Source organism: Styela clava, chromosome 3 (genome assembly GCF_964204865.1).
Source record: "Styela clava chromosome 3, kaStyClav1.hap1.2, whole genome shotgun sequence".
Classification (NCBI taxonomy): domain Eukaryota; kingdom Metazoa; phylum Chordata; class Ascidiacea; order Stolidobranchia; family Styelidae; genus Styela; species Styela clava.
In genome coordinates, this window is record NC_135252.1 from 25,291,406 (window position 1) to 25,361,526 (window position 70,121).

At 37.3% G+C, this 70,121-nt stretch overlaps 2 protein-coding genes and 1 non-coding gene across 3 annotated transcripts; 1 reads left to right on the forward strand and 2 right to left on the reverse strand.

Moving 5' to 3' along the window:
* Positions 1 to 32,450: 32,450 nt before the first annotated feature.
* On the reverse strand, positions 32,451 to 34,222 carry LOC144420934 (uncharacterized). Its single transcript, XM_078110788.1, has 4 exons — positions 34,046 to 34,222; positions 33,288 to 33,343; positions 33,099 to 33,206; positions 32,451 to 32,596 (listed from the first exon to the last, which is right to left on the reverse strand). Exons 1-4 carry the CDS (start codon positions 34,144 to 34,146, stop codon positions 32,451 to 32,453), a joined length of 411 nt encoding a protein of 136 aa, XP_077966914.1. The 5' UTR covers positions 34,147 to 34,222.
* Positions 34,223 to 40,649: 6,427 nt separating this feature from the next.
* On the reverse strand, positions 40,650 to 59,764 carry LOC120343314 (enteropeptidase-like). Its single transcript, XM_039412455.2, has 13 exons — positions 59,253 to 59,764; positions 57,058 to 57,174; positions 52,873 to 52,976; positions 51,531 to 51,714; positions 50,919 to 51,136; positions 50,111 to 50,233; positions 47,744 to 47,872; positions 46,792 to 46,845; positions 45,675 to 45,825; positions 44,431 to 44,506; positions 43,465 to 43,711; positions 41,620 to 41,753; positions 40,650 to 41,292 (listed from the first exon to the last, which is right to left on the reverse strand). The coding sequence occupies exons 1-13, from the start codon at positions 59,750 to 59,752 to the stop codon at positions 41,122 to 41,124; spliced, it is 2,208 nt and encodes a 735-aa protein (XP_039268389.2). The 5' UTR covers positions 59,753 to 59,764; the 3' UTR covers positions 40,650 to 41,121.
* On the forward strand, positions 54,628 to 54,700 carry Trnak-cuu (transfer RNA lysine (anticodon CUU)). Its single transcript has one exon. It is a non-coding gene; the product is annotated as a tRNA-Lys (tRNA).
* Positions 59,765 to 70,121: the final 10,357 nt, after the last annotated feature.

Genomic DNA, 70,121 nt, shown 5'->3' on the forward strand with positions numbered 1-70,121 from the left:
TGGTTTTAGAGATCTTAAACATCTTTCCGAGCGTACCAGGGATCATCAATCTTCTATGGAGCATCTGGACAATGCAGTAAAATACCGAACATTCGGAAATGTTAATATTGCAGCACAGTTGGATGAAGGACGCGCGGTTTCTATTCGTCGGCACAACCAAAACGTCGAGAAAAACCGCCATGTTCTAGGTCGATTGATAGATGTTTTGAAGTTCATTGGTTGTCACGAGCTGTCCCTCCGTGGGCACGATGAACGGGCTGGCTCTTCTAATAGAGGGGTATTTTTGGATATGGTGGAATACACCGCATCCCTAGATACAGTATTGAGAAATCATCTTGATGCCGCAACTGTTTCGAAAGGGACATCTAAGGATATCCAAAATGATTTGCTCGACTCAATGTATAGAATTTATTTACAACATTTGGCTCTGGAAATTGAGAATTGCCAGTTCCTTTTGATTCAGTCTGACGAGACAACTGACATCACGTGCGTTTCCCAACTGGCTGTGATTTTTTGGTTTGTGAAAGATGGTAAACCTACCGAGAGATTTCACAGCTTTGTACCAATCGTTGATTGCACGGCTTGCGGGATATCGGCTGTACTGAAAGAAGTGTTACAGCCTTACAACGTAAAATTGATAGCTCAAACTTATGACGGCGTGGCAGTCATGAGTGGGTCGAAACATGGTGTTCAAGTTTATATAAAAGAAGATTTTCCTCATGCGCATTTCTTACGTTGTTATGCACACCAATTTAACCTCGTTATTAAAAATATGTGTCTTGATATCCCTCTCGTCCGTATATTTTTTGCAAATTTTGCAAATGAGTTTTCTTCTTTTTTTTTCCGTTTCGCCGAAGCGCTCTGACCTCCTTCGCCAGATATGTAGCCGCCGTCTCCCAGCTTGTGCACCAACACGTTGGAACTTCCAATCACGCGTGGTGCAGGGCGTGTCGGAAATTAGGTCTGAGCTCTTTGAGTGTTTCAATGGCATTCAGAGCTCTCCGGTTTGGAACGAACGCTCTGTGAGGGAGGTGGCAGGTCTAAAGCGTCTGCTAGAAGATAGTGAGTTTTCATTTTTTCTCCACAATATTCTATCACGTGGATGTATTATACGGCGCATTGCAGTCAAGGCTAATGGATGGAGCGTCTGTGCAGTCGTGTATTTCAGACTTCTGCGATGCTGTATCTCGTATCCGGGAAACAATAAAATACGACGACACATGGAGTGCTTCTTTACGCCGCGGGCAAACAACGCAGCGTCTGATTTTGTCTGCAAAGGAATGCTGTGACATTCTGGTGAATCAAATAGGCGATCGTCTGCGCACTGAACACCTTGCCGCGTTCTCTTTGATGAACCCCAAAAATTTTTCAAAATTTGCACGTCAATTTCCCATCCAATTGTTGGCTACTGTCTCCAAATTTTACCCCATGAAAAACGTGGGTAAATTGGAAAATGAATTGCGATGTATATACACCAATCAAACTTTTTTGAACATCACATCAACTTTCGTGCTCTATGGGTTCCTCATAGATAACACTCTACCTTTGCGGCGTCTGCAATTGTTTAGGGCCACTCTCCGTTATAATCTGAATCATTGGTTACCAATCTTATACTGACCACTCAGCCCATTTTACTCAATACATTATGCGTGGTCACTTCCTATATCTTAACCCCAAACAAGTCACTGGGCAAGTATCTGTACATGGGGATCACTGGCTCTAATTCTTCACACATTTCACCTAATCTCTAATAATCTGGGGTATATAGGAGATATAGGTGAGGTTCTTCAATCAAGATTGTTTCCGACATATTCCGACAAACTAAGAAACCACTCGATCAATAGGTTCGATTATATTTATTCAATGTCTAGATATATCACTGCAAAAATAATGAAAACACTCAATAAATGAAGTTAAAATATCAGTAACTGACTTGAATAATTATACAATAACAGTAGGTGAATTGCATTGCTATACAATAGTAGTTGCTCTTATTTGAACTAAAGTAAGATGACAGTTAAAAATTATAAAAACAGTCAATGAATTAAAGTTAAATTTACAGTAACTGACTTGAATTACCTTGACATAACATTACATTTAATGAAATTTATTACAATACAATCAATATCAATGGACATTGCCGGACATGGGTTGTCGGTCATTTGTCAGGTAGATTAGGATGAATGACAGGCAGACTTGTACTTGGGCATCGATATCAAATGGAGCGATTAATACAATCAGTATCATTTGTAAGAAGGTTTGAAACCAAGACTTTGCCTGTCAAATGTCACATTTCATGCTTTGAATGGGTCAAGTGAAATTTAATGAATATTAACTATAAAATGGCTGTAATTTGATGCGTTTTTCTAAAAGTACGTAGATCAAAAAAATTTCAAGAGAATATGCTAAAAGAGAGACAAACAAAACTTGTCAGTTGACTGAATAATTCTGAGAATTTTGCAAAGTTGGGGTCAATGAGCTATCATCGTGGCTTAAAATGAATTCGATATTCCTATAAATATGTAAAAATCTATGTTATATTAAAAGCAAAAATAAATAATCGAAATCCAATATTCCTGGAAAACTGGAATAAATTGAAAGTGTCATTCATTGATATAGGTAAACAGAGAAACTAAACAAAAAAATATATACAGTGCTTAAATCAACATTTATTCATACATCCTACATATTGTTAAGATACAATCACTATGACTAGAAATGAAATATCTTTATGAATGAGCGGAGACTTGTGGTTTTTATTTATTAATCTGTATCTGCTGCATCTAACTTGATCTGAACTTCGTATCAACTAAGTTTGTGGGAGATTAAGCTGGCAGAGTTGAATGAAATGCATTTTGGGGAGTTTTATATGAAATATATTTGGGGATCTGAAGATAAATTGGGATTTAATTTCACCTGTATATTTTGAATTTGGGGATTTGAAATATTATGTTTGAAAACTTTGTTATAGATTTCCATGTTTAAAAATGGAGTTTGTTGATAGAAATACTTTGCTGCAGATTAGATACAAAGAATGATGTCCTCCCCAAATACAAGGTTGATTTGAGACACGAAATCACTTTTTCATTCTGTCTCGCATAGTTTCCAAGTTTTTCTTTGTACTTTCTATTATTTCCCGTTTCACCTTATCACTAGGCCAATCCTCAACTTTCTTATATGCATCCAGAGATTGCACAAAAAACGATTCAGCTTTGGAATAATCACCTAGATTATAATGCGCTAAACCAATGTTGTTCAATAGATCCCCAAACACTCTATATTTTGCATGGTTTGAACCAAACGTTTGATTCATCAAATCCAAACCTTCATTATAAAACTCGATAGCTTCCAGATATTTACCAACTTCAAAGTAACTAACGCCAATATTCTTCAAGCATGTCGCCTCCATATCAGCCTTCGTATTTTTATCAGCTCCTGATACTGATTTCAACTCTCTCAACATATCAGTGATTATTTTCAAGCCAACATCTCTCGCAATCACTTTCATTTCACCCCCCTCTCCCACCATCCTTTCGATCAGCTTACGACATCTAAATGAGCAATCCCTAATCCCAACAATCGAATTATTCGGGTTCGAATCGAACTTATACAACTTGGCACAACAGGAAAGTAAAATCAATGCACGAATATTAGACGAATCAGAAATATAAATATCAACTAATTTGATGACGTCATCGACACTAGGTCTCGATGACGTCATCATTGTTTGTAACGCCTCAATGCACCTCAATGCTTTATCCGGTCTTTCAAGTTGACAGTAGCATTCTGACATCATGAATTGTTGTTCTTGAGAAGTTGGGATATCTTGCAAAGTAATCAGTGCGTCCACGAACTTAGAGTCGATAATCAATCGTCGAATATTTTCTGGGAGATAAAATATTATTTGCACTAAACCTTGACTAATTGAATCTAACATCATAGTGTTCTTCTAAACTTTTCAATGTTGGGCCCCATCGCATTGTGACAGAGGGTTCTTGTGTGACTGGGTTTTCTCATATTCACATAAAAAACAATTAAGCGTAAAGAGACGATGAATATGTTGAGTTATGGGATAGTTATTAATAATATGCAAATCTATCTAGTACACTATGATCTAAATCAGTGGTTCTCAGCCGGGGGCCCCTAAGGGGACCACGAAGCCGTTCGAGGGGGTCCACGACACAAGGCTAATAATTGATCCTAAAACGACTTCGTTTGCATATTTTACTTTTATGATAAAATTCTCTGTTGAGGCGTTCACCGCAGTTTAATCGTAAATATATACTCCTACTAGATGTCCAATCAAACAAAAGGCGATGTTGCACCTCCAAGTGGCGGGCGTCACGGTCGGTTAGGTTTTGACAAGGTGCTTAACGACGACGACGCTCCTGCATCACAGCTCGCAAACTCGCCCTGTTCCTTGATGACTGATCAAAATTTTTGCTGAAGGACGTGGAGAATTTGATAGAAATAACAAATAATTGTGAAAATGAAGACACAGTCTGTCTTGCAAATCACCAGGATGATGTGACAACTTCCTTGTCGAAAGAAAGCAAGGCATCAAAAATGCGATCATTGCAAAAAGTGTCAGTCAGATGTAGGTAAAATGGTGACGAAAATGAATACTTTGCACTTTATATATAAAAAAAAAAAACGCTTAGTATCGCAGCCTTTTGGTCTCACTCCATCTCAAGTAGCTTTTACAGAAGTTTTTTCTCCACTTGATCTATAATCACGGCTGCCACAACGTCCTTATTTTCAGAATTTGTCCTTATTTTGAGGGTCTTTGTCTTAGGAAATATTTTTGTCCCTTTTCTAAGAAACATCCTTATTTTGACGTGTGTCCTTATTTTTACCCTTTTGAATGAAATATACCAATAAATGAAACTTTGAATTTAGTTTAGATCTGAAACTTCATAAGAGATAAAATGAGTAAACGTAAAAAATTTGCTGTGATGATTATGAGAAAAAATTCAACGGCGTCGAACGAAACGAAGGGCCAGTGATTTGCGCATTGCAGCTTTTGTGAATGTTACAATAATCTGGAATCCACAGGTAAAGCAGCATTTTCTGTTCACAATGCAACCCGGAAACACGAAGCTCTGCTCAGGAAATTAATCAAACCAATCTATAAATAACTTTTTCAAAAGTCTATGATTATACAAAGGCTTTCAAGACGTTTCCGTTGAATGGAAACATTCTCGATAGAAACTTGCGCGCGATTGTTTTCATCAGTGTGACGTATTTATTTAGACCGTAAACAAACGTCTTTATCTTTGTGTTATTTTCTCCAAAACGCAAATTTTACACAAATTTGTTCTACGATAACGATGACAATGATTTTATTTTTGCACTCGCACGAAATTGTGAATCCGGTGAATACGTTCATCGGCGGCGAGTTTCTAAAGGCAACGCAAATTTTTCGATTGAAAAGCGGCAATTTAAAATACTGAAAATAAAACCGTAATCAATATTATAAGTTTTATTGAGGAGATAGATCTAATAAGAAAATACATGTGAATTAATATCCAAAACAATTCTTTGTGCTATACCTGTGCTTAATACTTAACAGACATTTTTATCAAGCTATTGAGTTAAACATGTTGGTCTGTTAGTTTACATGACTGTTTCAAATGTTTTTTTAGACATATGTATGTGTTTATATATATATTAGTATAACAACCACTTTGACAAAGTATTATTTGAAACAAAAATGTGAATACCCCACAAAACAAATTGGAATTAATGAAATGTAACGGTTCTAGGAGAAACATTAATGCATTCAATAAATGTGGTGGATTTTGCAGTAGCAAAAAAGTTATTGCTATTGATCACACATCAATAATTTACTCGACACAATAAGTCAAAATTTTTTGGCACATCTAAAATTATAAATATGTTTATGTTGAAGCCATTTTCAGATAATAGCAATAATAGGTATCCAATTTATGTGAAAAAGTTATTAGTACCAGCATGAAATCAAGCAAAATGGATTATCATGGCAAACGTAAAACACCTCTTATGTTGTAATATGCAGCTGGTGACTTCGTATACAATGACAGAATGAGTCTGGGAAAAATATTTTCTAGATCAATAGAACTCCATCATAAAAAACTAATTAATTGGAGGTAAAATATGTGTGTTTAATTTATGTTTTCATACCGACGTCACAATTTCAATCACCCATCAGTCAATTTATATTCTTGCTTATTGCTTCGATCACACAGCATAAATCCTCACACTGCAACTTTTTTATGATCCGAAAATACACATATCTCTTATCAAAATTTGCATTCCTTGACAAATCATTACTGTATTGGGTACCTATAAGAACATTTAAAACTTACTCTTTTTGCTGAACAATCGTAGCACAAAGCGGCTCTCTACTACATCTACTCATGGGAGCTTTGAAGTGAATTTAAAATCTTGAATGTTCTTTCGAGTGCTGGACCGGTCCTAGGGCCTTCCCACTCAATTGATTGTTCATCTATTTTGTTTTGTAATCTGCATTCTATCAGTTCTATAGTCAAGTATATCGTGTAATATTCCATGTGCACAACTAACTTGAATATTTATAAGTCACTCACTTAATCTTGACGCGAGACAGCGCAGTCAGAACACAGAAAAATGCAAAACGTCGTACGATGATTTTCGAAGCAATAATCTGTCAGAACCAAGTAGAGCCATCATCGGGACCAAATTTCCGGAGTTAAACGGGGTTAGTTTAATTGCCTGAATAGGTTAATATGTATTCACTTTCTTGTGCGTGAATTGTTTGATCATAATGGAATTTGGAATCTACCAATCAAAATAGTTCGCTGGTAGGCCGTCTAACCTGTAGTTTAACTAGACTGCGAGATAACCTTCGCTATCGTATTATAGACGGAAAAACCCATTTGTAAATTCCTAATGCCCAAAATACGAAAAAGGAACGACAGTTACTTTGGCCTTACCAAAGTAAATCGAGATGACAGAGAATGTCCTCAGTACTTGCATTGCTCGTATGTATTGAGCAATGAATCATTACTTTCATCTAAACTCCAAAACCAGCGTGACAAAAATCATTTCCAGGTAAAAGCGTTGATATCGGATTCTTGGCTGCCAAGCGTGTTAGATTAACAATAAAGCAATATTGGCCAAGTTCGGGTCTCTGCCGGAGGAAAAGCCCGTTTTTGAATGCAGCTTTGAAGTGGCGTATCAGATTCTTACCCCCATACACAGTAAAAAGATTCTCCACTGCTAGTTCATTTGTCGCAAGTTGCGTCTCGCAACTTATCTGTAATTCGTCAGACAGTCCTGAGCGATTCCCATTGATTGTATACTAGAAAGCTCTTACTTTCTTGTCCATGGTTTGCTTTTGCATTCAAGTAGTAAAAACATAATACAATCCAACACGTTTAGTTTTTTGGAATGGCGAACAGGGGGGCCACGGGTGCAAAACGGCGCCGGGGAAGTGGGCCACGAGCCATAAAAAGTTGAAAACCACTGCTCTAAATAATTATCTGGCGCGAAGGGTTTTCTAGCAAAACTAATATTGTGTACCATTTTTGACTTGATCCACAAATCTGAGTGGCTGCTTGTTTGAGGCCTTGTTCAGAGAGTATTGCCCTACTAGCAGAAGTGTGTTGTGTCTATAGTTAATCCTGCTTACCAAAAATAATGAAGTGCGTTCCTTCGGTTAGATTCATTCTCCCAAGGTTATCAGTGACGCCATGAGGGGAAGGCTGAGCTGGTGTCTGATCGTTGGATCCTATGAAAACAGAAATGTTTCGGAAAACAGTTGTCTCCGAGAAGAGGGAAGTTGGATTCGTTATTTCAAGAAATCAGCGCGGTTAGAAAATTGTACAGTTTTAGGTTTGTCACGCTACATTGAATTGTGCTTTGCTCAAAAGTGATTTGTGCTATAATCAATGTTGAGGTAGCGTAAATTTATTAAATTGCAAATTATGTCTGGCTATTAATGTCAACTCAATCCGGAAAAGTTTCATATGTTCGCAGACCGTCGTAGATAATAGATATGTTTAATACAAATCGCATATAAGCTACGTGTGCAAAAGGATTTTCCTTTTTGACTTAGCTCCTTATAAATAAGTTGAAGATTCATTCAAGAAGCTATTATTGAGCATATGAGAAAGAATATTCAAGTTGAAAATACCTTCTGTTGGAACGACGATCTGACCAATTTCTGCGGCCTGGATTTTAGTCTTCTGCCTGGAGATAAAACAAGCCAATGTGATGGTCGGCTCATTTACATGTGATAGTAAAAGTAATTGGTTGTGAATATCAAACAAAAACCAGGGCTGTTGAGCCTGAGTCTTCATTTTCTGTTATTTGAGCCGAATCGCATAGATTGGAGTAATGCGTAGACTACTCAACTATATCTGGGATAGTAATGAAGTGGTTTGAGCCTAGGGTTGCCAACTATGAAAAGTTTCAATAAAGGACATAGATTACCGTCATCATTCATTTTGTAACTTGCAGGAAAGTACAATATAAACAATGAAATAAGAATTACATACAAGCTAAAAATATATATTGAAACAATCTTCGTGTGTTATTCATTTAATGTGTTGGCCCAAACAATGTTATTAGGCTTCCCGCTGCTTGTCAGCAGGGAACCTATTGTATCCCTGTGTTTTATTAGGCTTCCCGCTGTTTGTCAGCAGGGAACCTATTGTATTCCTGTGTTTTATTAGGCTTCCCGCTGCTTGTCAGCAGGGAACCTATTGTATTCCTGTGTTTTATTATTATTATTATTTATTTATTATTATTATTATTTATTTATTATTATTATTATTATTATTTATTTTTATTATTTTTTTTTTCAAATTGGTCCTACAAACTTGAAATTCACCTCAAATGTGCAGAAGTTCTCAGCTAGCAATAAAATGCAAATTTTATGCATGACTGACCACGCTTTCACGCTCCAGTGAGCAAAACGCGTTTTCAGTTTTTTTGCGATTTCTCAAAATTGATACATGGTATTGGGTTGAAATTCATAACAATGATTAATGGACATGTTCCGGATACAATATGTCAAGGATACGCATGAGTGACCTCGGCGATACGCTCCAGTGAGCAATATAGGATTTTACATTTTCATCTTCTTCTCGAGAACGACACTACTTAGAGACTTGAAATTTACATCACATGCAGATAATAAGTCCCCCATCATGAATTGCAAATTTTATGCATGACTGACCAAGCTTTCACGCTCCAGTGAACAAAACGCGTTTTCAGTTTTTTTGCGATTTCTCAAAATTGATACATGCTATTGGGTTGAAATTCATAACAATGATTAATGGACATGTTCCGGATACGACATATCAAGGATACGCATGAGTGACCTCGGCGATACGCTCCAGTGAGCAATATAGGATTTTACATTTTCATCTTCTTCTCGAGAACGACACTACTTAGAGACTTGAAATTTACATCACATGCAGATAATAACTCCCCCATCGTAAACTGCAAATTTTATGCATGACTGACCAAGCTTTCACGCTCCAGTGAGCAAAACGCGTCTTCAGCTTTTTTACGCGGGAAGCCTCTTAAAGCTGCACGCAGCTCTAGTTAGGCTTCCCGCTGCTTGTCAGCAGGGAACCTATTGTATTCCTGTGTTTTATTATTTTTATTTATTATTATTTATTATTATTATTTTTTTTTCAAATTGGTCCTACAAACTTGAAATTCACCTCAAATGTGCAGAAGTTCTCAGCTAGCAATAAAATGCACATTTTATGCATGACTGACCACGCTTTCACGCTCCAGTGAGCAAAACGCGTCTTCGGTTTTTTTGCGATTTCTCAAAATTGATACATGCTATTGGGTTGAAATTCATAACAATGATTAATGGACATGTTCCGGATACGATATGTCAAGGATACGCATGAGTGACCTCGGCGATACGCTCCAGTGAGCAATATAGGATTTCACATTTTCATCTTTTTCTCGAGAACGACACTACTTAGAGACTTGAAATTTACATCACATGCAGATAATAAGTCCCCCATCGTAAACTGCAAATTTTATGCATGACTGACCACGCTTTCACGCTCCAGTGAACAAAACGCGTCTTCAGTTTTTTTTTACGCGGGAAGCCTGTTAAAGCTGCACGCAGCTCTAGTTATTATTTATTATTATTATTATTTTTTTTTCAAATTGGTCCTACAAACTTGAAATTCACCTCAAATGTGCAGAAGTTTTCAGCTAGCAATAAAATGCAAATTTTATGCATGACTGACCACGCTTTCACGCTCCAGTGAGCAAAACGCGTCTTCAGTTTTTTTGCGATTTCTCAAAATTGATACATGGTATTGGGTTGAAATTCATAACAATGATTAATGGACATGTTCCGGACACAATATGTCAAGGATACGCATGAGTGACCTCGGCGATACGCTCCAGTGAGCAATATAGGATTTTACATTTTCATCTTCTTCTCGAGAACGACACTAGTTAGAGACTTGAAATATACATCACATGCAGACAATAAGTTCCCCTTCATAATTTGCAAATTTTATGCATGACTGACCACGCTTTCACGCTCCGGTGAGCAAAACGCGTTTTCAGTTTTTTTGCGATTTCTCAAAATTGATACATGCTATTGGGTTGAAATTCATAACAATGATTAATGGACGTGTTCCGGATACGATATGTCAAGGATACGCATGAGTGACCTCGGCGATACGCTCCAGTGAGCAATATAGGATTTTACATTTTCATCTTCTTCTCGAGAACGACACTACTTAGAGACTTGAAATTTACATCACATGCAGATAATAAGTCACCCATCATAAATTGCAAATTTTATGCATGACTGACCACGCTTTCACGGTCCAGTGAGCAAAACGCGTCTTCAGTTTTTTTGCGATTTCTCAAAATTGATACATGGTATTGGGTTGAAATTCATAACAATGATTAATGGACATGTTCCGGAAACAATATGTCAAGGATACGCATGAGTGACCTCGGCGATACGCTCCAGTGAGCAATATAGGATTTTACATTTTCATCTTCTTCTCGAGAACGACACTACTTAGAGACTTAAAATTTACATCACATGCAGATAATAAGTCCCCCATCATAAACTGCAAATTTTATGCATGACTGACCAAGCTTTCACGCTCCAGTGAGCAAAACGCGTCTTCAGCTTTTTTACGCGGGAAGCCTCTTAAAGCTGCACGCAGCTCTAGTTAGGCTTCCCGCTGCTTGTCAGCAGGGAACCTATTGTATTCCTGTGTTTTATTATTTTTATTTATTATTATTATTTTTTTTTCAAATTGGTCCTACAAACTTGAAATTCACCTCAAATGTGCAGAAGTTCTCAGCTAGCAATAAAATGCACATTTTATGCATGACTGACCACGCTTTCACGCTCCAGTGAGCAAAACGCGTATTCAGTTTTTTTGCGATTTCTCAAAATTGATACATGGTATTGGGTTGAAATTCATAACAATGATTAATGGACGTGTTCCGGATACGATATGTCAAGGATACGCATGAGTGACCTCGGCGATACGCTCCAGTGAGCAATATAGGATTTTACATTTTCATCTTCTTCTCGAGAACGACACTACTTAGAGACCTGAAATTTACATCACATGCAGAAAATAAGTCCCCCATCATAATTTGCAAATTTTATGCATGACTGACCACGCTTTCACGCTCCAGTGAGCAAAACGCGTCTTCGGTTTTTTTGCGATTTCTCAAAATTGATACATGCTATTGGGTTGAAATTCATAACAATGATTAATGGACATGTTCCGGATACGATATGTCAAGGATACGCATGAGTGACCTCGGCGATACGCTCCAGTGAGCAATATAGGATTTCACATTTTCATCTTTTTCTCGAGAACGACACTACTTAGAGACTTGAAATTTACATCACATGCAGATAATAAGTCTCCCATCGTAAACTGCAAATTTTATGCATGACTGACCACGCTTTCACGCTCCAGTGAACAAAACGCGTGTTCAGTTTTTTTTACGCGGGAAGCCTGTTAAAGCTGCACGCAGCTCTAGTTATTATTTATTATTATTATTATTTTTTTTTCAAATTGGTCCTACAAACTTGAAATTCACCTCAAATGTGCAGAAGTTTTCAGCTAGCAATAAAATGCAAATTTTATGCATGACTGACCACGCTTTCACGCTCCAGTGAGCAAAACGCGTCTTCAGTTTTTTTGCGATTTCTCAAAATTGATACATGGTATTGGGTTGAAATTCATAACAATGATTAATGGACATGTTCCGGACACAATATGTCAAGGATACGCATGAGTGACCTCGGCGATACGCTCCAGTGAGCAATATAGGATTTTACATTTTCATCTTCTTCTCGAGAACGACACTAGTTAGAGACTTGAAATATACATCACATGCAGACAATAAGTTCCCCTTCATAATTTGCAAATTTTATGCATGACTGACCACGCTTTCACGCTCCGGTGAGCAAAACGCGTTTTCAGTTTTTTTGCGATTTCTCAAAATTGATACATGCTATTGGGTTGAAATTCATAACAATGATTAATGGACGTGTTCCGGATACGATATGTCAAGGATACGCATGAGTGACCTCGGCGATACGCTCCAGTGAGCAATATAGGATTTTACATTTTCATCTTCTTCTCGAGAGCGACACTACTTAGAGACTTGAAATTTACATCACATGCAGATAATAAGTCACCCATCATAAATTGCAAATTTTATGCATGACTGACCACGCTTTCACGGTCCAGTGAGCAAAACGCGTCTTCAGTTTTTTTGCGATTTCTCAAAATTGATACATGGTATTGGGTTGAAATTCATAACAATGATTAATGGACATGTTCCGGAAACAATATGTCAAGGATACGCATGAGTGACCTCGGCGATACGCTCCAGTGAGCAATATAGGATTTTACATTTTCATCTTCTTCTCGAGAACGACACTACTTAGAGACTTAAAATTTACATCACATGCAGATAATAAGTCCCCCATCATAAACTGCAAATTTTATGCATGACTGACCAAGCTTTCACGCTCCAGTGAGCAAAACGCGTCTTCAGCTTTTTTACGCGGGAAGCCTCTTAAAGCTGCACGCAGCTCTAGTTAGGCTTCCCGCTGCTTGTCAGCAGGGAACCTATTGTATTCCTGTGTTTTATTATTTTTATTTATTATTATTATTTTTTTTTCAAATTGGTCCTACAAACTTGAAATTCACCTCAAATGTGCAGAAGTTCTCAGCTAGCAATAAAATGCACATTTTATGCATGACTGACCACGCTTTCACGCTCCAGTGAGCAAAACGCGTATTCAGTTTTTTTGCGATTTCTCAAAATTGATACATGGTATTGGGTTGAAATTCATAACAATGATTAATGGACGTGTTCCGGATACGATATGTCAAGGATACGCATGAGTGACCTCGGCGATACGCTCCAGTGAGCAATATAGGATTTTACATTTTCATCTTCTTCTCGAGAACGACACTACTTAGAGACCTGAAATTTACATCACATGCAGAAAATAAGTCCCCCATCATAATTTGCAAATTTTATGCATGACTGACCACGCTTTCACGCTCCAGTGAGCAAAACGCGTCTTCGGTTTTTTTCCGATTTCTCAAAATTGATACATGCTATTGGGTTGAAATTCATAACAATGATTAATGGACATGTTCCGGATACGATATGTCAAGGATACGCATGAGTGACCTCGGCGATACGCTCCAGTGAGCAATATAGGATTTCACATTTTCATCTTTTTCTCGAGAACGACACTACTTAGAGACTTGAAATTTACATCACATGCAGATAATAAGTCCCCCATCGTAAACTGCAAATTTTATGCATGACTGACCACGCTTTCACGCTCCAGTGAACAAAACGCGTCTTCAGTTTTTTTTACGCGGGAAGCCTGTTAAAGCTGCACGCAGCTCTAGTTATTATTTATTATTATTATTATTTTTTTTTCAAATTGGTCCTACAAACTTGAAATTCACCTCAAATGTGCAGAAGTTTTCAGCTAGCAATAAAATGCAAATTTTATGCATGACTGACCACGCTTTCACGCTCCAGTGAGCAAAACGCGTCTTCAGTTTTTTTGCGATTTCTCAAAATTGATACATGGTATTGGGTTGAAATTCATAACAATGATTAATGGACATGTTCCGGAAACAATATGTCAAGGATACGCATGAGTGACCTCGGCGATACGCTCCAGTGAGCAATATAGAATTTTACATTTTCATCTTCTTCTCGAGAACGACACTAGTTAGAGACTTGAAATATACATCACATGCAGACAATAAGTTCCCCTTCATAATTTGCAAATTTTATGCATGACTGACCACGCTTTCACGCTCCGGTGAGCAAAACGCGTTTTCAGTTTTTTTGCGATTTCTCAAAATTGATACATGCTATTGGGTTGAAATTCATAACAATGATTAATGGACGTGTTCCGGATACGATATGTCAAGGATACGCATGAGTGACCTCGGCGATACGCTCCAGTGAGCAATATAGGATTTTACATTTTCATCTTCTTCTCGAGAACGACACTACTTAGAGACTTGAAATTTACATCACATGCAGATAATAAGTCACCCATCATAAATTGCAAATTTTATGCATGACTGACCACGCTTTCACGGTCCAGTGAGCAAAACGCGTCTTCAGTTTTTTTGCGATTTCTCAAAATTGATACATGGTATTGGGTTGAAATTCATAACAATGATTAATGGACATGTTCCGGAAACAATATGTCAAGGATATGCATGAGTGACCTCGGCGATACGCTCCAGTGAGCAATATAGGATTTTACATTTTCATCTTCTTCTCGAGAACGACACTACTTAGAGACTTAAAATTTACATCACATGCAGATAATAAGTCCCCCATCATAAATTGCAAATTTTATGCATGACTGACCACGCTTTCACGCTCCAGTGAGCAAAACGCGTCTTCAGTTTTTTTTACGCGGGAAGCCTGTTAAAGCTGCACGCAGCTCTAGTTATTATTTATTATTATTTATTTTTATTATTTTTTTTTCAAATTGGTCCTACAAACTTGAAATTCACCTCAAATGTGCAGAAGTTCTCAGCTAGCAATAAAATGCAAATTTTATGCATGACTGACCACGCTTTCACGCTCCAGTGAGCAAAACGCGTCTTCAGTTTTTTTGCGATTTCTCAAAATTGATACATGCTATTGGGTTGAAATTCATAACAATGATTAATGGACATGTTCCGGATACGATATGTCAAGGATACGCATGAGTGACCTCGGCGATACGCTCCAGTGAGCAATATAGGATTTTACATTTTCATCTTCTTCTCGAGAACGACACTACTTAGAGACTTGAAATTTACATCACATGCAGATAATAAGTCCCCCATCATAAATTGCAAATTTTATGCATGACTGACCACGCTTTCACGCTCCAGTGAGCAAAACGCGTCGTCAGTTTTTTTTTACGCGGGAAGCCTGTTAAAGCTGCACGCAGCTCTAGTTAAAATTGTTATTTATATGGCTACTTGAGCCGAACCAAGGCGAAATTAAAAAGAATAATTAGAAGCTTGCAAATGCATAAACAGAGGCAATTTTTTAAGAACGGAACAATATCAAACAAAGTACTATAACCATCGGGCAAAACGACGTTGGAAAGCATGAAGGACAATCAGCATCTTTTCTAAATGCTAAAAAGGACAAGGACCGAAAAGCATAATTAAAGGATTGTTCTTTGAAATAAAAGACGGTTGGCAACCCTATTTGAGCCACAAAGTCTGAATCCGGGTGGAACTTCATCTCTGATTTTTTGATTGAAAAACGGCAATATGAATAACTATAAATAAAACCGAAAACACTAAGTTTTGTCGTATGAGGCCGGCGACAGATTAAAAACGCTTCTTTAGGCATTGTTAATCGCAAAATTTCGAAATGATCGAAACAAACTAAAATATTTGAATATTCACGTATTTCATATAACCGTCCCGCAACAAAAATGTCACCTACTATGAAATATATCTATTGCCTTACCCGACATTGTCTCCAGAAAATCTCGTTCCTTCCTGATAATTCACGGTGATAGCTGGAAGTTGAACATTAATAACTGGTGGTTGAGATCCTCCTTCAGCCATTTTATGAATTGTGATTTTTAGTGCAATTTCAATCTTATATAATATAAATGGGATCGAACCTTGAGATTCTGAAATTCTAACTGGATGATAAATAATTTCCCTATTTTGGGTTCGAGAGTTGACGGGGCTTGTAAAAAAGTTATTTAACGTTGATCGCCAATGAAAACAGAACAGTACAGTATACTGCGTTACTTCTCGTCGCATCTAGAGGCCTTTTCGCGCCATATAAATAAACACTCAACGGATCTCCTCTCTTCAGGAAAACATTTCAAGTTAAATACAGTTAAAATCTTAACCATATTTTTTTCTTGTACTCAAACAATTACTCAAAATATTTTAACATTGCTTTTATTATCAAGAGAACCTCCTGGTATCTGACATTCACATGCTAACGAGGTCAGGCGACGAGTAAAAACTAATAAGACTATAGTACTTGACAGGAAAATAAATGCTTAAGACGCGAAATAAGCACATGTTTAGGGCATCAGGGAAAAGGTTCACCCACCACAGAAATTTCCATACACGGCCTGCATATACGATCCCAAGGAATGCATTCATAATATACTGACTGGCCACAGCCTACTTTACATTGAATAGCCTGTGTAGTGCCTGCGTTAGCATGTTTTATATGTCGCAGAGCGCTTAACACAAAATTTACGGGTTTTTTCGTTTTATTTTAAGTGTGTATGATAAGCTTTCCAAACCAAATTTATTTAGAATATCTGACAGAGGCAGCCTTTGGTTTCTGAACTACTATTTATATCAAACATTCTTATACTTCTGTCACTGCTTCGTAGTTTCACAACCGTCATTTTCTTTTCATATTGTTGCTTACAATTCAATTGCATCTAGAAGCTGCAGCAAAATTTTCCCGCTTCATTCAAAGTAGCAGCAATCATTCGAGCCATGTTTGTCACAAACCAGCTGCTCCAGTTATGCGACGTCCCTTGGGACTCTGTACATGCGCGTGTGCATTAATAACTGGTGGTTGAGATCCTCCTTCAGCCATTTTATGAATTGTGGTTTTTAGTGCTATTTCAATCTTATATAATATAAATGGGATCGAACCTTGAGATTCTGAAAGGAATATGAATTTTGAAGAGATATACTCAGTTGTGGTAACGCTGATTCGAACTTGATATGAAAACTCCGACTTAGCGAGTTTTATACGAGTCACAGTGAATGCAAAAATATGATGGATGAAGGATCTTTTGTACAAAGCCCCCGTCACTAATGCAGGAATTTGAGAAAAACGTCCCCGCCACGTTTTTGAAAAGAGAATCCTAGCCCTAACTGGATGATAAATAATTTCCCTATTTTGGGTTCGAGAGTTGACGGGGCTAGTAAAAAAGTTATTTAACGTTGATCGCCAATGAAAACAGAACAGTACAGTATACTGCGTTACTTCTCGTCGCATCTAGAGGCCTTTTCGCGCCATATAAATAAACACTCAACGGATCTCCTCTCTTCAGGAAAACATTTCAAGTTAAATACAGTTAAAATCTCAACCATATTTTTTTCTTGTACTCAAACAATTCCTCAAAATATTTTAACATTGCTTTTATTTTCAAGAGAACCTCCTGGTATCTGACATTCACATGCTAACGAGGTCAAGTGCCAAGTAAAACTAAGACTATAGTACTTGACAGGAAAATGAATGCTTAAGACGCAAAATACGCACATGCTTAGGACATCATCTTCATATACAATCCCAAGGAATGCATTCATAATATACTGACTGACCACAGCCTACTTTACATTGAATAGCTCATATTTCATTGGAATCTGGAGAATATGACGTACGGCCTAAAGGGATTAGTAAGGTACATCGCATACGCAATTTACGGTGTCTCATCTTAGTGTCTGCGTTAGCATGTTTTACATGTCGCAGAGCGCTTAACACGAAATTTACGGGGTTTTTCGTTTTATTTCAAGTGTGTATGATAAGCTTTCCAAACCAAATTCATTTAGAATATCTGACAGAAGCAGCCTTTGGTTTCTGAACTACTATTTATATCAAACATTCTGATACTTCTGTCACCGCTTCGTAGTTTCAAAACCGTCATTTTCTTTTCATATTGTTGCTTACAATTCAATTGCATCTATAAGTTGCAGCAAAATTTCCCCGCTTTATTCAAAGTAGCAGCAATTATTCGAGCCTTGTTTGCCACAAACCAGCTGCGCCAGTTATACGACGTCCCTTGGGACTCTGTGCATGCGCCTGTATTCTACAACGTCGTTTGCGCAGATTCGTCTTATTCTTGCTAGCTGGGTAAATATAACAGAGTAAACTTAACCATGACTGACTCATTTACGTGGAGATTCGGACCATATATCCATCCCAATTCTTAACCTGCTGTCTATATGGCAAGCTAATAGCCCTCCGCGGAGGAAGCCATCCATATAAACATAGCCATGATAGAGATCGTCTCAACTCCTAATTTAAGCGATTATTTGATTTTGGAAATTAGTAATCCCATGATACATTTCCATATAGAAAATTGTCAATAGATATGAAACATGAATCTTTTTGATCAAGTTACAATCCATCAACGATTATTAAAATTATTCTCAGATGTTTTGTAGATGCGAAGCAATGAAAAGTTATTTTTGAATGTTGATCACGCTTTTATACGCTATCTGTCTGAAAAATCTGGAAAAAAATCGAACGATCGAAGCCATCATTTCCATCAACAACTTTGTTCTTGCGTCATAGACCTGAGAGTTGGAGCTTTCTCTCGCCGAGCTAACCACATAGCTTACTATTAACGCACCGCAATCCTTACTAATAGCCTAATAGCAAAAGGAAAATCAATAGAATTAGTAAACTAGCCCTGAAAACTTCATTAGTGTTGAAAGTAACAACAAAACGAACAGCACCAAAATATTTGATACAATAAAATGGAATTCAAATAAATATACGCGCCTGATATCTGCAGTCATCACCTTTCGATTAATTCGTAATAATAGCTACTATATAACTTAGTGACGCCACAATTGAATTTGGCGTGTAGTTCAGGCACATAGGCATTGCAGGATTTCGCCCGTGTTTGGTGACGTTACCTCGTTTTTGTTGTTTTGAATTTTATTTGTGAAAGTATATATTAGTACTGACTCAATCTCGGTTAAGATAAGATGTTTGGGCTGCATTAACGAAGTTTTATTTTCGTTACAGGGTTCGATGAACGGTTCTGGACAGTTTAGGATAGACTGATTCAAAATCAGATGGTGGGACTAAGGTTAGCTACTCGGAAAGTTTTTTAGTTATGTTATATTATTTATTTATAAATATCATGATCTTTGATACCGATGCAATGTTGTTGATAGAATAGTTCAGTACATCGCGACCTCGTTATACTGCTTGGAAACATGTTCGGAGAGACAAATTCAAAATCAGGCGCATGGGCTACCGGTACCGGAATTTCGATTGCTGTCCTGCGGGACACGGGTCTTGTATAGTTTAGTACCACATGCCGAAACACTCCTAAGAAGCTCGGGGAACAGTAGTGTTTCAAGGAACACAGTTTGAGAAAAGCTATCGCAGATAGTCTGAGTCCAAATGAGTCGTTAGGTTAGGGCTAATAAAGCTGCTTGAGTCGTTAGGTTAGGGCTAATAAAGCTGCTTGGGTAGTTCGAGATAGAATGGCGCTTATGATAAAATAAACTATAATGTACAATACCATTAGTTTAAACGCTAAATTAAGATGACGCCTAAGACTCGTTTCCGACAGTCTTTATTTGCGTGTTTGAATGTTTTCGTCTTGTTTCGTGATTTGGGTATGAATTGGATGATTTAGCTTGCGATTGAGTTTACCTGTGTTCTGTAGTCCTGGGAAGACGGCAGGATAGACTAAGCCAAAATTAGTTGTCAAGACTAACAGCGATGCAACACTTGTCCATGCCTGGCACTCTACATTGACAGTAGTTTATCTTTTTCGCGAAATGGTTGGAAATTTTACGACATTTACTACAGTATCTAGAGCAGTGGTCGGCAACCTACGACCCGGGGGCCGGATCCGGCCCGTGGAGTACTATAATCCGGCCCGCGACGTCCCACTGAATTATAGTAACAAAACAGGGGTTTTGACGATTGAATTCTGTACGTAACAGAATTTATTGTAAGACAAGTGTAGACTAGATCAGTGGTTCCCAAACTTTTTTGTACCATCGCCCCCCTATAGTAGTTTATACAACTTCATCGCCCCCCGGCACTGCAAAAAAAATTGAAAGTCAGAAACGAATATATTACAGACCAAATGAGGAGACAAATCATAGTTTATGATGTTTTTTAATGAGATGGATGTGCTTGGTGTTCTTCAGCGAGTTTTTATTATATCTAAAATTACCCTGTTTACTGATGGAAAGGCGATTTCGTTGTTTTGATAGCAATAGCAGCACGGCTGAAAACCCCTCTTTCTCCATATCAGAGGTCGGAAATGAAAGAATTCAGGGTTCTACCTCCTCAAAAACTGCCGTGTACTCTTGCATTTAATTCCCTAAATTCACCCCAATTCACATTAAAATAATTAAAACAAAATTAATTTTCCAAAACTTATAATAATGATTTTCGTACATCTCATTCATCCCTACAGCCTGATCACCTTCACCAAAATACATGGTATATAACGGTCTTCGGTGAAATTCATCCCCGATTCCTCATCCTACCACGTTCTCCAGTCCATAGAATTAATAATTAGCCATTTGTTTTGGATTCATGGACTCGGATGGCCCAGGGGTCGGCAAATTTTACCTCGCTCGCGGGACAAAATTCAGGGTTGCTTTTCTTTCGCGGATCGCATATATTTTTTGAAAGTTAAAAGCGGAACATCGTGCGAAAAAACTGCGACAATTCGTGAACTCAACTCAGTCGTCCTACTAAAAAATTATTACAATGACATTCAATGTGACACTGTCTTGTTGCTGCATCACGCTTGATATCTTTACGGCGCCAAGATTGGAACATTTTCTAAATGGGCATCACTAATCCTAGTTCTTCGTAATGTTCATTTTCGAAAATAATTGTTCGCACAAATATGTACTTCCAAACATCGGAGTGAATATTTTCGCATGGTTTGTGAAATTTTGATAAAGATTCTATTTAAAAAAGATACATTCTTACAAAAATTAAGCGGTGATGAATCTCTCGAATAGAATATGAATTTTCTTTTCTTATTGCATTCGAATATTTACTGCGCTATTGAACCACTGCACTCAGCATCAACTTTTCTGGGTGTTTCCATTTGTCTAATTATAATTAAATTGTAGGCTCGTTTAAACGAGTAGCTGTTTAATATAATTTTTAGGATGTAATAAAATTTAGTCTAAACGTGTTTCACGATAAATTCTGTGGACCTCCTGAAGTATGCGCACCAAGATGGCGCACAACCTGAACTCAGATTGTGTACCAGGTTAGGGTTCAGGTTATGCGATGTCTTGGGGCGCATACTTCAGGAGTACCGCCGTTTGGATGTTTCCCCTGGTATACTGTTCATGTTTACTTCGTGACATTGGCCAATCAGCAAGATGCAAAAATAAACGTAACAATGCCCTCTTTCGCATCCACTCAGACACATTCCTCACTCAGACAGACTCTCAGGCGTGGTCGTGAACACTGAACATTACCTCATTTTCGCGATTTAGAATTATATTCGTTAGTTTTTAGTTGTTTTTCGGAAATTTAAATAAAATAAGTCAATGATCACCTTGTCCTCCCAGGAGTTTCAGTTTAACTCTTTGAACTCTGAATCCCCAGAACGACGCTACTCTCTCACCCTGACCTCGCACGGCATCGCATCGATTTGACGCGTTAAAAAATTGTAATATCTCTAATTTTAAATCAACATAACTTCTAAACCATTAGATATCAGATGGTCTGTAATATGTCATATAAAAGCTTATTTAGTCTTTTATTTTAAACTGGCATTATTTTTACAAGATGTTTCGATGAGATGTGTAATCCTTTTTTAGTCCCACCTACCAATTTTTTGTATTTTGATAATATTTAATACCTTTTTGAGAAATGTATCATCAATATGAGTAAAATATTGAAAAGTATACAAAATTACCTTTCGGTGAATATACGGTGGACTTTCTTAACATACGATTCCAATGGTTTGCGAACAAAATTGATCAACTATTTTGACGCCAAGTTTGCGTAACGACGCAAAGGGCGACGACGACATTGTCGTGATAATTACAGTGACCAATTATTAGTGTAGAAATAGCTGTGATAGGCTAGGCTGAAATTCTTTACCGGTACTTTCAAAAAACAGATCGTTGAATTGCATAAATCAGAATTATAGTTTGAAACAAATACTTCATTTTATAGGCAACAACTCGCGAAACCACTCTTAAAATAAGCACTGAAAATTTTAGAATGGTAAAGTATGGGAAAAATTTTCCGGGGTCAAAGGTCGGGGACAAGTCCATTCATTGCAGCGTCCCGGGCCAGATTACAACAGATTTCCCGATCACTGGGATACGCAAACTACCGTACCTTACTGCGAAGACGAGTCTAGCAATCCTTTTACGTGTGACATTGCCCACGTGATTTAAACCTACGAAACCACGCAGAGTACAGTAATCAAGTGCACGATGCGCCGGGCAAAAACAGATTTCGCGAAATCGCCCCCTTCGACTTTTTCGCCCCCTTCTGTATCGTTTTCGCCCACCGGGGGGCGATATCGTCCACTTTGGGAATCACTGGACTAGATTATATTATAATCTAACAAGTATAAAATTCACCAGAACTCGTTTATTGAGCCAACAATTTAATTATAATTAGACAAACGGCAACAAAACGCAGAAAAGTTGATGCTAAATGAAAATGGTTCAAATGAGGATATGAATCTATATTCTATTCGAGAGATTTATCACTGCTTCATTTTTATTATGAAAAGTATCATCCGTTCGGTTTTCAACTTTCTAGAAATATGTGCGGACCGCCAATGTCTTGCAACCTTTAATTTTGGCCCGTGAGTGACAAAAGATTGCCGACCCCGTATCTAGGGCAGGGCTACTCAACTGGCGGACCGCGGTCCAAATCCGGACCTTTCGACCATTTAATTTGGACCGCGTCTGCTTATATATTTTGGCAATATAAGTTTTAAAGTTTTAGATGACTTTGATACGAATTAAATACGCAGCTACCGATGTGCAACATTTGTGTCCATATTTGTGAGCCATTCATTGCTCTTGTATTTAATTTAATATTGCATTTTGTAGTCTCGTTTATTCAATGAAATAAATTTTTTGTAATGTCCCGACCCCAGTAATTTTAAAGTTTTTTAAAACGGACCTTTGGTGAAAATAGTTGAGTAGCCCTGATCTAGAGTATAGCTTGATATGCGTGTTCTTGCACGCAATTACTCCGCAATGTGGCAACTATATAAAATTTCAATTTATTTTTCAGCTGAAACATCAAAACTTGGTTTTAGTTTGGTCGTGGCAGCAGCCGATGGAATTACTCAACGGACCGGATTAGGCACGTGGTCCGTAGTTTGCCCATGTCAGGTCTAAGCTATTATCGGAATAGCGAGGGTGAGGAATGCGCATTAACAACGTTGAACGTAATAAATAGTTTTGCGAGAGCGGAGGTCACGTGGGCAGAAATCATTCATGCGTTATATTATTCTAATACAGTTGAGTAGGTTGTTGTTGTCAGTGTGGAATCACAGTTAAGATAGGACGAGGTAGGGTTTTGGCTATTGTAGATCTCTGAGCTTAGTTGGCTTGAGGCCAATGAGTTGCTATACTAATGGCAGACAGAATTCAATAAGTCTGACTTACCCCAACCTGAATAAAGATGACCATAATCAAGGAAAACAGATCTAATAAGTATTGATGGGGCAATAACAGAATGGTACCAGGAATGGCAATTTGTTATTCACAATATTGAAATGGGAAGTTTTGAATTGCATGGAGTGACAGTGGTTAAAGTGAATATAGAGTTGGTTGAGTTGACTTTACAGTCTTGAAATAAAAAAAAATTGAGACTTCAGGAAGGAAGCATTCGGGAAGCATAAGGTGTCGACAATGAATGGGACTATATACGCTTACTTGGACAGAAGGCGAGTTATATCTTGTTTAAATGATATCACTACTCTCTCTCGTCCCCTGTACTCCAGGGCTGCTGCTCGCCCAATGGGACCTAGCAAATAGGCACACTGTTTGCAACTTGGTCTCATTAGTGTAGTGGTGGCCTTTAGCACAGGGTTGATAATATAATTTAATTTAACTTAATTTATTTTCACCCTTATTTTCCTTATGCTAATTAGGCTAGTACTTATTTAACCATAAGTTCTGCACCTGGAAACTTTGTATTCAAGCTTTGTATTTTAGATTTTGTCTTACTTCACTATACTTTTTTTATTTTTTTATTTCATTACTTTGCCACCACCATGAAACATAATTTAAAATATCCCTGTAGAAATTGCCACAAATCAGTCCGAACTAATCAGAAAGCTATTTTTTGCAACATTTGCTCACATTGGATACATTTAAAATGCACCAATATCTCTAACCAGCAGTATGAAAACCTGCAATCTGAAGCTGATGATATGCCTTGGTGCTGTTTATTTTGTGAAAAAGATTGCATACCATTCTCTTCTCTCTCTGATTCTGAATTATTAGAATCATGTACTTCCCTTCATTCAGAAAAAGCTGAAGCCCAGGCACTTACTAAAATACTTGATCCTGAATACCCAAACCAAATGTTTCTGGAGTCAGCCAATACTGACAATGATGAATTCAACAACATAAACAGTGTTTTCATGTACAACAGCTCAAATCAGTATATTTGCTCTAGTGATGTCAATGACCTCAAATTCAATGATAGTTTTAAACTAAGTGGTTTCATGACTCTTTCACTCAATATCAGATCTTTAGCCTCTTTCAAAAACTACACAAAATTTGAAGCACTAGTGAATTCACTGAATTGTAAGCCTCATGTAATTGCTGTAAATGAAACATGGATTGTATCTGGTACAAATGGCCATTTCAATATATTGGATGGCTATGTTCTTATCACTAACAGTAGATCTCATCACCGAGGTGGTGGTGTTGGTCTCTACATTCGAAATGATTTGAAATACATTGTCCGCAAGGATATTACTATAATGTGTGAAAAGGTTTTCGAATCTATATTTATTGACATATTATTGGAAAATAAAACAATAACCTGCGGTACTATTTATAGATCACCACTAACTGATGAATTGAACAATGCTAACTTTCGGAATCTCTTGTCCCAAGTTCTCTCAAAGATGAACAAGTTGAATTATAATTCTATAATGGGTGACTTCAACTATAATCTTATTGATGAGTCCAGTATGAATACCAGCCTATTTGTTGATATTATGCACAGCATGGCCTATTATTCTCTGATAAACTGCCCCACCAGGATAACTTCAAGTTCTGCTACCTGTATAGACCACATTTGGACAAACGTATATGATAAAAAAGTTAATAGTGCTGTTTTAGCAGAATGTGTTTCTGATCATCTGCCAATTGTACAATGCTCTCTTCTAGAAAAGCAAATTCAGAACAGAATTGAAACGCTTTACCGCCAGTTTACTTCGTCCAACTTGAATACTTTTATGAACGAACTGAATTCTATTGATATTGATGACTTCAGCAGCATCCAGGATCCCAACACTTGCTTTGAAAAATTTTTTGAAAAATTCTCTACTGCTTACTCTCAATCTTTTCCTTACAAAAAACAAACAAACAGTTCAAACAAACCTTGGTATGATACTGAGTTACGTGAACTAAACAAAGTCAAACAAAAACTTTATGAGAAATTAATAAACAATAAAAACATAAATGACAAGCACAAATTACAGTTCAATGAATGCAGGAACCTTTATACTCGATTGCTCTACAAAAAGAAATCAAATTATTACAAATCTAAATTTGCCTCTCACAAAGGTAACATCAAGGCAGTGGGGAAAACAATTAATGAACTTATTGGTAAAAATAAAACAGGTTCTTGTCCTTTGATTGGACTCGATTGCAGTAATACACAAATTGCAAATAAATTTAATGAACACTTTTCCCAAGTGGCACAAATCCTGCTCGACTGTATGCCACAACCAGCTGGCTGTGACAAAAATTACATTTCATATCTTGGGAAGCAAGAATCCTCATCCATGTTTTTAAGGCCAACTACATCATTAGAAATAAAAAATATTATACGCGAAATGAAGCCCAAGTCAAGTTTTGGTATTGATGGTATTCCATTCAAAGTATTGAAACACGTTCCAGAACATATCATTGACATCCTGACATATATATTTAATCTTTCACTATCTAGTGGATTATTCATTGAAAGCTTCAAGACATCTAAAGTTCTTCCTCTATTTAAAAAGGGTAGTGTTTCAGATCTTGGAAATTATAGACCTATTAGTCTTTTACCATCATTTTCTAAGATTCTTGAGAAAATAATGTATAGTAGAATGTCAAACTTCTTTGAAACTAACAATGTTTTCCACTCTCATCAATTTGGTTTCCGCAAGCATCACTCCACTGCTATGGCTGCTAATGTTTTGGTACACAAACTGACCAAGGCCTTTGAAAGCAAACAACATGCAATTGGAATATTTCTTGATATTTCAAAAGCTTTCGACACCATTGACCATTCCATCCTTTTAAGTAAGCTCTATCACTATGGAATTAGAGGCGTCCCATTCAATTGGATCAGGAGCTACCTGCAAGACAGGAAACAAATTGTGCAATATGACAACTCATTCTCTACAAATATTTGTGTCATGAAGCACGGAGTTCCACAAGGATCTTTACTTGGCCCATTATTTTTTCTAGCTTACATTAATGACATGTCCAGGTGTCTGAAATCCTCTGAGTCGATCATGTTTGCTGATGACACTGACTTGATTCTTCATGGGAAAAACCTTGAAGATCTACTCACAGTTGCAAACCAAGAACTAACCAACATTCATAGCTGGATGTTGGTTAACAAATTATCTCTTAATGCTAACAAAACTAAATTTGTATTATTCCACCCAAGCAAGCATAAAAGTGTGAGTTGTTCAAAACCACTACTGCTCAATGACAATGAAATTGAAAGAGTGAAAGAAATAAAATTTCTAGGAGTTATCTTTGATGAAAATCTGTCATGGAAATCACAAATGTCGCATGTTATTGGTAAAACAAAAAGGAACTTGGCAGTTGCTGCCAAAGTATCCCAGTGCGTTAATCAATCAGCTTTACTAGCAATGTTTCAATCTCTACTACTAAGTCATATCCGATATTGTAGCTCAGTCTGGCTCCATGGTAATAAAACACTTGTCTCGAAATTGCAAAGCATTTGTAATAATTTTTTAAGAATTGTCTTTAGGAAAAGTAAACGTGAAAGCGTAAATCATTTCTATAAATCGCTAAATATACTCAAGGTTGAAGACATAATGAAATTTGAAGTATTATCATTAGTTTATGATTTTCATGACAACTCATTGTCAAACTGCTTTGACGACATTCTAACCAAAACCACCTCCAATCGAAGAAGTAATTCCAATTTATTTATACCGTTTATGAGTAAATCTGTGAGCCAGCATGCCCTATGCTATAATGGACCTAAGCTATGGAACTCTCTCCCCTTGAATTTGAAGTCATTAAAATCCAAAAAATCATTCCAGAAACAAGTTAAGTCGTACTTGGTATCCAAATATTAAAAGGTATTTTTCCATAACCACACTGATATATATACTCTTTCGTATGTAATTAGCTACAACGTTTTGATAGCTCGGACACAAAAAATATTGAACCTTCATGAATGACCATGATAGAAAGTTGGGACACTCTTCACTTGCACATACTTATTTTCATGAAAATATTAAACAGCTACAATATTGCTATTGCCCCTGCAGCTGCTGATTGTTGTTGAGCCGGCAGTTAATCTCTCTCCACCTGTTCTACATCTAATGTTGGTGTGTCGGGTTCTGTAGCATGCACAGCAAATTATTTTATTTATTTATTTTTCAAATGGCTGTTTACACTCTGACATCTGCATGTGCATGTTCCCTTTTTGCTTAACGTTGGATTTTTGACATTACACATGCATGGTCTTTGTTTCTATATGGGTGGTGTGATACCTTATGAGGGTTGTAGACCGTATAGTTTAGCTCCTGTACCTATTATTGTAATTAGGCGACCAGTGGAGATATATTGGATTCTCCCCTTCATTTTAATTTGTTGTGGTATTCTATGATTTGTTTTGTGTGTATACAAAATTTTATCCTAGGTTGAGGTTCTGCTGTGAAGTTAATGTGAAGGCCAACATACGAATGGTCAGTGTGGTTTGAGAGTTTCTGCATGGTTTGCGAGGAATTCACCCTGTGTCCCAACCATATTTCAACTCTGGTCTTTGAACTAGCGTTTTATAGATAGATAACTAATAATCAATATCTACTCGAAATAATAATTAATTCTAAACAAAAGTGTAGGGTAGTGCTGTTTCCAAATATGTAACCCTTGAATATCCTACTCGCAGATTTATTTTCTGTTTTTCAGGTCGTTCTGTGATGATTAATACAATGGCTAGTTTATTGAATATAAATGGTGTCTACAACAACAAAATTCGCAGGCTGATGTCTCATCCACGATAAACTTGAATTGACATCTATTACGCCACAATAATTAAATGAAGATATGATCCTGTGAAATAACAATACTAATTCCTTTATTCCTAATTCCTTTATCCTTGCAGAAGTCACTATCTAAGAATGAAAAAAAAACCTTATAACCTTAGCAACCAACATATTCCTATACCCTGTCTTTCTACCATAATTAATTATAATTACTCATACTTATAAAGTTACTGATAGATTCAAATACTTATTGCAATCTGGACTATAATTTGGCAATAATAGGCTCTAGTTTGGGCAATGAAGTGGTCTAGCCCACCTCTTCATGCACCCAATTCTGGCAACATTGGTTGGGCATTTTGGCATTTGACTCCATCTATAATCAGCTTGACAATATATTTTTTTATAAAAGTTTATCTTTACTGTTCACTCCCATTTATAAAATTGATCAATTTGGCAGTGGCAATCATGATAAATTTATTAATATGGTGTGGCAAGTAATTTTTATTTATTTATTTTTTATTAACTACCAGTATGTAATTTTTCATGTTCCCTTTACTTAATAACCTCTATATGGTTGTGTGTGTGGGTGCGTGTGAGCGTGTGTGAAATATTTCAATTATTTTAGGTGAGTGAACACGTACCACATCTTCTTGGCAAAACCTTCCATCTTATATACATTCTGTACGTTTTAAACCTTATCTAAGGTTTTGTTCGCTCTCCTGATTTCATAATCAGTTTTTATTTATTTATTTTTACCATTCATTTTATTGTTTTGCTGATTATGGAGTCGAAATAAACTTATACTTATAATTATACTTATACTCCGACGACTGGTGACAGTTCTGCAATTGGTTGATTCAATTAAATGACAATTTGGATCTGTGGTTAGGTAAGGAATAATTGGCTTTGCACTCTTAAAATGGGAAAGTTTCGAACTTATATGGACTTTACAATTTAATATCTGGCAGTATTTTGACTTGAATTTCTATGTAAATTCGTTTAACACAGGCTTTTTAGTTACAGTGTATAATAAATAGTTTGACAGCCTGCAATGTATGGCCTAGCTCATATTTTAGGATTCTACTTATGTATATGCCAAGCATGATCAACTGTGAATAATACTGAAGTCATGAAATGAAACTGAGCTGTAACCAAGCATGTATGACGTCACAAGGTGAGTTATGATTGCAGATATATTGTTCACCCCTCTTATAGTTTTCGAATTTTGAGCCAAAATCGAGTTTCCAAGCTGGATAAAAACAGATTTCGAAGTGATGCATTCTTCTTTGACAAAGGCACAGCCAGCTTTTTTGTATAGGGCCATTCTACCTTAATATCTAAAACATAAGTTACCGATGTTTTTAGGTCACTGAAGCCCATCTCACTCACTCAATAAATTATACTTTGACGTGGTTAATAGGTTTTCAATATATTTCATTATTCAACATATCCCAGGCGAAGTTTTTTACTCAAAATTGTTTCTGACAAATTCCTTCAAACTAAGAAACCACTCGATCAATAGGTTTGAATTTGATTATATTTATTCAGTCACTACATCTATCACTGCAGAATTTATTAAAACACTCGATGAATTAAAGTAAAATTACAGTATCTGACTTAAATTACCTTGAAATAACATTCAATTCAATGCATTTTATTACAATACAATCAATATCAATGAACATTGCCGGACATGGGTTGTCGGTCATTTGTCAGGTAGATTAGGATGAATGACAGGCAAGTTTGTACTTGGGCATCGATATCAAATGGAGCGATTAATACAATCAGTATCATTTGTAAGAAGGTTTGAAACCAAGACTTTGCCTGTCAAATGTCACATTTCATGCTTTAAATGAGTTGATGGAAATATAATGAGAACTAACTGTGTAAAGTGAGTAATTTGATGTGTTTTTCTAAAAGTAAATAAATGAAATATTTTTCAAGACAATTTGCTAAAGAGAAACAAACAAAACTTGTCATTTGACTGAATAATTCTGAGAACCTGACTGTGAATTTTGCAAAGCTAGGGTCAATGGAGCGATTACTTTCATCAGGGCTGGGCTCAAATTGAATTCTATATTGCTATAAATATATAAAATCTACGTTATATTAGAAATAGCAAAAATACATAATCAAAGTACAATATTCCTCGAAAACTAAAATAAAAGTCTCACCCATTGATATTAAAAAACACAATTACATTGCAAGCAATCACGTGATATAAAATTAATTGGGCGATACGCTACAATGCACAAGATATATATACAGTGCTCAAAATCAGAAGTTATTTATACATTCTACATATTGTTAAGATGCGATCACTATGGCTGGGAATGAAATATTTTTATGAATGAGCGGAGACTTGTGGTTTTTATTTATTAATCTGTATCTGCTGCATCTAACTTGATCTGAACTTCTAATCAACTAAGTTTGTGGGAGATTAAGTTAGCAGAGTTGGATGAAAAATAATTTGGGGAGTTTTATGGAGAATACGTTTGGGATCTGAAGATGATTTGGAATTCTTTAATTTTGCTTGTATATTTCGAATTTAAAGTATTATGTTTGAAAACTTGGTACTTGGTATTGATTTCCATGCATAAAGCGGAGTTTGTTGGTATTGATTTTTTGCTTCAGATTAGATTGTTGTATAGAATTTTAGAATAAGAAAATGTTTTGACATCAATTTTCAAAACTCCAAAAATATTTTATAAATTATAGAATGATGGCGTCCCCAACTACAAGGTTATTTCGAGATACAAAATCACTTTTATATTTTGTTTTGTGTAAATTTCAAGTTGTTCTTTGTCCTTTCTATACTTTCCTGTTTCTCCTTATCACTAGGCCAATTCACAGCTTTCTTATACGCCTCCAGAGATTGCAAATAAAACGATTCAGCCAGGGAATAATCACCGAGTTTATTATACGCATAACCAATGTTGTTTAATAGACTCCCAAACACTCTATATTTTGCAGGGTTCGAACCAAACGTTTGATTCATCAAATCCAAACCTTCATTATAAAACCCGATAGCTTCCCAATATTTACCAACTTCAACGTAACTAACGCCAATATTCTTCAAGCATGTCGCCTCCATATCCGCCTTCGTATTTTTATCAGCTCCTGATACTGATTTCAACTCTCTCAACATATCTGTGAATATTTTCAAACCAACATCTCTCGCAATCACTTTCATTTCACCCCCTTTTCCCACCATCCTTTCGATCAGCTTACGACATCTATATGAGCAATCCCTAATCCCAACAACCGAACTATTCGAGTTCGAATCGAACTTATACAACTTAGCACAACAAGAAAGTAAAATCAATGCACGAATACGAGACGAATCAGAAATGTAATTATCAACTAATTTGATGACGCCATCGACACTGGGTCTTCCTGATGACGTCATCATTGTTTGTAACGTTTCAATGCACCTCAATGCTTTATCCGCTCTCCCAAGTTGACTGTAGCATTCTGACATCATGAATTGTTGTTCTTGAGAAGTTGAAATATCTTGCAAATTAATCAGCGCGTCCACGAACTTGGATTGGTGAATCAATCGTCTTATATACTCTGAATAGACGAATACTTCGTTGAACTCATGAAAATTGCTACTAAAGTTTGGCTGGATCTATTGTTGCCGATATGTTATCTTCTGCTTACTAGTATAATCTTACTAGTATAACCAGCAATACTGTCTCTATGGTTTGATATATGCAAAACCTTATAAAAATATTGATAATGTCTGCGGTAAATCCCAGTAATGATCCGCCAGATTCATTCTCTCAAGATCACCAGTGACGTCACTTCTCCCAGGGTTATCGATGACGTCACGAGGGGAAGGATGAGTCGGTGTCCGAACGATCGATCCTATGAAAGGAGAAATATTTCCGATTAATAGAATAGAGTAATTCATAGAAATGTGATGTTAATTTCATTATTCTACAAAGTCAGAGGAGTTAGAAAATTCCCATTGCCGCTATTTCCGGCTTGGTCACGCCACGATAAATTGATCTTACGATCAAGTAAACCGGAGTTTGCCTCTAAGCTTTATGTTTACAATAGTAAATTTGCTATTCATGCGAATTCAATACGGAAAAATACGAAAGAGTGTCTCAAGAAGAGGGAAGTTGAATTCATATTTTAATAAGTTGGGGTGGACAGAACATTTCAAGCGCTTTGTCTCTGTAATATTGTTTTTAGCGTGCCTCTTAGAATATTGTGAATCGTTGTTCAAATAAATAACCACAGGTAATATGGAAATAAGATACCCGAACCAACATTCTGGCAATCTTGAGAAATTACTGGGAAACAGGTGTTCTTCCATGTTTGTAATACTCGACATTGGCTTGACTACATAAGGATTACTGACCTCTATCAGAACTTGAACTTTTCACTTCCTCTGAGTCTTTAAAAACTCTTGCTGGAATCGAATCATCTTGCAGCGTGTTCGGCTGAGTAGATGCGGGTTGAGAGTTGCCTGAGAATGAGTTGGATATTTATTCAAAACACCAAACTACTACTGCGAATATGAAAAACAATATTTAGGTTGAAAAAATACCTTCTGTTGGGACGACGATCTGACTAATTTCTGCGGCCTGGATTTTAGTCTTCTGCCTGGAAATAGAAAAAACCAATGTGATGGTCGGCTCATCTATATGTGATAGTAAAAGTAATTGTTTGTGAATTTCAAACAAAACCCAGGGATGTGGAGTCAGAGTCTTCATTTCCTGTTATTGGAGCCGACTTGGTTAGATTAGAGTAATGCGTGACTATCGAAACTGCTCACTAGGTGGTTAGAGCTACAAATTTATATTTTACAGGTTTGAATCCGGGTGCAACTTTTATCCAACTTTTCATCTCTAATCGAAACTCTCACTAGAATATTTGAATGTCCCCGTGTTTCTATTCTGTGCCATCAAACAGTCCCAGCACAAAAATATAACCTACTCTTTATTATTTTTTTTTCATTATAAGTTTATCGCGTTTAATAATTTTAGGTGAGTGAACACGTACCACTTCTTCTTGACAAAACCTTCCATCTTATATTCTGTACGTTTCAGACCTTACACAAGGTTTTGTTGACTCTCCTGATTTCATAATCAGTATTATTTGTTTTTTTTCGATCATTTTATTGTTATGCTGATTATGGAGTCGAAATAAACTTATACTTATGCTATAAAATAGGTGCTCCCAAAGTATGTGTACCAAAATGGCGCACAACCTGAACATAGTATGTGTACCCGGTCAGGGTTCAGGTTGTGCGTCATCTTGCTATACAAACTTCCGCAGCGCCATCAAATATATATATTGTCTTACCCGACATTGTCGCCAGCAAATCTCATTCCTTCCTGATAATTCACGGTGATAGCTGGAAGTTGAACGTTAATAACTGGTGGTTGAGATCCTCCTTCAGCCATTTTATGAATCGTGCTCTTTGGTACGATTAAAAATATTCCAATCTTATTTAATATAAATAAGATTGAACCTTAAGATTCTGAAGGAAAAAAATATGAATTTTTTTGGGGTTGGCAAGGTAAAGTACTGTCTATACGGGGATAGTGAATGCAAAAAGTATGATACATGAACGTAGGATCTTTTGTACAAATCCCGTCACTAATGCATCTATTTCATATTTGAGAAAAACATCTTCTCCAAAAATTTGTAATTATCCAGTTAGGGTTAGAAATGATTTGAAAATTGGTGAATTAACAACACAGTCTGCGTTACTAACCCTAACCAGATAATTACTTAATTTTCTTATTTTGAGTTTGAGCGTTGGCGGCGGCTTTGTACAAAGATCCATAACGCCCGTCAAAACGGAAGAATGGTGCGTCCCAGTGGCGTAGCATCCACCCCCGCGGTCGCGGGAGGGCCCACAGCTCAAAGGGGCCCAAGCGGTTAGAAACCAGAAATTTAGGCCGCAAAACCAAAAGCTGTATTGCAAAACCAGAAATGCACATCTTATAATGTTGATGTTAGTTCTGCTCAAATCGTTTTGTCACGTAACAATGCCAGGAAGTCGTCGATTTTCGGCGCCTTGTGGTTTGATCGCACCGGCAAATTTACAAAGGCTGTCAGAATGATGTCGAAAGCAAAACCTCTAAATGGCGCATAGAAACGCAGAAGAGGAGGCACGTATGAAAAAAATTAAAGTGACCAAGATAAACGGCAAATTTAAGGTTACCATTGCTATTCAATAGCGACATGTTATGCTTTTTGACGAAATAAAAAAGCTTATGTCCGAAAGTTTTTAGGGTCATTTCCACGAAATGTTTTTGCGGGGTGGGAGGGAGAGTCCTGCGAGAGTCCTGCTACGCCACTGGTGCGTCCTTTCACGCACTCGCAAAAGTATACTGCGTTACTACTCGTTACTGGTGGAAAAAAATAAACTTGACTTTACCGCTAACAATCTTTATACGACTATATTCGCGCATCCGAATCAGACTTGAGCTTGCGAGTGGTCGCTGAAATTATTTTTACGGAGACCGATTGAAATTGATTAACGGGTTTTTGCACGTAAGAATGAAATCATAAATTATACAGGCAAATCGAAAACTCGTCGAAGCAGATTCAAGCTTTAAAAATCTATTTTCGGAGCGGCCGAATTAAATTTGGCATCGACTTTAATTTTATATTTCCGGTTAGTTTTACATCAATTACAACTAAATCTCACCCTTTTCTTTTCTTGTACGTAAACAAAGCTGCAAAATATTCTAACATTGCCTTTATTTTCAAGAGAACCTTCCAGTATCTGACATTCACAGGCTAACGATGTCAGGCGCTGTGTAAAAACTAAGACTATACAGTAATTGATGGTGTAATAAATGCTTAAGATGCTCATTCTGAATATCTTGCGAAAACGAGAGGCATCCTTTGGTTTCCAAACTGCTACTTTTATCCAACATTCTTATTCTACTGTCCCCGCTCCATTGATGCGTATTTTCACAACCGTCATTTCCTTGTATTGTTGCGCCTTATCGCTTACGATTCAATTGCATTCATTGTTGCAGCAAAATTACCCCACTCCATTCAAAGTTGCAGCAATGGTACGAGCCGTGTTTGACACACCCTAGCAACGCCACTCATGTGACGTTATTTAGGGACTCTGTACAGACAATAATACTCCCGTATCCCACAACAACGCTTGCGCAGATTCGCTTGTTTCTTGCTAGATGGCTAACTGTAACAGAGTAAGCATAGAAATCGTATTATTTGGTAATTTAAGCGATTATTCGATTAACATTCTGAATATTTTTTGGAAGTTTGGAATGAATCCCATATTATATTTGCTTATAGGGATGTTTCAGTGGGTACTTGAATCCTTCTGAGCAGGTTACAATTGGTCTCATATGTTTTGTATAAACGAAGCAATGAAAAGTTATTTTCGAATGTTGATAACGCATTTTTCTATCAAAAAAATCTCGAACAAAATCCAACGATCAAAGCCATCATTGACACTCCGCCCCTTCCTCCCAAAAACATAGAGTTTGTACGATATAGGGCGGGGTGTCGCAAAAACACTGTCGATATGATGTTTTCACCTTTAGCACAATGTTACTTTACGACGAATTATTGAAAATTGACACCTTTGATGACTTGCTGATTTGCCAATGGTAAGGAAATAAACGAGGAAGTGGACGCCCGGGCAAACATCTGTTGACCTTTCGCTCTATTGATTCGTAGTTTCACAACCGTCATTTCCTTCTGTTATAGTCGGGCATTATCGCTTACAATTCAATTGCATCTATAAGTTGCAGCAAAAATTTCCTCCTCTATCCAATGGTACTAGCCGTGTTTAACACACCCTCGCTACGCCAGGTATGTGACGTCATTTTGGACTCGATCTTATCCGCAAGAAATGAATTAAATCCGGGAGAATTCCAGTCAGCGCGACTTCTTTGAACACAATGTGTATATATATATATATATATGGATTGTTTTGTTATTACGTTTTCGGCTTCATGGCCATATATTTGAGCATCGCTCTCTTATTCAAAAAACTGCTTATAATTGGGAACGAGGGCAATGTAATGACGTGTGTTAATCGCTCCAAATAAGGAACTAATACGCAGTGGTGGACGTTCTAGTTAAAGATCCACAATTTTATCTCCAGCGTATTCGATTATAAAGATGAATAGAGATCAGCTTGACCCATTGGCGCAGCGTTTTTCAAACTTTTTTTCCCGGGAAAATTATGGTTTTTATCTCGCCTCGCGGAAAACCAAGGAATTAGGTGGTCAAATTGATAAATGTGAAATGGATTTACTTTTTTTGCGTCAACTTGCGCAACAGGCTTATCACTACATATTTTGTAACTTCCAGTTTAAGTCAACAATCCTTTGAGCATCCAAATTTAGCCTATGGTAAAATTGAAAATTTTGCTGTAAACTTGACAATTAAAAAATTAAGCCGACGGTTAACGACATTGAACGGTTGACGAAAACACCAAGGTCCGCTTGTTTAGATGACAAGGCCTGTCCGCCTCTTTGTCGTCAGTAGGGAGACAAAATTACGACCCAGAGGCGCCGAACTTGGACCGAGATCGTCATGGCGACCAATTTAGTCACAATTTCGATTCCAGTTCCACGGAACACAGTTTGAGAAACAAGAGCAACCTCGGGTGCACAACCTCGGGTAAATTCAAATCGGGCTGAATTTAGCAAGTGAGAAGTTCACGCTATTTCATAACACATGGAGGTCGGCTAAGAAAGACTTTTCACTATGAGTTTAGCGCAGGGGTTCTCAACCTTTTTTCCGTCAAGTACCCCCCGAGTCACGAAACAATCAACGCGAACCCCCGGTAATCAGACACTGAACAAAGTTGTGATATACTGATATATTGACTAACAATTTGTTGCAACACCAATTTATTGACCATATGTAGCTAAATAAATCGTCTTGTTGATATTATTGCCTTTGTCGTCTGCGTAACTAATGAGTTCCTAAAATCCCTCCCAAATTTCAATAAGCATAATCACTTCTCCAATGCTCGCAGCACGCTGTCTTTAGAGATTTCACAGTTTGTACGCAATGCCTTGAATTTCACATTGTTGCATCACAATCACAACCACGCAAGATCAGGTAAAATCTACGTTTCATTGGCGTCTAGTTTCAATGTGTACGCATTTTCCCATGGTATTAATAAAAGATATTAAAAAACAGCAACATACAAAAACTCGACTGTAATCAAATTACCATGGAAATCTTCTCGTGAACCCCTGGTTGAGAACCCCTAGTTTAGAGGATCAAGGAAGTTCGATTTAACCAGCAAGGATTGATTTGCGGTTACGCAACCAGTCATTCGCTTTTCTATTGCGCGGTGCTATACAATTTAATTGCTTCCTGTATAGCTAACAAGGTTGGCCAACACGTCGATCGCGATGTCTCGAGAAGTCGATCGCGTCTGATGTTCAGTGAATTTAATAAAATATCCCCAAAAAATTGCCTTGAATCCTTTGTGTGTTTTAAAACAGCAGGAATACAGTATATACTGAAAATGCGCAACATACAATACACCCTTACAGTATTTGAGTCTGGGCAAGCCCGATAAAGCATATTATTACGTAACAAATGCAAGTTTTGCCGCTGTGAGGATTTCAAAATAAAGTGTCGAATATCGCGTGTCTTGACTGAAAAACGATCATATTGTATACAATAACTTCAGCATTTTGAGAAAGGTATTGCTTTACTCCAAAAGAAATGTGATAAAATTTTAATCGCAATTTAAACAGTGGCATCAAAATGGTCTATTTTTTCCCAATTCCAAGTGAGCGAAGAATCGCACTCAGAGGAAACTGTAAATTAGATACTGAAGCTTGAGCAGTCATGTAACATTCATGGTTTGAGAATATTTATTTTTTGCTGTTCGGATGAAACATGAATACTTGGCAAGGTTTCTCGAAGAATTTCCAACACTTACGACTAGAATTTAGGAACGGTTTTTATCTGATATGTATGATTTGCCTAAAATAAATAAATGATGAAACATTGAAAACAATTAAATGATCAAATCAACAACTTTAATGGAAAGTAAAAAATACAAATATCGTGTCGATTTCATTAGGAATGCAGCCACAAAGCCTTCTTTTGACAGCGGGGGATTTTTTTTGTATGTGTGAGTGTGTGTGTGCAGTTATCTGCATATTCAGTACCCATTCGAATTTGTGTGGGACTATGCTACCGATCGATCGATCGCGAGCTATTTTGACGATTTTAGTCGATCGCGATCGAAAGCAGGATGGCCACCCCTGCAGTGTAGTGTAATCCTAAATTCAAAGTTGCAGGCAGCAATAGGTTTGCCACACCAGGTTAGCTACGCTACTTATGTGACGTCATTTCAGACTTATTGTACGAACAATACGCTCGTACTTCATCGTGTGCGCAGATACTATCACTTATTTGTTTATTACGCAATAATGACCTCGATGAAGATCGTATTAACGCTAAATTTAAGCACTTTTGATTCTCGTTTCAAATTTGAATCTCATTGTACCCTCTACAGGCACTAGACTGGCGCACTCGGCTATATCATTCATTCCTAGCTCAGAACTTACATCAGCTTACTTTGCAGGTCAAATTCGTCTGCAATAACAGTGAAATCTACTGTCAGGATCAATTATGCGATCCAACCACCAAAAAAAAAGCGTTTACTAAACTACTGCTCCCTTTGTTCTATTCTTTTATGTCAGTGGGTACGTACGACTGGCTGTAGCAATAATCAAATAGGTTATGTCACATATTATCACACACATGTCAAGGTATCATATTGATCTATAACTAGTTATATGATTCAAAATCACAAGAGCGGTTTCTCTTTTGTATGTTAATCAGTAACAACAGGTTCCAATATTTCCGAAAACGTATATGTAAGCCCCATTAACATAACACACTTTACATAAATCTTATGAAAAACTTTTGAAACGCTTAACATAACGCTAGTTGTCAGCTGCGTTGCACGTCATCCATTTTCTGCAGTCGCTTAAGGTCTAAAACAGTGGTTCTCCACCTTTTATGGCTCGTGGCCCCTTCCGGTGCCTTTTTGCACTCGTGGCCCCCCTGTTCGCCATTTCAAATAACTGAACGTGTTGGAATGTATTATGTTTTCATTACCTTTTATGGAATGCAAAAGCAAATCACGGACAAGAATATAAGAGCTTTCTAGTATACAATCAATGGGAATCGCTCGGGACTGTCTGACGAATTACAGATAAGTTGCAAGTCGCAACTTGCGACAAATGATCTAGCAGTGAAGAAGCTTTCTTTCTTAGTAGTGGGTAAGAATCTGATACGCCACTTCAAAGCTGCATTCAAAAGCGGGCTTTTCCTCCGGCAGAAACCCGAACTTGGCCAATGTTGCTTTATTGTCAATCTAACTCGCTTGGCAGCCAAGAATCCGATATCAACGCTTTTACCCGGTGATGATTTTTGTCACGGTGGTTTTGGAGTTTAGATGGACTTTATGATTCATTGCTCATTACATACGAACAATGCAAGTATTGAGGACATTCTCTGTCATCTCGATTTACTTTTGTAAAGCCAAAGTAACTGTCGTTCCATTTTCGCATTTTGGGCATTAGGAATTTACAAATGGGTTTTTCCGTCTATAATACGATAGCGAAGGTTCTAGTGAAACTACAGGTTACACGGCCTACCAGCGAACTATTTTGATTGGTAGATTCCAAATTTCATTATGATCAAACAATTTACGCACAAAAAAAGTGAATACATATTCACCTGAGAACCACTGGTCTAAAACAACACGCTTATACACACATTGTCAAGAACGGGTTCGCGTGAAGCACGCTGAGTCTCATCACTCGTTATATATCACTGTTTCTCTTACAGACAGAATTCTCGAGTCTGCCGGCAACTTATTTTCCGATATTCCCGCAACACAAACTCACATATGAGATTCAAACTGTATTATGAAAACAATAATCATATATTTTAATAGGAAAAACGAGTTAAAAAAAATTACGTTGCTATGGAACCACTTGGGAATGACGTTACTACAAACTACGTCATCGGGCATAACTCAATTATGATAAAAATGCAAAATTATGTTGCACAGACTAGATAACACATGCCATGTTATCAAATATGTAATGACGTAACCAACTATGACGTCATCAATACGTCAGAGGTTGAAAAAATGTGAAATGACGTAACCAACTGTGCTGTCATCGATACGTCAGAGATTGACAAATTATGAAATGATATAACCAATTGTGATGTCATCAATACGTCAGAGTTTGAAAAACGACACCAACGGTGACGTCATCAAAACGTCAGACTTTGAAAAAAAAGCTATAATTTTTCGCAAAAGCCCCCTCGCACCGAATTCTGCCGTCTGAAAAGTTTCAACCATCTTCGTGACGTAATTATCAATGACGTCACATCTCACATTTGTATCCCACATGTTCACGAATCCACTTTATATAACTTGATACTCGGGTATATCCCCCCGCTACACCTTCCAACCCGCAGGCATCGCCGAAACTTGTTACGCCGTCTATAAACCACTCAGATCCTCTTTTGCATAGCAGAGGTCCACCGCTGTCTCCCTGTGAAAACAAAAGAGGAATTAGTCATAACCAAGTTTATTATTTTCATGCAGTTAAAAATAACATACCAAATTGAGAAAAATTTGGTATTTTCGGGAATATTTAGCCAAATAATGATTTAATTTTCTTTTAAAATTTCTTTAATTAGTTACAGTTCTACTTCAGCACCGTTGCCAATATGTGGTTTATCTTACTATATCGGATTCTTTTAGGAACCCAGGTGTCCAGAGCTTTGACTTCATAACCATAGACCGTTTTCCGCATCAAACCGGATTTATTAGAAACCCGAGTGGCAGTTATTTTTGACTCCAACCACCAGATACTTACTCTACATGTATCTTGATCTTTATGTCCTCCAGCACAGATCATGAGTTTCCAATCGTAAGCCCCATAAACACATTTCGTTCCAGATTGAACTGCTATTGTAGCTTGCTTCAACTTTTCAGAACTCGGACCTTTGTCTGATAAAGAATACAAATGATTTATCTAGGTTGCCAATATATAGGTTGATTATTGTGAATCATATATGATGTCATTATTGAAAAGATGACGTTAATATATGTGAAACTGGCGTCATCGTGGATGTGACTAGGATTAGGTGAGAATGTAAAAAAAAATATGTATAACGTGACGTCATATTTAAAAAACGACGTCATTTCTGAAAAAAACGCCATAGTTTGAAAGATGTAACGCACTTGTGATAAGAGGTGACGTCATAATAAAAATGAAACATAATACTGATGTACAATGATAAGAGCGCTGAAATGATTATAATTCAGTGGTCGGCAACCACCGGGCTGCGGCCCATCGCCGGTCCGCGGAAAGGTTACTACCGGTCCACAGAAAGGTGACATAAAAACGGACAAGGGCCTAATAACACCTCTACAATCTGACCACAAACCCCACGACTAAAAAACAGCACCAGACAAAAACAACGCGTTAGTTATTGCTAAACGAACATCTCGCAATACCCAGATATAGATACAGAAGCTGTACAGGCATTGTTAGCTTTCACAACATCGTATTTATTTAAGGCCGGGTTTTCAATTGGAAAATTAAAAATTGGGAACTGTCCATTGCCAGCAAACAAATGTAGAACTCGCATTGTTTTTGAATATATTGTCAACGTAAATTTTCAATCGCGTGCACTTTTTTGCATAAGCTTATATAGTTCATTTGTATAAAGGTGGTCCGCCAAAATTTTGATCAGGATTTATCGGTCCGTCACTTAGAAAAGGTTGCCGACCACTGGATTATATTATCAAATAAGAGAGCTCTGCTCAAATATGTAGACACAGAGCGCATGAATAAAAGTGATAGCCTTCTCGCAAAAAAACATAATCTTTAGTCACTGAAAATTTCAGAGCAATTGGTCAATTAATTAAACAGGAAGCGATTTTTTCATAACGATTGGAAGAATATTTCTAACAACAAAACAAACAAGAACAACAGCATAATAACAAAACGATCCATAGGTCCTCTCCGTGTCCCATAACATAAAGAAGCCGCTAAGAGAGTGGTTTGACCTAAGCCAGTTGGAAGCCATCAGACAACGACAAATTAAGACCGAAATATATAGCTATTTTGAACGTATAATCCGTTTTATCAGTCGGTGCCTACTGACGTATTTGACTACAAGAACCAGTAGCAGCTATTTACTCTTTCCTATTTTAGTTTCGGGCTCGTGAATTTGCTTTGATCAAACTTGCAACTCTTCTATCATTACTCATTACTTATCGATTTTAATCGGTAAGTATGTTGATAGGTATCTGTCTGTCTGTGTGTATGTCTGTTAGATGCACGCGATATCTCACGAAAGCGAGATTGAATCTGTTCCAGATTTTGCATGTGCATTCATCATATCTCGGACCAGAAGCCTATTGATTTTGGGCGAATTATGCCGTATAATTAGCAAGTTATTGATTAATTAGTGATGGGACACAAGGTGTCACTATGGGGTAAGGGCGCTGTTTTGGGGGATCCCCTAACTTTCGATCGATGAGTCTTCGGTCTCTGACCGATATTCTCGTTTCAATTTTAGTTGATGGCTTGTATGAAGCCATAAATATTCGCTTGCGACTTTTCTTTACACTTTTAGTTGAAACCCAATTGAATTTTTTGCATCACTTGTCTGAATAGCAATAAAATCTATTCGCCAGACTATCCACTTACTTCTTGTGGTTCCCCATCCTAGCACAGTACATCTTGTGCCAGCTGTTGGTTGCTGATATTTTGCATATGGAGACTCCTCTGACGTCACTCCATATATTGTTGATTGAGGTAAACAAATAGGTCTGACATAATCATTGACGTCAACAGCTTTACTTAGCTTTATCAAAGCAATGTCATTCGTATCAACTTTAGTCTCAGTGTTGACGACATACTTCGGGTGCACCATGATCCGATCTGGTTCAAATATCTGGAAAATAAGAGAGCAATGCTCAAACATATGACGACGAAGATCAAAGCGAAATAGTATCATTTTTTTTGTAGAATATGTTCTTAAGGTGCTCCGTACGGAGCCACAGGGATTCATGGGGAAACCTAGGCGTTCCGCGAGATATTGGTAAACCTATTAAAGTACTGATTTTGTGATTGCCCTGGCAATAACAAGGATCAAATTTTGACAACGGCAATCAGCATATTTTTAAATACATTCAAGTTATTATGGGGCTCCGTAAATAATAATCAACTTCTTCACAGGCTCCATGGGACCAAAAGTCTGAGAACCCCTGTTTCAAAGTACCGTTGGTCTTTTGACTCCCGACTTCGCTGACCACCAAATCGCTACAATGCGATTGCGGAACCACGGTGCGAACCAAGGGGGCACAGAGCAGTTGGAGGAAGCCACATTTCTAGGAGCAAAACTGATTTTACCTTTGCCTTCACAAGTCAACTTCCCGTTCTTCCTAGTTGCATTGCTTGTAAGGTTATTTTTCAGGGTGATTCACCTTGTTAAGCATGAATTGTTTGAACATAACGGGATTTGGAATCTACCAATCAAAATAATACCACTAGAATGATAAACAGAGGGCCATGAGTGCTAAAGGTCTCCGGCCGCGAGCCATAAAAGATTGGGAACCCCCGTCTTAATCATTCTACAGCTTGGAGGAGGATATCAATTTAATGTCACCCAACCTGTACTTTTCTTCCATCTCCCTGATCGTTCTTCCAGTATTTACCGACGTTCACGATGTATCGACGAGGATTTAGGCTGAAAAAATTAAAGTATATTTAAATGAAAGAAATCAATAAGTCAAAATATCCGGCAAGTAGTGGAACTAGAGCAGAGTCCTCAGCCGCATCTTTAGGGTGAATTTAACTTTCCTTGGCGATCAAAATGATAGGATAAGATTTGAATATTTATCCCTGGGAGAGGAAAGCTGATGAGACGGCTTAATCCTATAGCAAACCAGTCGGATCACCATTCCATGTCGGGTATGGGATGAGTTAGCTAGTTATTTGTTCGATGCATGGGCATTTTGTCTAAAGTCCTATTTGAAGGATCGAAACATAGCAAACACGATCAACATAAATACGAGAATATCGGTCGGAGACCGAAGACTTATCGATCGAAAGTTAGGGAATCCCCCTATACAGAAACTGCGGTTTTGATTTTTTCGCTCTTACTCCACAGTGACACCACGTATCCCATCACTAATTAATTAATAACTCTCTAATTATACGACATAATTCATCCAAAATCAATAGGCTTCCGATCCGAGCTATGATGAATGCACATGCGAAATTTGGAGCAGATTCAACCTCGCTTTTGTGTGATATCGCGTGTATCTAACAGACAAACAAACAGACAAATACCTATTAACATACTTACCGATCAAGATCGATAAGTAACACGTTTTAATAAGATTCATGTTCTTTTGTTGCCATAAACTCTTGATTTCATCTCATTCAAGTGTGACACAGATCACATAAATGTCCATCAATACAAGAAATGTGGAACAAGCGAGAAGCAATTGTTAAGATGATAAAGATATACCGTGTTTCCCCGAGAATAAGACAGGGTCTTATTTCATTTTTTTTTTTCGAAAAATACCACTGAGCTTATTTTGGAGGGATGTCTCTTATTTTCTGTTGTCGAAAGCAAAATTACAAAGTAGAGAACTATGAGATTTTCAAATATACAAAATATGAAAACCGATATCCATTTTCTTGCAAATAACACATTTTCCTCTCTCACATGTTTCAGATTTCAAATTTTTAAAACGTGCAGGAGAAATTTCTTACAATCGAGTAAGTCAAAACAAAATTGCGACTGGGTCTTATTTTATGGGGAGGGCTTATATTGAAATTATTTTTAAAATTCAGACTAGGTCTTATTTTCGTGGAAACACGGTACTACGAATCAAGTATAAACTCACTCTAGTGCAGTAGAGTCGATGTTCAGGAAGCAGTGGGCAGCTGTTATCACCCAGTTTGAGCAAACCAAGGTTGCGCCACAGATATGGAATATTGATTCGGATTCAATCTGTACCATCCATGGCCATGCGTATTTTGATGCTGTCCGCCCACCTTTAGATAAAGGATATTGTTTTAGTTGCAACCTATACCAGGCAATGGCGTAGTCAATAATTTTCAAAAGGTGGTAGGGGTTCAAAAATTTCTGAGACCGTAACAGTCCGGGTGGGGTTTCAAGAATCTTGGGGGTCGGAATAGCTATTTAAGCTACGAAAAATTGCTATGTAAGATGGAGAAAATTGTTTTGCTTTTCAAATTAGAAAATAAAAATGCCGGGGAATTTGACACGCACCCCACAACCCCACAATGGGTATGTTTCCTTCGACGATGAGCGACATGCACCGTTCTGTTACGGCGCGTATTCCACCAATCCTCTCAGAATACTCAATCTCCACGGGATTTGAATCAGAGATGTGGGGTAAGAGCATTTTGTCTCTGGGCTCGGGACCGAGTCGTATTTTTAAACTCCTCAGGGTACGAATGCGTTAAAACTTCCTATTAAAACCCGAAGAGCGGTAATTTCACCTAATGTTCTTAAGTACCTTCTGAAAATGTGATTTTCTTCGAGCTATGGTCGAAAATTTCGGGATTCAGAGACAAAATATTTTTTAAGTTGGGAGTCGATTGTAAATTACTCCGACGACACAGCTGTGACTCAAACTTTTAAGATTGTGTCCCATAAATCCTTTTCGTATTCAGGTTGAATAGAAAACTTTACGTTCAGGTAAAGCACTATTTATTTTAAACAAGAGAGCGATGCTCGAATATAAGGTTTCGGTGTAGAACGGAAAGAAATAAATATAATATCTTTGTAACGCAAAATACAATCTTCGAACCACTGAAAATTTCAAAGCAGTTGATCTAGTTGTTGTAGAAAAACGCGATTTTTTCAAAACGATACGAAGAAGAAAAATACCAAAACCAACAACAACATAATAACAAAACGATCCATGTGTCCATTTCGAGTCCTAAAAGGCAAACTAATTAGAAGATTGGTGTAAAGCAGACAAGGAAACTCACCAACAATTTTCAATTTCGACTCAACCGCTGGTTTCCCGCACTTGAAAAAATCTCCTGAAAATGACAAACAGAATGTGAGCTCACAGTTTCACTGGGGAAGAGAGACCGCGAGGAACCAAAGCTGGTTATCGAGCAGTAACACCCGAGGTTCTAATATCTAATTATAAGATTGGGAATTCGAGTTTGGTGTTACTGATAGTGATTGTGGCTTAGATAAATGGGCGCTCCAGAAGTATGTGCACCAAGATGGTGGCCATCGTAACGTACAGTATGTGTACCAGGTTGAGGTTAGGCAATAATTTTATTACAATTTCCCTTATTTTAGTTCTATTACGAGTTCGGGGACTAGCCAAGTGACTTCCGTAGTATTTGTACCTGAAATTATGACCTAACACCAACTTGATACACATACTACGTTCCGGTGTCCGCCATCTCGGTTCACATACTTCAGGAGTACCAACTCACTAACATTCATTACTAGAGATAAGTGGGATCAACAAAAGTTTTCATCTTCTGACAATAAAGGCCGCCGGACCACTACCATGTTTGGGGTATTCTTCATTTAACTGAATTACTTGACGCGAAGACGCTTCTGTTGCTCCAAATAGCCTGAGCAATTTAGAAGGTGACCTGGGGGTCAAGATGGCGGACACCGGATCGTAGTATGTGTACCAGGTTAGGGTTAGGCCATAATTTCAGATACTACTACGGGAGTCACTTGGCTGGTCCCCGAACTCGTAATAGAACTAAAAGAAGAAAAATTGGAATAAAATTATGGCCTAACCCTAACCTGGTACACGTACTACGTTCTGGTGTGCGCCATCTTGGTTCACACACTTCGGGAGTACCCTCACACAGACATATTTTTTGTATCACACACGATCGTAATGTCATATAGGAAGGACACACATAGTGGTACACATATGATTTTTATGTGAAAATACTATCTTACCTGGGCAGTCTTCTGGTTTCACACATTTATTGTTATGCCATATAGGAGCGGAAGGCGGGCACGCACAGCCCGGCACACATGTGATTTCATTACGTCTTGAAATATCCATCGTTGATCGTTGGTTATTGCCTGTAAATACACAGAATGATATGATTTGATTGTAAATCTAGTCTTGTACTTGAAAAAGAAAGTTTGATATAAGTTTTTGTGATGGCGGTTCATTATTGGACGCAAAGTTTGCATTTGGATTCTTTTGATAAATCGCGCAGCTCTGAAATCACCACTCTGAAAATCGCTTCTGCAAACCACAACTATTGAAAACCATGTCAGTTTATACCAGCGGTTCTCAACCGGAAGACTGTCGCCAACCAAGGGGGACACAGATCAGTTTAAACGGGATCAGTATGCTAGGGGCAAAAGTGTTTTACGTTTCCCTTTACAAAAAAACCCTCATTTTTCATAGTTCCATTGCTTGACAAGGTCATTTTACAGGGTGTTTTCACTTCAATTGAGCATGAATTGTTTGATCATAATCGGATTTAAAATCTACCAATCAAATTAACACTATAAATACTACTGGAATGATAAAATGTGTGTCATGTGTGCTAAAAGTCCCCGAAAAGGGGCCGCGACCCGCCATAAAAGATTTGGAACCACTGGTTAATAGATTGAAAGTGTCTACAATAATTTTATATATGTGTTTATCCATCTATTCTATTATAAATGTTTAGAATTGTATAATGTTTTTACGCCCTAATATGGAATGCAAAAGCAAACCACAGACAAGGCAGTATAAGCTTTTCAGTACACAATTTAAGGGAATCTTATGATCGTGACTGCTAGGATTTTCTTTTGACAGAATCCCGAACTTGGCCAATTTTGCTTTTTTGTCAAATCTTATCCGCTTGGCAGCAAAGAAACCGATGTCAACGCCGTTCACCTGAGGATGATTATAGCCATGGAGGTTTTGGAGTTGAGATGAACGCTTAAAGGCATTGATCACATTCTCTGTCATCTCTATTTACCCCGGTAAAGTCAAAGTAACTGTCGTTCCCATTATCGTATTTTGGGCTTTAGAAATTTACAAATGGGTTTTTGCGTCTATAACACGATAGCAAAGGTTATCTCCCAATTGAGTGAAACTGCTCGTTTGCTGGTATAAGGTCTACTGCATGGCAAACTATTTTGATTTGTAGATTCCGAATCCCATTATGATCAAACAATTCAAGCACAAGAAAGTGAATACACCCTGGGATCGCAAATAATCTATTCTGGTAATGAAACTTGGGTGAAGGCCTGAGCGGGGAATTATTTAAAAAAGGAAAGTATGCAAACGAAATCGTTTTATGATCCATTAGGGAACCACCTGCCACTGCACTAGAAGAATATTACTTATTTTTGATTTTCTTGTACTCTTATAAAGCTCGAAATCCAATATTCATCTAAAGTTTTTCTATTTTCACGAGTTTTTTTTTTCTCACAGAGCTGATGCTCAATGCTTAGCTAGAGCCTTACCGAATTTATTTGACTGGGAGATTCGAATCCGATAACAGATTTCATTCTCACATGCTATCGGCACCACGGTTAGTCAAAGGACTTTGTCCTCAGTAATTGCTATTTCGCCTGAACATGAGATCGCGAACGAGGAAAATTTTTGATTTCCACACACAAAAATAAAACAAATCTCTCGGAGCCCACAGAAATTTGTGGAATAAGTAAAAATAAGCCAGATCACAATGATTTAAATTTTGATGACGTCATCACACGAACATTCGTAGCGAAAAACGAGTCCCTCAAAGCCCACAATTTTTTTTGACGTAAATAAAAGTAATAGCCTTCTACCGACAATAAGAAACGTTAATCACTGAAAAATTCAAAGCAATTGGTCCAGTAGTTAATGAGGAAAGCGATTTTTATTATAACAACAAGAACGGGAAGACTGATAATAACATAATCGTCATCCATCCATTTTGTGTCCAAAAATTATACAAGAAATTTGCCTGCGCTACAACATGATAAACCTGGCATGGGCAAACCACGGCCCGCGGACCGAATCCGACCCGTTAAGCAACTCAATCTGGCCCGCCTGATGCTGCCGCAACCAAACTAAGAACAAATGTTGATGTTTTACTGAACAAGGAATTTATCGAGATGGCGATTAAATTCAGTTTTGGCACGAGGTTCCTTGTTTTACAGTACACTTTTGCTTTTGCAAAACTGTAAATATTGTCATTAACTTTAACTTTTTACGTAACACTTTTCAGCACATGACCCGCCAGTCTAAGTGAACGAAATCTTTGGCCCCTGGTCTAAAAACCTTGCCTCCCCTGTATAAACAATTACAATGTATCCAAAATCGTTACTTACTTTCCAAACAAGTCATCGTGGTCTCGTTGTAATGTCGTTTGCAAGTCCTTGCGCATCGTTCGTGGCAAACCTGCCATTCTTGTCCGCCGCGACATTCGGGATGATGCGTCGATAACTCAAACTCTGTAAATAAAATATAATTTTGCATACTTGTTGATTTCAACTACTCCAAGTCTATCGACAATCGGTATTTACTGGACGCATAAGTCACACCATGAATATTGTGTCTGAAAAATGTTGTGTCCCTCCTGCCCCCGTTTAAGAACACTTATCCCAAATATCTTAAACTTATCGCACTTCTTCCACACTTATCCCACTTCACCAACTTTTCCAAGTGATGGGAGATAAATTCTTTGAAAAGGCACATCGCGATACTTCCGGGGTGAGGAATAGGGTGGATATTATTCAGATAGATTCAACTGGGACAAGCGCGGAGATTTGTAGGGTAAAGGAAAGACGGTAAATGTGCTCTACTATCTGTCGAAACAATCTAGATACCCCAAAGGAGGCGTAGACAATTTTTTGAGAAGGCGCAAAGCTAATTAAAATACTTGTTAGATTAGATCTTGCTCTCCTTATTTTGGACATTTACATTTTTTATCTTTGATATTCACGTTCCATCCACGTATTTTCAACGTTTTTGTTATTAAAACATACCGCTGGTTATTTGTAGCTTATTGTTAGAGCGACTCAAGAAGTTTGGGAACTATTTGGATCACCTATTTTTTGACAGTCTTCTCTCCAAAAGTTTTAACATAGCATATGTTAACAATCCCGGGTTTGAGCCCCGTTGAATCTACACTCTTACCTGAAGCAATTGCGTACACAATCTTGAAACCTTTGCCCCCGGAAGACACATCACTCGTAAAAATGATCTCCACGCTACTTCCGGTAGAAACAAAATGTGACGTAGGTGCACGATATCCGCACAATGTTCTTGTAGCTCCGGTAGTGACGTCACGGATCATAAGTTGGTCAAATTCACAAAGTTTAAAACAACTCCATTTCCTGAGATCGCACGCTCCACTGAACACAATTGTTACGTCATCAGTTTCATATATTTTTTAAATTTACACGCAAGACATAGAAATAATATGTTCTGCTGTTGGTATATTCGGTTGAGCGTTCGGTTAGCGTGGGTTCGCAGGTTTGAATCACATGCGGGATAGTTATGTACGTAAGGATTGCTGAAGTCCTCGCGGCTGTAGGGTGATTCACGTAACCGCTGTTCGGTCAAGGCTTCCTCCACCATCAAGTCCATGCTTCAAATAACTGACCAACTAATCCCATACTCGACATGAACTGGAAACCGAACGAGAGGCCGTGGTTCACTATATGATTTAGCCGTCTTATCGGCTTAGCCTAACCTCCTATTTTGATTATTCAAAAAAATAAATGATATGGTGTCATAAAAACTCACACAGGATCTTCCATATTTATGTCGATGACTTTGAGAACGATTCTGAACCCAGTAGGTGCGATCACCTGCCATTTGCAATTTTGTTCGTTTGGATAAAACAGGGGGTAGTTAGGTGACGTAATCACTCCATCTCGTGACGTCAGAACTCCTCCACATCCATTGGCAATTTCGGGGTTTCGTGTAACTGGAGAAATAGCAAAAGATGAATGATAAAATACACGGGCGAAAGCAGATGCTAATGCAGCGCCAAGGTTTCATTATCAGTCAGTCAGTAGTTTATTTTTCATCAAAATGAACATAAACTCACTACAAACAGTATAAAGGAAAAACATGAACATGACATTTCACGGTGAGGGGTGACGCAAAAAACCAAAGTTGGTAACTGAGCAGCGACACTCGTGATAAAAACTTTGATGCGAGTAGAATAGAAAGAAGTCAAACGAATATATGCAATTAAAAACATTAATGTTTAAAAACCAAATCCGCTACAAAAAAAAAAATTCCTGGCTCCGGCAAGTGCTGGTGAGGTAACCATGGGAAACAGCATAGCGGCACTTGGTAGATACACCGGCCCAAAAAAAGAAGTTATTAGTCTTCAAACTTAATTGCATTCAAGAAAATGAAAAAAAAAATTATTCAACACTTGAACTTTTATGTATGATTGTCCCCGAAAGTTTTAGTAATCTGGGACGCTTTGCTCAAAAGTTATGTTCTGATGACCAGCCTCCGGAAGTATGATGACGCACTACCTGAAACCTAACCTGGTACACATCATATGTTCAGGTTGTGCGCCATTTTGGTACACATACCTCGGAAGCACCCAATGACCTGGGTAGTCACTTAAGGGTTCAAATCTCCCGCCACCGCTCCAAAGATAATTATCCAGTTACGGTTAGTTTAAGAATGCAAATTTCGCTGGAACCTCAAATCATTCTTATCCCGTTAATTACCAATTCCTTACTTTAAAGTGGCAGAGGTGTTTTCCCCAAATCCGACAGTTTTTGCATTAGTGTCGGAATGTTTGTACAATATATCCAAAGGCCTTGTTTGTAACGAAAGAATATAGGTGTCCCATGAAAAACATACAAAAAAAAAAAGAGCCAGACTTTTTACACAACCCCCCCTAAAAAAAAAAAATCCCTCGACACCACTTTAAGTGGGGAATTTAGTAATCATCCAGTTAGGGCTAGAAATGCACATTGCGCTTAACCCTAACCGGTTAAATATTAAATTGTTATTTTAAAAAGTGGCGGTGTTTTTCTCAAATCTCACATTTTTGCATTAGTGGCGCGGAGTTTGTACAAAAGGTCCTTGTCCTCTTGTGCAGATAGTATATACTCACCCGGGGCCGGTTTTTCACAATACCCGCTTTGTTGCATAAAATATCCTTCGCAGCAGCTTTCTACTTTACGTCTGCAAATGACTTTGCGTTCTCCAGGTCTGTTCCTGAAAATGTAAAAGTTTTTGTTATTACTTATCGATCTCGATCGGTAAGTGTGTTGATAGGTAAATGTGTTTGTTTGTTTGTCTGTTAGACATTTTCGTATGCTACGCGATATCTCACGAAAGCTAGGTTGAATCTGCTCCAATTGCATGTGCATTCATCATATCTCGGACCAGAAGCCTATCGATTTGGAGTAATCAGGTCGTATAATTGCAAGTTATTAATTAATTAGTAATTGAACACGCGGCGTCGCTATTGAGTCAGAGCAGAGGAATCGAAACCACAGATCGATAAGTCGGCGGTCTCTGATTGTAATCTAGTTAAGGTCTTTAGTGGGATTTTATCAGGACTTTCGTCGCTTTGAACAACGCTTTCCCGGTAACTTGCAAAACAATCATAGCAAGACTGAGTGCGCTCACCCTAACCAGTTGAAGCAGATCTAGTCGGCCTGGTCAGAATTTCTAGCGAACACAAGTTTCTGGGAACCAACTTAGTCTAAATTGTTATGCAGGTTTGCTTGAGAGGGAGAGAAAACGGGTGGCAACTAACTTGCCAATGTTAAACGAGTCCATGGACGCCATTTTGTAGCCTCGTGCAGAACAATTAATCCCACTTTATAGAAATATGAGACTGTGTATTGAGTATCCGACATGCAGCACAAATATTAATTGTACACTATTGCAATTGGTTACTATCGTGTTTCAATTTTTTTCCGAAAAATAACACTACGGCTCATTTTCGGGGGGATGTCTTATATTTTCACTTATCAAAGTAGCGAATCACGAGATTTACGAATATACAAATATAAAACCGATATCCATTTACTTCTGGTTACCAAGTTTTTATTCAAAATAACTGCGAAACATAGATTATCAACCATTTAAAACGTGTAGGAGAGATTTCTTGCTATTGACTAAGTATAAAATGTTATTGAATAGGTATAATTCTAAGCGAAGGGTTTATATTAAAATCACTATTAAAATTCAGGCTAGGTCTTATTTTCGGAAGAAAACACGGTATGTAGGCGACAAACGTCATAAATGATAACTTAGATCGGAAGTATGGCAATCTATTACATATTCTGATAATTTTCCGTCTAGGATTTTATTGCTAACTAATAAATCCGCTAAAACTAACTATCCGCCATCTTGATCAAGAAAAAGGTATATTGATAGGGCGGGGAATTTCAGGGAAAACACTTTAACCGTTAACCGGGTGACATTAACCGGTTTACCGCAGCGTGATGTTTGACATAATAATTTATAATTTTAGCGTTCTACGTCACAATGGTTACAAAGCAAATCAAATTTTTGTCAAACCTTAATAATCAGCGATCTTAGTACTTCAAATATTTTTCACATTTATTGGGTCCTTACCAATATAGTTAGAGAAATTCTTTTGAATTAAACGTCACAGGGGATAAATTTGCGATGACGTAATCATTTTTGAAGAAATTGTACATTATAATGATGATTTGTACCTGAGATGTCAACGGTTAAAATAAATCATAAACGTTAACCATCTAAAATCTGTTAACCGATTATCCATTCCCAGTACTATATATCGACGAACAATTCAATGAGTAAAAATACGAGAGAATGTTCATTCACGCATATGAACAATATAATTGCTCTTTGTTGGTGACGAGGCGTCGCCCGGCTAGCTCAGTCGGTAGAGCGTTGGACTCTTAATCCAACGGTCGTGGGTTCGAGCCCCACGTTGGGCGATCGTTTTGTAGCTTCTTCAACTCAGGGGTCTGCAACTACGGGGTCGCGACCTAAATTTGGGTCGCAAAGCACTTCGCTCTGGGTCGCAAAACAATTTAAATTTGCCATAAATATGAGCATCGCGTCTGTGTAGCATATTAATGTATAACAACTTCATAAATCTCTGATTATAATTATGGATGTTTCCCCGAGTATACACTTCCTTATTTATTGCGGTAACATTGGCCAATCAGTATAAGTGCAAAATTTGACGTAATAATAGACGTTTTAGAAGCGCTCCGATACTTTTGCCATTCAGACAGTCTCGAAACACAAAGCTCATAATTCGCATTAGTCATAATAAACGCTATAATTCACAATTTTATTTGCTAAGTTTCATTTAATTTTATGCAAAAAAATTGCTAGTGTCAATAATAGTCCTAAAATCGATAACTAATTACATGTTTACCAAATGCTCGGGTCGCGAGAAATTAGAAAAAGAATTTTGGGTCTCGCTCAAACGTTAATGCGGACCCCTGCTCTAACTTGGGACTTTTCTATATCTAACTTCTACAGCACGATTTCACCATTCCTAAAGATCATCTATTTATGAATGCTTATTTGCCTCAAAAATGTAACAGTATCTGCTTAATGATTAAACAGTGTAAAAGAGATGCGCGTCATGCAACCCTAACAAGTATGGCCCACTTCTGGGCCATAGAAAGATTTTGAGGTGGGCCACAGAACTATTTAAAAATTGCTAGTTTTATTTATGTCATAATAGTTAATTTTGATTGTAGCAGCAATCAATGACAATGCTGTTTTCTGCTACTGAGTGGTAATTACTCATCGGTCTTAAGATCGGTAAGTATGTTGATAGGTATTTGTCTGTTTGTATGTTTGTCTGTCAGACACTTTCGTATGTTACGCGATATCTCAAGAAAACGAGCTTGAATATCCTCCAAATTTTGCATTTGCATTCATCATATCTCGGATCAGAAGCCTAATGGATTTTGGATAAATTATGTCATATAATTAGCGAGTTATTCTTTAATTAGTGATGGGATACACGGTGTCGCTGTGGAGTAAGAGCGGATGAATTGAAACCGCAGTTTCTGTTTTGGGGATACCCTAACTTTCGATCGATGAGTCTTCGGTCTCTGACCGATATTCTCGTTTTCATTTTATTTATTAAAGTGAAAGTGTCCATTTTTGCAAAAAGATCTTGATTTTTTTCGTAGTTTCCCTTTGCAACAAAAAGTTAATGGGGCACAAAAAATTTTGGGCAACAGAAATGGGACACTATAAAAAGACGGTTGAGAACCACTGGTTTAGGACGTAGCGTTCTTTTATCTTTATTTTAAGTTATGCTCGCCTTCCAGATATCTCCGCATTTTTTTTGTTCGTCTATTATTTATGCTGTTTTGTTTTTATTTCAGACTACCGTAATAAATGATTGGTTGATTCAAACCATGACAGGCCTCAGTTAAAATAAAATCTAACAACACAATACAAGAGTGCAATGCTCAAATGTTCTATGGTTACTGAAGTCAAAATTCGGGTGGATGAGTTCCGTATGTCATGTAAAAGTGTTCCCTTGAATCAAAATAAAGCATAGAAATATTTTTGGGTTTAATACCAGGTTTTATGGAATTCGATAAAAATTTAAATAACTATTTTCGAGTAATGAAGATTTTAAATAAATTAGACCATCGTTTCTCAAACTTTTTTTGCGCTGGAACACAATTGTTAACTCGCTTCGTGGAACACCAATAAATTAGAAGGCAAATGGGTGGTTTTTAAAAACATTAAGCCTATGGTAAAGTTGAAAGTTTGCTGTAAACAAGTGGTAAAGTCACATCACTAATTTATTAATCACTCGCTAATTATACGATATATTTCATCCAAAATCAACAGGCTTCTGGTCCGCGATATGAGCAGATTCAACCTCGCTTTCGTGCGATATCGCGTAACATACGAAAGTAAAACAAACAAACTTACAAATAACTATCAACGTACTTACCGATTAAGATCGATAAATAATTAGGCCGACGGTTAACGATATAAAACAGTTGACGAAATGCCATGCTTTTAAGACTAGCACAAGGTCTGTCAGCCTGTTTATTGCCAGTTGAAAGACAAATTCACGAACCAGAGGCACCGGAGTACGATCGAGATCGCCATGGCGACTAATTTGGTCGCAATTCCGATCCCTGTACCGCGGAACACGCCGGAGAAGCTCGCGAAACAGCGGCGTTTTGCGGAATACAGTTTATAAAACACTGGATTGGACCGACCATTAGTTGCTCGGCAAATTTTTCTAACAAAATGATGAATAGGTCCGTTTCGTACCAAAAACGCTTAGATTAAAACTCACTCATAACATCTTAGACTCCGGTCCCAGTAACATGGCACAATATGTTGTTCCGTAACTTGCAATGTGCAGTTATACTTCTCAATCTTCGTGCATGTGACGTTTTGACGACTCGTAGTTCTGCAGAAAAAAAAATCAAAATTAGAAAATGGTTGAATTGGGTATATCCGAGGAAAGCCCCGTGAGCCCCTGATTCAAAATGTAAAAAATTGACAAAAAAAAATTTCTGTATCTTATCTGTAAAAATATCTGTATTTTTGTAGTGAAAAGGCGTAGTATATCTGTACAAAAAGGTATCATTGATTAAAAAAAAAATTGCACTTTGTAAATAATTTCCTTGTCTCAGTCAAAGTTTCTTACTAATGTCGTCGTGAAGAAGCTAACGCGTCTGAAAAGGTATGGTATACCCATTTAACAAAATAAACACGTGCTTAGGGCACCAAGAGAAGGAGGCAGAAATTTCCATAGACGAATTTTCAATTGCTCCTCCGTGCTTAACGAAATAATCCGAGTTGATCTGACGACTCGGATGACAACATCGGCCTGGTCGAAATAAATTTCTCTTGCTTTTCTTACTCACGTATCATGTTGAACCTCTATAAATATTTGTAGGCATGAGAACTTTTTCCAGAAAATATCACGTAAATTATTCGTAATTTGGCCTTCAATCAATAATGCATACTGAAACTTACTTTCAATTTCGGATAACACGGAACACTAGTTACATTCCTACTATTATTTTTATATAAAGGCCACCAAAGTCTTAAGTGCTTAGGGCAGCGATGGGCTTTGAACCAGGGGCCAAATATATTTTCCACTAAAGTGTGTCGTGAAATATTACATTTTATAAACAATATTTACAGTGTTACAAAATCGAAAGTGGAAAATATAAAGCCACGTGCAAAACTAATTTTAATCGCAATCTCAAGAAATTCCTTGAGTACTTTTCAGCTAAAACATCAAAATTGGGTTTTAGTTTGGTTGCGTCGACATTAGGCGGGTCGGAATAAATTACCCAACGGGCTGGAATCGGCCGACCGGCCGTAGTTTGTCCATGTCAGGTTTCGAGTCTTCAAATACCATTAGCCGCCCTGCGTCTGAACTGTTTGGAGTTTTCTACATTAGATCAACAAGATATCAGCGGAAGCTCACATCCGCTGGGGATTATGATTAAGTATTGCGACAATAATTTAATCGTTCGTTTGTTTGTAAACAATGCAAGTGACAAATAATCCGGTAATTAAAACCTATTCGTTCTGATATATGAAACGTAAAAGTGAAAGTTTGCAAGTTCACAATTTGAACTTCCGAGTATTTTTATAATACGACCCCATATATGTCCATGTCTTGATAGTTTCAAATCTAGAATTAAACTTTCTGTTGGCGAGAACAAACTCTTTATATTATCAGTGATATTATGTTCCATACAACAAACAATTTAATCCCATAATCAGATGTTTGCCCTTGGGTAATCCTACGACAATGCACATGATCGACATAATCTCTCGATAACTAAGAGTAAGCCAATAGGCAACCAAATTTGATGTAATTCTATTGATATGAACTGTTACTGTTATTTTTATTTGCGTTTCTCCATTTCATTTTTTTTGTTGATTGGTCATTTCAATGTTGAATGTTTCTTATTAAAAAGACAAATAAAATAACTCCCTTGTGGTTAATGTAAAGTAACTTTGCTGAATACGAAAATAACTCAATTCTAATCGTCATTTATAGATTGCAAATTTATCTTAATGTAAAACAGCGTTCAATTGAGATGTGTACATTGTTATTTAAGTGAAAATATAATTTTAAATCCAAATTATTTTATTGGAACATTTTACAATCAAAATTTTTTGCGCTCCATTTCAAACGGCGCCTGGATTTCATACCCAAGATACGCCACTGATCTTCTGAAATCTTTCTTATCAAAACCAACAAATTCCCCCTCTGGTGAATGATTTCTTTTCGACTGACAATGCTGGCTTAAATGTTATGCTATCAAAGTATGAGATTTTTGTCTGGAAGAGTTAGACTTTGATCCAACGAGATCTTATAAATACACTTACTATTTCGTAGATCATCATAAGAATCATTTATCAAATATTATATTAATTGTGAATGATATTTGCTATGCACGAAATGCATTTATTGCGAAGTGCTTATGATATGTAACAATGAAAAATAAATAAAATACTAACCCTCTCCCGTTTGCGACATCGTCCGACAAAATCGTTAAAATGTTTCCATTTTGACTTTTCAGTGAAGGCCTACTGATTGATGCTTTGACTTTGTTTTCGCCATTTCCCAAAGCTGACAATATTTTGCTTTTCCATAATTTTTCGAGAGAAAATTTTTCAGAGAATTTATTTTTTTCGAGTTTAAAATTGTCAAAATTTGATATCCTGTGCTTTTTTGTGTATTTATTCGTTAAAATAATCCAGTTTCCCGCGCTTTCTTCAAATCCATTTGTGACGTCACTATCATATTCCGAATCTTGAAATAAATCTTTTATGACGTTATGATCTTCCGTTTCGTTTTCAATTGTTGTTGCAATATCATTGTTAACGTCATAAAGTGTTTGTGTTTCAACTTCAATCCCTCTATTGTTACCTTGTTCAATAAGAGAATCAGGTAGAATACTGGCGGCTGTGACGCCGATTATTACAGCAGCTAATAATAGGCTGCGGCAGATATACATAATTTTAAAATTTCTGAAAAAGATTAAAAAAGCACATGGTAAGGTAAGGCTTAAGGTTGCATTGAAGAAGGCACTCTCGTTAATGCGGATTTGTGGTGAAAAATATCACAGAAAATAAAACTTCGATGAAAGATACACCTACTTGCGTAAGCAAGACTTTTTTGATAAACTGCTTAGCCTTGCTCTCAGCAAACTTACAACTATTCTATCAGTACTCTTTCTACTTTTAGTTGATTATTCGGGATCTTGTTTTGAGGAAACGTGCATAATAATCTAAATCGTATTTTTAATCTATATACATTGCACTGTCTCTTAATATTATTCTTTATTCAAGCGTTTATATACACTTCTATTCGGTGGCATATCTACGTAAAATGGCGCCCATGACAAAGTTTAAAAATACGCTCTTTTTGTTGAAATGAGTACAAATACGAATTTCAATTGTTTTCAATTTGAAATTATTTTATTGAAACATTTCACAATTAAAACTTTTCGCCTTTTTGCGCCCCTATCCAAACGGTGCCCATGGAACGACCATGGAAAACTTTCTCAACCTGCCAACCGAGAACATTGTTACATTACATCGGAATACGTCTGTGCGTAGTAAATCTATGCGTGTGCGCAGCCTCTGAAAGCTGTGTGCGCGCACACCTTAGAGGGAACACTGCCCGTCGGTATTCGCCTGCGAGTCTTCTATCACATTTGGCAGCTCGGAACTTTGCTTTTGGCTCGCACAAAATTACAAGGGTCTTGAATTCTCACCGTACTATCTCTAAACTACTTCACTTTCAGTTGAGAGATTGAGACCTTGCTTTGAACAAATTTGCAACTCTTCTGTCAGTACTTTTTCTACGTTAGCTGTTGGCTCGGGCCTTGGGGTATTGCTTTGAACAACCTTGCAACTAATCCAGCAAGCTTGCAACCCTTCATATTGCACTTGTAATCACTTTGCAATACAGTCATATTGCTCCTATCACACTGACACCCTCATTTCACACTTCTATCATTTGAAGGCTTTTTCTTTTGGCAAACTTGCACCAACAAATCTCCTAAATTCTCACCGTACTGTCTCTAAACTAAGCCACATTCCTGAAAATGAAAATCAATTTATACTCAGTCTAACTTAATGAAACATATTCCTAAATGAATTTAATTTATGAGTTGTAACTCCGATTTCCACGTCCTAATCCCCAACCTTTAGAAATGTCGCATGAATTGAACTTCTAACGAAGCTCAGCCGTGAAACACGATTTACAACCTCGCTCATGAGCAGATATACTAGTATAAATGTTCAGTCATTTTACGTGCAATCCATTGTACTTCAAATTAGCGAATTGTGTTTGGCTCAGACATGCTTTACCAGATGCTTCGAAAAACATTTATAAAATGAAACGGTAGTGCCAGAGATTACAAAGCGGTTTTAACGATCTGTTAAAGAAATCTCGCACAAGCCCAATTCTTTGTTTCAAATTTCATCTTCAATGGTGGAAAAAAGACATAATTTTCTATAGAATTTCAAAATTACTTATCGGGGGACATTTGGAAATGTTTAGAAATGTTCAGTAAATTTACGTGCAATCCACTGTATTTCAAATAGAAGGATTTTAATTTGCTCTGACAACATTTGATTTCTAAACTTCTGTAATTTCCACTGAAAAACTTTTGGTAAATATTGCTTCAAACCATGATTTTAAATAACAGCCTAAAATACACCTTCGTCATGTTTTCAAATAAAACTTAATTAATCATCAATCGCCTTGCATATATAGAAATGAAAAACACATACTTAAGATGAAATGCCGCGATTATGGCATTAATTTTCCCTTCTCCAATTGATTTTGTGTTCTCCAAGTACTATAGGCGTATAAAAAGTTTGGTTTAAATTGTTTTTGTCAATTCGTTTTTGTCATCATCGTAAAGTTTTAAACGAAATGCTTCGAAAGAACATCTTTATTATAGATTCAGAGTTTACTAGCGTTTCTGACGAATCTTGAACACACCGAAGTATTTGTTTAAATATTTAATATTCTTGCAGTTTGAGTCGCCTTTCTTGCATTCAATGGTGAAAAAGGCACAATTCCCTATAGAATTTCAAAAAAGTACGTATCGGAGGATTTTTAAATTAGATTTAGAGTTTACTAATCGTTTATAACGATCTACTGAAAAATCTTTACTTTTAAAATTTGATTAATCGGAATTGGCATCGCAATTGTATACTTTCAATGGTGGAAAATATAATTTCGAAAATCACTCAGAGATTATGCTTTTTTAACCCAAAGCTGGGAATTGAAATTGTTAATTTTTCCGATTCCACCGCCTTAGCCATTGCAACACTATATAGCAAAACAATGATCATAAATATTCGGTTTTCTGAAAATAGTTTCAATGTAGAATATCGAATCTGTTTGAATTTAACTCTCTGAACAATTTCGAAAAAGTGGCTCAGCAAAATTTTTGGTACTGCCGTAGTATGTGTACCAGGTTATGGTTAGGCCATAATTTTATTCAGATTTTCCTTATTTCCGTTCCATTACGAGTTCGGGGACTGTCTGTGTTAGCCAAGTGAATATAATCCCTGCCCATAGGTTTCATTCCCATTACACAACTTGATGTAAAGTAGGCGAACAAAATTAGTCACCTCCATATTAGTACACACACTTCTGGAGCGACAAATTTTTGGAAAAGGAATGGACGCGGGAGCTCAAAAAAGAATTCACGTCAAATAAAACTATCGTAATTATAGAATACACATCCGTCTACCTTGGGAAAGATTGGTGCAGTGAGAAAGTAATATTTTATCCAAAAATAACGATAATTCAGCAATTATATCCACTACGTGTCTGATGAAATAGTCAATCATGAACTTCTAAATTTTGAAAGCGTCTGACCCATTAGTTGCGAGGCGAAAGCGATTTTATTTCAGCAACAACAAACTGGCAATACTGTTCATAAGAACGAAACGAAATGAAATTGTTTTCTAGGAGACAAATTGAGTATTTTTTACAAAGTCCTCGCAAAAGCTCAAAATATAAAATTTCAGTAATTATCTAGTTACAGTTAGGAATGCGGATTGCGCTTTTCTATTTTAAAAACGTGGTGAGTGTGTTTTTCTCAAACCTCACATCTTTACATCAGTGACGGGGGCTTCGTACAAAAGATCCGACGAATTCACCTCCAACTAATTTTTGTAGATGATTGTGCTCATGGGTAATGAAAAGGGGGCGTAGCCAGGGAGGGGGTCAAACCCCCCTTTTGAAATGAAAAAAGCAATATTTCATAGCTTAGAACGCTTGACCCTCATGACTCTTGGAACCGATCTAACTTGTAAATAAGAAATTTCAGAACTTTCATAATCTCGTTTGAAAATTTCTGGCTAAGACCCACTCTGATGAGGAGTAAGCTCATTCCTGCCTTGACGGCAATTCAGGAAGTCGGACCAAAGGTCATTTATTTAAAATAAAAAATGAACAAACCGCACGTGCTATTCCACTCAAAGTTCTGAAATTTTATACTTTGTATATCTTGTTGACAATTCCGGTAAATTATCAAACAAACTTTCTAATGACTGTCATTACCACATTAAACCAAGATCGCGGATTAGACGTACTAAGCGTATACGTGCATTAATTTGATTGACACCTCCTAAATTGCGACTGACTACCGATGGTTTATTGTTGTGTTCAATCGTATGAACGCGTACAGAGGCTTCGGTGTAGCGGAGTCTTGTAGCGGGTTTATAGGTTTCAATTACTAGCGTAGATAGGGGTTCCGGAAAACGTGAGTTTCAAAAAGATTCGAGGGTCTAAAAAACATTTCAAGCTACGAAGAATTTCTATGTATGATACAGAAAAGGGGAGGCGCCATTTGCCATGACCATCGCCTTATTTATAGTCAATATAGTCTTCCAACAGCCTTTAACGCACGGAGTCATACAAATGGCGATCGAGACCATATATCCATCCCTGTCCCAACTGTATGATTAGAATGGAAATTTGAAACGTTGGATAAACTATATCGTTCGTCAGTTGTGCATGTATTACAATTGTTACGTCGTCGTTGACTCTTTGCTGATTGGTCATTGTTACAGAATCAAAACAAGGAAATCGAAACCTGGGAAACTTCCCTAATCCTGGTATTCGCTATCCCTCTTTATCCTAATTATTATAAACAATAAAAATATGAAACAATCTAATGTACCTATTATCTCTGATCAACGAGAACCCCCAAATAGCGTCGGCGATCGGTAATAAAACACGGGCGTTACTGAGCCGCCATTAAAGCTGTTCTTTTGCCTGAATTGAACTCCAGTTGTCATCTTCTCTGAACTAGCATTATTAAATCACAAAGGCGATTATACTGTCACAACAAAGCTAAGCTATCTTTGTTACGGCACAGTGGTAGAAAGTGTTAATTGACGACGATCACATTACGCCTCAGGTGCTGTCATACCTCGCAATAAAACGACAAATTTGTCGAGACCGTAAAATTTATCTATTTATAACTCAGTTTCTTCCACGCTAGGCTGTTTAAAATACTTAGCAATTGAATACAATTTTGTTGCATTGGCCCTCCGTCCCATGGCGCCCCGAGAGAGTGTTTGGGGAATAGTTACCGGGTATCACGCGTAAGGGTTACACTGATTGGCTCTCAGCTCTCCTTCGGGGCAACGGAGCATTACTCTGGAGGCCACGCGCAAAGGTCGTCACTAGTATCATGCTCAATTTTTTGACTGTATTTCATTTTATAATTTACTTTCGTTTGTGGGTTTTTATTAATAAACATGACTCATCAAATAACCGATGAAAACGTTAAAAGCAAAACTAGTCATTTTTATATAAGAGGGCCAGAAGTGTTGGGAGCCTCTGAAATGGGGACACATGAAAATTCGAAAAACACAGCTTCGCCTTAGGTTGGAGGACCATTAAATTGACGACATAATATATAGTATGGCGTCGTAATATAAAATGTGACATCATAATGATGAATAATACTTTGGTGTGATTACCTCATGATTATTTTTCGGATCTTTTGTACAAAGTTCCGCCACTAATGCAAAAGTGTGAGATTTGAGAATAAAAATTATTCAGTCAGGGTTTGAGTTGGGGTTAGAAATGATTTGAATTTCCAGTGCAATCTGCGTTCCTAACCCTAACTGGGTATTTACTAAGTTTTTGTTTTGAGTGTTGCCTTCTCTGCCTTACCTCGTATACGTCTTATGTAATTCTTTTCTCTTATCTTAAGATTCTTATCTGCGCGTATTATCTAAGCCCGTGCCCTATTATCTAAGCGCCTATTATCTGAGGGCGTGCATAGCCAATACATATAATGCGAGGCTGTGATGTGATCGAATCTTATATAATATGCTTTTAGTTGATGACATATCGGGCACACCCGATGTTGACAAACTATAATTTACCGACGTTCCGAATTTCCACACAGAAAACATCATCAGGTATGATATAGTAAAGACACAGACGTAAGATTTCTTTTACTGGGTCCCAGGAGACCACAGAGCGGTCCTGTGAGAGCGCTCGAAAAGTATGTGTAGGCAACAAATTTTGTTCGCCTATTTTACATCAATTGTGTAGAGGGACTGAAACCTATGAGCAGAGGGTATATACACTTTTTTAACACAGACAGTAGCCGAACTCGTAATAAAACTAAAATAACGAAAATTGGAATAAAATTATAAACTGTTACCTACGGGAGTACCAAAGAAAGACCCTCATTAGTTATCGTTTGCGACAACTATATGAATTTTAAATAAAACGTACCATAATTTGTTTAATTCTTTGACTGTGAAGCATTTATGCTTTTACTTACATTTGTCAGCGTTTCAATATTAAAACGTAGCAAACGAAACTAGTTATTTATAGCAGGAACCACAAGTTTCAGAACCACTGCGTATCTAGAACGTCGACAAATTACACCTACTTTCAAATGCTGACATCATCATTCTTTCTCGTGACGTCATAATTCTGACAATTGATGTCATCAATTGTAATGTTGTTACGTAACACAGTACTCATACTATCGTGACAATACGGCAAATACAAAGCGCTTTGTAATGTCGTTTTATGTCTCGATGGCAGAACCTGCGTGCCTTCCTGCAATAAGATAAGAAACTTTTCTTTACTCAAAGCTTTTAATTGACGTAAGACATTAAAAACGTCAGCAAATGAAATCGTTTTGCTAACAACTATCGTACTCTATATATATATCTTTAACAGGCGGTAGCAATCATATCTTGTAAGTAATAGCAAATTACCGTATTTCACGGACTATAAGGCTAACTTCAAATTTTTCGACCAAAAATCGATCTTACGTCTTATAACCCGGTGCGCCTAATGCAGGGGTCTCCAACTCAAAAAATGTCTCGGGCCACTTTTCGAAATTTATTGACCACGCGGGCCGCAAACCAAGAAATTAGATACAAAAATGGGTATCTGAATGTATTGGGATGACGGATTCAATGTTTTGCCTTATTTTGCGTTGGTTTGCTAGTCTTAAGACAGCATGCAAACTGACTTGCTAACTTTCATATTTGAAAAATTTGAAAAAAATTTGAAAAAAAAATGGCTCGCAAATTTAAGAAATGCCAAACATCACAGGTATGCAACGTGAATGTGCAATTAGCTTTGCAAACCTTTCTCCGGGAACAATGAACTGACCGAAACTCGTTTATTTCGTCACAATGAACATGTGAAATGAAATTATTGTATTTATAACTGAATTGTAACAATAGAATAAAACATGAGCGTGGTAAAGTGGAATAATAAGGGAAATGTTTGCTTCACTTTTTACAGTTTGTCGAACCGGACTAAAGGAAACGATAAAACTTACTAATAGTTTACATCGTACTATTTTAGTTTTTGTGGGAAAATCCCAACCATGACGCGGGCCGCAAAAAAATGCCTAGCGGGCCGCATGTGGGCCGCGGGCCGCGTGTTGGATACCCCTGGCCTAATGAATGGGTCAGAAGGTGCTTTATGCATTACTGCCTACACTCAAACTCAGTACCAGTATTGCTTTGAAAACCGTTGTGTCTTATAGCCAGATGTGCCTTATGTGTAAATAAAAACCCAGTCTAAGCAATTTATTGACTGTGTGCCTTGAGGTGCGTTGAATACGGTAACTGTAAAATTTTGGTATAATTTTTGAAATTTGTTACAGTGTTGTCAACAAAGCGAAAGTAAATCACGGCATTTATGTGTCGCATTCCGATGTCGTTCGGATTAATTGTAAATGCTCGATTTGATGGATGACAATCGGACAGATGTCAGGCTGTTAAAGTTTTTTAATAGTATTGAGTTAGGTTTTGGAATTCTCCTGGTATTGCCCCACCGATTATATTCCGACCTGTTTTATTCGATTCTGTTGATGAAGTTACACAACCTATGGGTTGCGACCAGGGCTGTGCATTTAGAATCGAATATTCGAATCGAATTGAAATTTATTCAAATCTGCTCAGACGGAAATTCCGAATCGCCGCAATATTTTTTTCCATCCTCAGACAGTTCGCTGAGTGATAGATCTCGCGTTTTCACCCAGGACCCAGTACAATAAAACAGTTAATACAAACACATATCTTTCAAGTATTTGAGGTTCGATTCGAAAAAAAAATATCTAACTTGATTCTGAAATCAACAGATATTTAAAAATGCCCTGCCCTAGTCGCGACCAAAAACTGGGTCGATTGCAAATTTCATTCGGTCCCTCGATTTTTTTTCAACAAAAACCTGAAAGTTACTAATTCATTTTCTAGTAAATTTTATTGTTTATTTTAAATTTTGTATTGAAGTGTTGCTCAATAATAATTGTATATCATAATGTAAAAACTGTGCATCATGTACTTTGCTTAGATAAAACAATGCCAAGCCTTGATCGATTACAAACAGACGGAGAGATAATGCCAGGCTGTTTAAATTATTTAATGGCATTGAGTTGGATGTTTGAGAGTGTCCCTTTATCGACCCAACGGGTTATCTTCGGAACTGACAGAACTGTCGGGATCTTCAACCTGGGTTCGCAAACTCCCAGGGGTTCACGAGATGATTTTCAGAGGTACTTCAATGGCAGTTGAGTTTTCATGTGTTGCTGTGTTTTAAAGTCCTTTACTATCAGAGGAAAATACGTGCCGATTGAAACTCGCGTGGGTTTTCCGGATCTCGAGTTGTCGTGGCTAAACAAACTGAAATCCACAGCTTTGCAGCCAAACTGGGAAATCTCAAAAGACAATGTGTTGTTTGCTCCTCAAATTGAGAAACTTATATGCAATAAACAGGAACAGCCTTCACACTAATGTTCTGTATAAATAAAATGAATACTTTTGTTTAATATCATTTAAACAGTGGTTCTCAACCTTTCTGGCGTTAAATTAAATAAAATGTACTCGCCGACAGGCGAAAATTGAAATGAGTGGAATATAAAATAATAACATATATTTGCGAAATGTGATGCAATGTCGGGTACTCACTATGCCTCCAGGTAAAAAAAGCACATTCGAGAAAATTTCACATTTATAAAAACAAATAATGCGCTGGCCAAAAATTAAAATGAGTGGATAAAACGGGGCTCCCGAAGTATGCGAACCAAGATGGCGGACATCGGAATGTAATATGTGTACTAGATTAGGGTTAGGCCATAATTTTAGGTGATGAAACTTTGTCCAGAAGAAGACCTATTGTGATCGTTCTTGCTAAAAAATATCAAAATACTTTCTCGGCTAACTGATCTCATATTAATCCTTCTGCAGTTAATCAACGCCTCAAACAAAATGAAATTACATTAAGATGACAAACTCGTCTGCAACTTGGCACCAGGTTCACAGCCTTGCTGTGCATCACCTGGAAAAGATCGCTCCGACCCATGCTTTTGTTGCGCTTCTTGTGACCAATTGCAGGGTTGCAACAAGTTCCTATATTCATAAAAAAAAAAAAGTGTCGATCTTTGGGTTTCTGGATCTTGCAAGATTTGACGGACGCTTTCGAGTTGGATCGGAACCGAAAAAGCGAAAAGTGTGATTACCCGGCCGCAAGACGTCGTCGGGCCATCAATACCGCAAACAGAAATATGTCGGCAAAAGAGAAATTGCGTGATAAACAACCACAACGTCGTTATTTCGGGTTCGGTAAATCGATTGAGACGGCAGAGAAACAACACAATTTCTCGCAGACCGACAAAAAAGCTTCCGGTGCCGGTTCGCGGACCAGCGGTTGAGAACCACTGCTCAAAAATACAGTTTAAAAATTGTTAGTCAGTATATTACAACTTTGTTTAGTGTCTGATTACTGGGGGTTCGTGTTAAATATTTTATTGCTCGAGGGGGGACTTAATAGGAAAAGGTTTGAGAACCCCTATGACATAGACAGTCCCCGAACTTGTAATAGAACTGGAACAAGAAAAAATCAGAATAAAATTGTGGCCTAACCCTAACCTGGTACACATACAACGGGAGTACCGGAAGTGAGCACAGCGGTTATCAAACTATTGGAGTTATGGAGCCCGTAAAGAGACTGACTATTGTTTACGGAGCCCACAATAATCTATGAAAAAAGAAACAAAAAAAACACATTCTTACACACCAAATAATGTTCCTGAGTGAATCAAAATTATTTTAGAACTCGGATGTATTTGCTGCTTTGTATTTGATAAAAAGTCTTGACAAACATATTAATAAAGTGTCAAAATGTGTCAATAAAGCGGTAATTGAAAGGTTCCCCCCTCGTAGTATATGAACCAGGATAGCGAATACCGGAAAGTAGTATGTATACCAGATTAGGGTTAGGCCACAATTTCCGGTAAAAATACTATGGGAGTCATTTGGCTAGTTCCCGAACTTGCAATAGAATTAAAATAAGGAAAATTAGAATAAAATTATGACCCAACCCTAACCTGGTACACATGATACGTTCGGGTGTCCACCATCTTGGTTCACATACTACCGGAGTACCAATTAAATATGGCGTATGTCACTCGTCTGAAATCCTACCGATTATGTCATTGTTTTGCCCACTTTTGTAATTGTTCGTGAACAAACCACAGAAGTAATTTCAAATCCGGGAATCGGATCTTTTGCCAAAGCTCAAAAAAAAAAATTAGTAATTATCCAGTTAGGGTTTGGGTGAGAAGTACTTATTGATCTGGAAATTCAAATTTTCGAATCATTCTCAAGCTTTTCATTAGTGGCAGAGTACAAAAAATACCGGAGATCTGAAATCATGACTCGAACCTGTGGAAGAGTCCGGGTTACCACAAACTCTACACATACATCACAACTTTCTTGAATGCAATTTATTTTTAAAATATTGTTGAGCGATGATGACATTCAATTAATACTACATAATGAGATTATACGTCATTCACAGTG

Coding starts and splice junctions, on each gene's coding strand:
- LOC144420934 (XM_078110788.1), bottom strand. CDS start 34,146: ATGGCTGAAGGAGGATCTCAACCACCAGTTATTAACGTTCAACTTCCA. Junction 33,344..34,045: donor TTTGCTGGCGACAATGTCGG/GTAAGACAATAT, acceptor TTCTATTTCCAG/GCAGAAGACTAAAATCCAGG. Junction 32,597..33,098: donor AAGTTCAAGTTCTGATAGAG/GTCAGTAATCCT, acceptor CTCCTTTCATAG/GATCGATCGTTCGGACACCG.
- LOC120343314 (XM_039412455.2), bottom strand. CDS start 59,752: ATGTATATCTGCCGCAGCCTATTATTAGCTGCTGTAATAATCGGCGTC. Junction 52,977..57,057: donor CGGAGTCTAAGATGTTATGA/GTGAGTTTTAAT, acceptor TTACATTTTCAG/GAACAGACCTGGAGAACGCA. Junction 41,293..41,619: donor AAGATCAAGATACATGTAGA/GTAAGTATCTGG, acceptor TTGTTTTCACAG/GGAGACAGCGGTGGACCTCT.